Source organism: Lissotriton helveticus, chromosome 4_1 (genome assembly GCF_964261635.1).
Source record: "Lissotriton helveticus chromosome 4_1, aLisHel1.1, whole genome shotgun sequence".
NCBI classification, from domain to species: Eukaryota; Metazoa; Chordata; class Amphibia; order Caudata; family Salamandridae; genus Lissotriton; species Lissotriton helveticus.
In genome coordinates, this window is record NC_136063.1 from 1,553,546,591 (window position 1) to 1,553,618,679 (window position 72,089).

At 43.4% G+C, this 72,089-nt stretch overlaps 1 long non-coding RNA gene across 1 annotated transcript; it reads right to left on the bottom strand.

Annotated features, from left to right (window-relative positions):
* Nucleotides 1–29,939: 29,939 nt before the first annotated feature.
* Nucleotides 29,940–32,323, bottom strand: LOC144827595 (uncharacterized). The gene is made up of 3 exons (XR_013610257.1): nt 32,231–32,323; nt 30,871–31,002; nt 29,940–30,144 (listed from the first exon to the last, which is right to left on the bottom strand). It is a non-coding gene; the product is annotated as an uncharacterized LOC144827595 (long non-coding RNA).
* Nucleotides 32,324–72,089: the final 39,766 nt, after the last annotated feature.

Here is a 72,089-nt window from a genome sequence, read left to right on the forward strand (position 1 = left end):
TTAGCTCGAACGGCTGAATGGATTTCCACGAAACTTGGCAAAATTGTAGGGACTGGTAGCCCGATGTGCCTTTGCTATGTCTCAAGATATATGCTCCAGTGGTTTTTACGAAAATTAACTTTGAAAAATATATATTGGGCTACATTGGCCTATATATATGTTGGAGCCCAAATGTAGCCCAATGTAGCCCAATGAAGCCCAATGAAGCCCAATGTAGCCCAATGTAGCCCAAAGATGGCCGCCAGAGACAAAAAAAACAAATGTAGCCCAAATATCAGCCAGATGTAGCCCAACTATAGCCCAGTGACAGAATGACCAATCAGCTTCGCAAACCTCCGTTACGCGAAGCGGAGCGCTGTTACAGATATATATCTTTTTTTGAACGTTAATTTCTCAAAATCCACTGAAGCACATATATTGAGACCTAGCAAAGGCACATCGGGCTACCAGTCCCTAATATTTTACCAAGTTTCGTGCAAATCCATTCAGCCGTTCGATTATTATTATTATTATTTTTTTTGCCCCGCGGGGCCCTTTTAAAACCTCCACATCAAACCTAGGGGGTCAGCGAGGATCTACTATGCCCCCTTATGGTCATTTGCCCCTTCGCTTTGACCTCCTCTTGTCTCTCGATCCTACCGAGAGACAAGATGGCGGCCGCTACGGACTGTTTGGAATGTTGACAGACGCCGGAGAACCAATCAGCTTCGCTTCACAAAGCTCCGTTGCGCGAAAAGTCCGCGAACCGGAGCGCTGCCCGGTCCGCTGTTACAGATATATATCTTTTGTTAAACGTTAATTTCTCAAAATCCACTGTAGCACATATATTGAGACCTACAAAAGGCACATCGGGCTACCAGTCCCTACAATTTTGCCAAGTTTCGTGCAAATCCATTCAGCCGTTCGGGCTAAAAGTGAGGCCAACCGCCCTATGGAAAACTCAATGTTAAAAACACGTTTTGGGACCCCCCTTTTTTCTCGACCCCCCTGGACGAACCCCCCCCCCAATTTTCAGGCGCTGCTCAGAAACAAAATGTGCCATTTTCCTGAAAATTTCAGCCAATTCCGTCCACAAACGCCAAAGTTATTTGACATAGAATTTTCAAAAATCCCATAGAGAAAAAATCCTAACTATATATACCTACTGGCGACCGCCAGTAGTTAATATATATATATATATATTTATAAGAAAGATTAAGCTTAAAAACTTTATTCAACTGAATAAGTCACCAAATACCACCAACCAGGAAAGCATTGCACATGACATTCTTCAAGGCAGGGATCTGGGCACACTTAGAGCAATGCAATCACTGGCCAATGAGTACTCCAACACCTCCACATTCGATTCGGACTTGAACACCGTTTAGGGGATTAACACGGGCATGGCTGCTGCTAGCCCATGTCATCTCCCATCTTCATTCTGCCCTACGATGCCTAAAGACGCTGTTGACACCTTTAGTGAAATGGTTGTTGGAGATCTAATGAAACTCAATATTAAAATCAATTCCCAAAAACGTACACAAGGTTATCGAGCTAAAAGTGTTTGGGCATTAATAAACAAACTACGTGACAAAAAATGATATTGTGGTCATGGGTGGTAACAAAGGCGGAAACATTGTGTTATGGCCAAAAGATGATTATCTTGCAGAGGCTGAGCATCATCTATCAGATCCCTAATCTAAAGTAGGTCGAGAATACCTGAACCAGGTAAAATTAACTGTGACCAAAGAGTTACAACAATGGAAAAGACAGGGACTGTTATCCAAAAATGAATTTCTTTTCTTGAAAAATGATTTTCCCACCACAGCAACCCTGTATTTTATTCCTAAAATGCATAAAAGCATCTCCCCGGTACCTGGAAAATCCATCATTACAGCCAGAAACAATTTGTTAGAGGCTATGTCTAAATACATTGACTATTTTCGTCAGCCCCATATGACATTCTTGCCGTCCTTCATAATCGACATGGGTGACTTTTTGAAAACATTACACAATGTAATATGGCAATCTGGGTTCTTAATAATTACCCTTGACATAGCTTCGCTGTATACCAGCATTCACCATACACAGGGTTTAGAAGCAGTGAAATACTTTTTTAATTCTTGTACCATCAACTTACATGACCACAACTGCATGATACTCCAAATGATCAATTTTGACCTGAACAACAATTTATTCTTATTCAACCAAATTTTATATACACAACTAAGAGGTGTTGCTATGGGGGCTTGTTTTTCTCCCACCTATGCCTTCCTTTTGGTGGACTGTTGGGAGGAACACATCCTCAAAGTAACCCATAAACATGCGTGGGACACCCACATCAAGTATTATGGTAGATACATTGATGATATTTTCATCGTTTGGGAAGGCTGTGAATCTGAGGCCTCCCAATTTGTTGATTCTATAAACGAGAACATGAATTTTACATTTACTGCCACCCTGAGTACTGAAAGGGTGGAATATCTAGATGTAGAGGTGTACGTGCGGCAGGACAAAATAGGGATTAAACTACATAGAAAGTCCACCACAGGTAACTCAACGCTACATGACACTAGTACCCACCCGCCCCACCTCATTCACAGTATATACCTTATGGTGAATTTTTGCAGTTACGACGCATATGTAGTTTTGAATCTGACTTAACTAACTGTCAAAATGAGGCGTTGAACCGTTTTTTGTCCTGAGGTTGCAAACTGTCCAACTTACAGATGGCCTTGGAGAAGGACAATTTTCGTACTCGTGAAATGTGCTAAATAACTAGAAAAGAGCATGATCTAAATCTCATGAGTGAGACCTCTATAACTGAAAAACAACCTATTGGACTTAATACTACATTCTGTAAACAAGACAAAATTATTCGCAAAATAATGTACAAACACTGGCCTATCGTCCTTACTGACCTTACTTTACATTTTATGTTACCTGATCTCCTGCTATTACTTTTAGAAGGGCCCCCACCATGAGAGATGCTTTGGTTAAATCTAGTCCTGAACTAACCACTCATACCACTTGGCTATCCAAATCTGGCTTTTTTATATGTGCTTCTTGCCGGGCATGTACGTTTGGAATTAATGTATCTGAATATTATACAGCATTTTGTGATGTTCCGATTTCCATCAAAGTGCACTACACATGCCGGACCGACTTTGCAGTGTTTGTGATTGTATGCACATGCCATTTAAAGTATATAGGAAGCACAAAATTACCTGTTTTCAACCGCATATTGCAACACTTACGTGCAATTATCAACTCGGATCCGAACTACCCTATTGCCTGACATCTTAAAGCTGTTCATGCCAATAGAGTCAGCGATTTGAAATACTTTGTCATTGGGGCAGTCCCTCCATCTATAAGGGGAGGTAACAGGAAAAGGCAGTTGCGTCAGTTACAATCAATCTTTATCTTATCTATGGACACTAGAATGCCTAACGGCCTAAATGTCAGTGAGGACCTTCACAATTTTTTATGAAAATCTTATTATTAAGACTTTTATATGGAACCTGTAATACTGTTCTGATTTTCATTATCTAACATTTGCACAGTTACCAACAACTTATCTTGCTGGGTTAGGTCTCATGATGTTTACAATACATGTTTATGTCGAATTTCATAATGTATCTTTCTGGTCTCTGATTACATAAGTTACTTGCACTGATAAAACAATGTACTGTATCAATTGAGGTTAATCAAAATTAATGCATTTGCACTTTAGCAGCAAATTTTGACGAACTTTGCCATCCACTGCATTTGTCTTACCTCCATTTCTATTTTGTGTGTTTTTATTATGTTTATTATGGGTTTTCCTATGCATTAAGGGCACGGAATCTTTTGCACATGTTTTCAAAGGGAACGTCCACCTTTTTAGTACCTGGAGTTCATCTATTTTTACGATTTCAGATACTAATTGTTTTTACATCTGCGATGCCTATTTATTGGTACCATGTTAATAGTTTTTTGGTCAGTACTGGATCTTACTATTTGGGCATTGACAACTGTTTGACCTCAGGCACTTGCCGTCATTTGTTAGCCCACTAGTGTCATAATTTACACCATTATATTTTATATATGGAAGTGATTGTCTCATCCAGTACCCATCATTCAATTATATATTCATAGAATTAATTAGGCACAGCAACAACTTTTTTGTTTTCAATCGTTTTGACTCACTGATTTTTATCTGAATTTGCCAATCATTAAGTTTACTGTATACACTGTGAATTTCAAACTGAGCCTAATCACATTCTCTGCAGGGCTTCTTGTTCTAAACTACGTTCCCTTTTAAGTATTTTGTCTATGTCTACCCTACACTATCACCAATCAGTTTGCTGAATGGACACACTGTATTCAAAAATGGTGGTCAAGCACCAGCTCATTAAGTGAACAAGATAGCTGAGGCGATCGAATTGCATCTGGGGCGGACACTTGTCTGCGTTAATCATGGAGCAATAAAGTTGGCTATGTATCCGTGAGTCCGCTTACTTGGATTTTGTTGTAAGTGTGCATGTCTGTGGTCCGGACCTGTGATTTATCCTCTCCTATCATTTTGAGGATCAGGATTTTGGTTACATATATATATATTACCTACTGGTGATAGCCAGTAAGTATATATAGTTAGGACCTAGTTTCCATAGGAAATCCACAACATTCTATTGGGAATAACTTTGGCGTCGATTGAGGAAATTTCGTGAAATTTTCAAAATTTTGGCCAGCTCAGTTCTGCTCCTTCCCTGAAAGATTTGGGGGGATTCGTCAAGCGGGAGCCGAGAAAAAAGGGGGTTCCCAAAACGTGTTTTCCCCATGTTAATTTCCATAGGACGTTCAGACACGGCTACAGCCCGAACCGCTGAATGGAATTACACCAAACTTTGCAAACTTTTAGGGACTGGTAAGCAAAAGCGCCTTTTCTATATTTGGTGAAAATTGCTCCAGTGGTTTTTATGAAAATTAACTTCAAAAACACATATATATCTATATAAGCTTACTGTAAGCCTACTGTAAGCTTTCTGTACTCTGTACCTTCCCGAGTACGAGCTGCATTCTGATTGGCTGCCAATGTCTGTCAACACTAACCCTGGGCGAAGAACTACGCTCCGTTCGCGGAGCTTGCGGAGTTTCGGCAGCTCCGCGTTCCGCGGAGAACGCGTAGCTGTCGATTACTCCGCGATCCGGTGCGTAGCGTAGTTCTCGCGCGCTGAATAACATTATCGCGTGCGCGGCAATGGCTTACCTTCGTTCTGCGTTCGTTTTTTCCTGTTCGCTTGTGCCACCATGTTTGGAAACACTCTCGCACAGTACCGTGCGACTGTGCGAACGCGATAACGTCATTTGGATGCGCGATAGCGTCATAAGGATGCGCGAGGATGCTTTTTGGTAAGATCGAGTTGCCGAACACGCAGAAACTGCATTCTTGCACAGAATAACTCGCGAGCATGTTAAAACCATAATAAATTACCATTTTGGTTAGGAAAAAAAAGCAAAAAACCTTAAAGTTGTACCTTTGGCTTTATTTTTAGGGGGGAAGGACCCCTCTTTTTGTTTCTACTCTTGTTTTGAAGAGTAAGGAGGAAGGGCTCTTGAGTTTACAACTTCCTGTTCCTGTCCACCAGGCTCCTCCCAGTGCTTTGTCCATGTGGTGCTCACTTTCCTTTGGATTTTGAGCTGGAAGGATCACTTTCTGTCTGTGTTGGCTGCATTACTGATTTACCTTGGATTTAATGAGGACTTTTTGAATTGGAATTCTCTTTTTCAAGTAAGTTTGTGTAATGTATGAGTGATGTAGACTTGTGCTTGTTTAATTTGATTTTTTTTTTTAACTACAGTATTCAATCCTGGAATTAAATTATTGATGGAGGCCTGTACTTTCATGAGGTCCCAAATTGTATTTTTTTTTAACTTGCATCCAGGCTTCATATAGAGGTACCCATGGGTCCAATCATGTTTCTGTAGTCTGTGTTTAAATGTTTATTCCAGTTTGTAAACAAACATCATGGATGGCATTGGATTATGTTCATTATGCAATAGCAATGTCTGTTGTGGAATTTCTGTTTGTGGAATTTAAAATGTTTCTAATTTTTAAGCCAATATCTGACCCTAGTACCCCATGTAGTTAGTGTGTAGGCATGCTTGAGTTCATTGTATTAACTTTCTGTTGTTGGCCTGGCCATGTGTTGGCGGCCATTTTATGTTTCCAGCCACTTTGCTCTTGCCATAGGCCTCCAACCTTGTGGCCTACTCTGGCAGTAGGCCATAGGTACTACTCATAGGGTCATGAAAGTTAATCAACTGTTTTTGTGGTGTACCCTTAATGTGAAAATCATGGATGGCTTGGATTGATATAGAAAATCTTATTTTTATGTGTGGGGTATTTCTGGTTTTGGGTGTGTTTAAACTTTAAATACTCTGTCAATTTCTGCCATTAGGTAACCCTAGGAATACAGCTTGGGTAGTTTTGGTAACTTCGCACAGTGTGAGAACGTGAACTTACATTTTTTGTCTTGTTCGCGCACTCAATGTACTTGCTCGGGAACGCGAACACGACTTTTTATTCCATTCGCGCTGCCGAACATGCCGATTTAGCATTCTCGCGGACAATATGTCCCGAGTTGCATAAAAGTTTCTCGAAAATGTTGCAGGTGTTTCTTGTGCACCCAAAAAGTCCTCATTTATGTTATGTTGTCATTTGGTTGTAGTTTTCTCTTTTTGGAGCATGGACCACTTCCATTTTCTGTCCTCTTTTTGTAATTTTTTTTTTTTTTTTGGGTGGGGTGACCAATTTGGGCGGTGGTGTGGTGTGTCCATTTTGTGAAGCAAAGCATTGTCCCTTTGCCATAGGCATTATTGTCTGTCTTCTCTTTCTTGTCATGTTGTTGTTGGTGGCCAGGCCATGTGGTGGCGGCCATTTTGTGTATGCTTCCTTTGTGATTTATTTTGCCATGTTGTTGTTGGTGGCCAGGCCATGTGGTGGAGGGCATTTTGTAAAGTTGTCCATGTTGTTGTTGGTGGCCAGGCCCTATGGTGGTGGTCATTTTGTGTATGCTTCCTTTGTGATTTATTTTTCCATGTTGTTGTTGGTGGCCAGGCCATGTGGTGGAGGCCATTTTGTGTATACATCCTTTGTGATTTTGCCATGTTGTTGTTGGTGGCCAGGCCCTATGTTGGCGGCCATTTTGTGTGTCCTTCCTTTGTGCTTTTGCCATAGGCATCCAAGGTTTTTGACTATTGTATTGTGGCAGTAGGGCAGAGTTACTACTACTCATAGCCATAGGTGCATTAAAGTTAATCAACTCTTGACGCGACATTACATTTTTTGTCTTGTTCGCGCGCTCAATGTACTTGCTCGGGAACGCGAAAACGACGTTTTCTTCTTTTCGCGCTGCCGAACCCGCCGATTTTGCATTCTCGCGGACAATATGTCCCGAGTTGCATAAAAGTTTCTCGAAAATGTTGCAGGTCTTTCTTGTGCACCCAAAAAAACAGAATTTGTCATTTGGTTGTAGTTTTTGGAGCCTGGAACAATTACTGTGTCTGTCTTCTTGTTTGTGGGTCGGCTGACCACGTGGGCAGCGTTGCGGCTACTTTGTGAAACAAAACAAAGCATTGTCCCTTTCCCAGAGGCATTTATTGTCTGTCTTCTTTTTTCTTTTACTTTTCATGTTGCTGGTGGTGGCTAGGCCATGTGGTGGCGGCCATTTTGAAGGTACTTCCTTTGTGCATTTATCATTGGACTCCCAGCTTTCTGTCTGATCTCACAGTAGGCCAGAGTCCCAGAGGTAGTAGTTAGCGGGGGTGCTGCCTTTATGTAGCTGTTTTAGTTCGGTGTATGCAATTAACATCATTAGGGCATGTGTGTGTATGGCATTGCATTCAACAATGTGTTGTCTGGGCAGGGGTTTGTTTGTATGTGTTTTTGCGGTGTTAGGTTTACAACCTCTGTCTTAGCCATGGGCTATTTATTCCTTGCACATTAACCTGTCATGTGCAGCAGGCATCCTCCTTTTTCTGTCCATATTGGTATCTATAGGCCTGCTTGACTTTATTGGTTCTTTCTGGACTTCATGTGGCCTTTGAGCTGTGGTGCTGCTGGACTGGTATTATTAGTCTTCTGTTTTGTCTTTTATACATTGGCCTGTGTGTCTTTCAATTGTTCATGTTGCCTTACTGCTTGTTTGACTGATGTTGTTCTGCCTTCTTTACTTGTAGGTGCACAAAAAAGACTGAGGAGGTGCTGGTTGTTTTTTCATCCATCGCTCGTTCTACTGCCAGACGGACGTCCTTCAGTTGTACGCCACGTGTGGTGTGTGACTCATCTGACCAGACATCTCTGCAATTTGTGCTGCTGTGAGCTGACTGACATCAGAAGAAGATGGGCCCTAAGAAAGCTACCAGGTCCTCCACCACAAAGAAAGTTGCTGCGAAGAAGGAACAGCAGAAGGAAGTGTCACTTAAGTCTGGTATGGACCCCAAAACCTTTTTTGGCACCCCAAAAGGTACGCCTGCAGCAGCGGGGTCTGGGGTGCAAGCTGGGACCAGCACATCTGCATTAGTGGGGGCAAGCCAGCATCCCAGGGCCAAGCACATGATGAGGGTCGAAGAGGTAGCCAGCCTTCTGCTTGCGAGCAGTGATACTGAGCCAGAACTAAACTTATCGCTGTCTCAAAGTAGTACACAATCCACGCAAGATGGAAGTGCTCAACAACCACCGCCAGCAGTAGATGTTCAACAACCACAACCACCGCCCGCAATAGGAGTTGTTCACCCACAACCACTTCCCGCAACAGTTGTTGAACAACCACAACCACCGCCCGCAACAGTTGTTGTTGAAAAACCCCAGCCCGCAATAGTACTTCCTCAAGAACAACAACCACCATCTCCGCACCAAATAGTAGTAGTTGTTCCTCCCGAAGTCGGGGCAGTTCAGGAAGTAGAGCCTCCTTCCGAGCAAGAAGAAGAGGAAGCCACTTCTGTAGGTGATCTATTTCCTTTGAATTCACCAAGGGAAAGGAGGGTTAGTGCATCGAGTTCTTCGCAAAGCATCCCTTCCGATGACCTTGATACGGATTGGCAGCCACAACTATCTGCGCATTCAAAGGAGAGACATCCCAAGAAGACCATGCTAGGAAAAAGGAAGTTTCCAGGCAGGCTTGAACTTATGGAGGTCGATGTTGGTGAGCAGGATACTGCTGGTGATAAAGACGGGTCTGACACTGTCATCATCACAAGCGTTATTCCTGGTGCAGAGGATGTAGAGACCAACATTTTCACCCTATCCAGAAATGCTGCAATGACTGATGAGCAGGTACCACGCATAACTCCTACACATTCAACACCCAAAGTAACACCAGCTCCAATTTTTTCATCAGCGAAGGCCCGGCAGCATCCGACATCCAGCAGAAGCGCCACTTCAACAGAAGGAGGTAGTGGCAGTACTAGGACTGAGCTGTCCCATAGTGAAATTCCACAATCCTCCAGTCCATCCGGCATTGGCAGTGGGTCCTCCTCTTCCTATGGCAGGAGACAAAAGTTTACCTCCCCAGTGTGGGACTTCTTTACGGTTCACCCAGTTCAGGAGAACATTGCTGTATGCACCATTTGTCATGTCAATGTCAGTCGTGGTAAGCTTGGTACAAACTATGGGACTGGAGGCCAAACGACCCATTTGAAAAAAACACACTTGATCAGGTGGGAGAACCACCTTGCAAGCTTAAAAAATGTTAGCACTCGTGTTGGTGGGGATACAGTGGTACAAGGTCCACTCATGGTTGACCAGGAGGTAGAAGAAGAGGGAGACGATGACCTTCTATCTAGGAGTGGTACACAATGGACCCCTGTCACCAGCACTGGAGTGGTAAAGTCTAAGCATGGGCGGATTTTGCGGATTGGCAATCCGCGAACTTGCGTATTTACGGATTCGTAATCCGCGAAGATCCGCGAACTCTAGCGGATTTGCGGATTTTTCCGTTTTTTGTGTTGGCGCGTGTTCGCGCCGATTTTGGGACAAGTTTGCAATTGCGAACTTACTTTTCGGCTTGCAACGGCCGCGACTATGTTGTTTCTACGTCTGGTTTATCATCACAGGTTCACAGCACCCTCTGTTTCACCACTGCCACCCTCTGGGACACCCATGCCACCCTCTAGTACATCCTCACTGGCACCTATTAGGTTTATTTATCACTGTAGATTATGGTGGTTGAAAAAAGCAAGCACACCTGCCCTTCTTCAACTGCCATCAATTAATTTGTGTTTCATTAATGTGTCAGTAATTTTGAAAGTTCCAGTCTGGCTGGCACCTGCTTCCTTCCTTATCTGTAATTTGCTTTTTGTTGCAGTGAATTTTTTTTTTCACAGGACCTTTATGGTGCTATTCTATGAGCCTGCTGTTTGGGTCATAGCAGGGTCATAGAATAGTTGCAAACTCTGGAGGGGCCCATCAGGAAGCACTACCTTGAATGTTACTAATGTTAAGTTTGAACTTTTGCACCTGCTCATTGCTTTCAGTTTAGCTAAAATCGTTTTTTCTGCAATTTCGCGCGTTTTTTGGGGCGCGAATCCGTGCGAGATCGATTTCGGAAGCCGCGAATACGTGCGAATACAAAATTGTTTTTGTTGCGACGTGTATGTTCGCGTGATCTTGCGCGTGTTCGCGAGGCGCTTCTAGCTATACGTTTGCCAAGTTACCCTATCGGTCGTACACGGGCGCGGCCATCTTGTTGGCGTGACGTAATTCCGTTTCCGCCCGCTATGTGTAATCTCGCAAAGTGTGCTGCTCGCTAGTACAATTTCGCGCGTACTCGCAAGGAAAATCTCGCGCGAACTTACCCACGCGGTCGTGAACGGGCGCGGCCATCTTGTTTCTCATTCATTGCTATGGTTCTGGGCATGCTTTCTCTATCCTCTCTCAATCTCTGCCATCCTTTGCTTGTTTGAAGTTTTTTTGATCTAATTTTACTTATTATCTAACCCTCTATTTTTCTAGCTCTATATTTTTGTGTTTTCTGCAGCTTTTAGTTACTTTTAAACTACTTTTTTAAACTCTTTTCTTTTCTTCTTCACTATTCTATTTCTTCTTTATCATTTAAGTTTATTTCTGCCCAGACCATGGTAAAGGGAGCCGGGAAGCACCCTGAGAAGGGGAAGGGTCCCGCACCCCGTGCCCGGCTCCCGTGCGGGCGTTTAAGGGGGGAGCAAGTGGTCCCGAGGGAGATCTTCAGCGCGGAGGAAGTGGCGGCACTGATCTTCCACGTCCAGCGCCGCCTCCCCAAGACGATCCTGGGAGGCGGCAAGATCGCGACCGGCTTTGGCATCCGGGAGCGTCGCAAGCGGTGGGAGAAGGTGTGCCGGGCCATGTACAAGATCTCTGGGGTCCGGCGCACATATAACCAGGCCACCCACCGCTGGACCGATGTCATGGACCGGGAGCGGGACTTGCTGGACGCGCTCGGCGTAGAGGTCCCCGGGCTTGGTGAGTAGTAGTAGTAGTACATTTACTACTCTGTTTTATCCTGCTCTGTTATTTGCAAATCTTTGTTCTTTACCAAGAGCAATAATGCTGCCGATTACATTGAGGTAAATTATATTTCAAAATCTTCTATGCATTTCAGGTGCACTGCTCTCCTTCTCAGTAGCCTTGCTTGCTACTATGCTTCTTTGTTTTGTATGTTGTGTTCAGAAGCATTTCATTGGCCTGAGAAATTATGTATGAGTGTACTGTAAAGAAAAGAACTGCGTAATGCTAGACAGTAAGGGTCATATTTTCAATTACCGGCGCATCCCTGCAAAGTAGCAGGGATGCGGCAGTAATTGTGTGCCATGCCACCACCACCCATTGGCCCAAAACGTCACAGAAGCCTTACGCATCTGTGCCGTAAAGGCAGCGCATTGCTGGAGTTGCGTGCCAACGATGGCGCAGCTCCAGCAATGCTCTGGGGTACCCTATCTCCCCAATGCTGCATCAAGCCGTACGTCGGCTTCAAGCGCGCAGGGTTTGAGTCATGCATCATTGTCCTAAAAGTGACTGATTGACATCTTGTAGATTTCCCTCAGCCACTTTTAGGATTCGTTCCTGCGCAGGTACGCCCTCCCTTGCGCCGGAACGCCCCCTGATGGCGCAGGGCTTTACAACGTGATGCATCGCCCATATGCCCATATGTGTTTTTTTTTTTTATATATACGCCGCACCAACACCATGGCGAGTCTTTTGTTCTGCCGCTGCGTCAGAAAAGGCACGCAACAATGGAGGAAAATCAGCCGCAACTTCCGCAAGGGACTTATAAATCAGCCCCAACAGACTGAAGTCCAGTCCTTCCTTTAGACAGTCACATGGCTATCAGAAGAAATAGTGGCGGTGGTGGCGGGTGGATTGATAGTTTGAGTATTCACTGATCTGCAAGCAGGATGGACTTTGTCTGTCACGTGTTGCGCACTGCTGCCTGCAGTGCCAGGCCTAGGCAAACCTCTTTAGTAGTCTGTTTATTGAGTTACATAGGAACTTTCTAAGTCAACGTTCCGCAAATCAGGCAATACGAATAACGTAGTATACCACATGAGATAGATCCCGTGGAATAGTTGTCTATCTATTTGCTATTTTTCCAAAATATGTTGTTATTGTTCTTTTGAAATGTTTGATTTGGTTGAAAAATCTCATCCATGTTTTCTGGTTTTTCTTTCTTTCATGTTGTACATCAGCTCCCCCCAAGGGCAAGAGGACACAGGAGGAGGGTGCTGAGGATGCAGGCCAGGATCGGGCAGGCGAGGGCTCCTTTGCTGGCCCCAGTAAGTTTACATTTTAATAAACAGTACCTATTTTTTCCTAGCGTTCCTCATTCGATTTTTTCTAAATCGTCTTTGATCTTCTTGTAGACTGGATATAAATTCTTATCCTGCCTCGAATATGACTCCCTGTGGTATTACTAGACTATTCTTATTAGTCTGTCTGTGTAGCTAACTAAGATTGGACATTTGGCAATTCCATTGGACTCCCATTATATTCAGCAATACCTCTATGCACTGTCTCCTTACTGACTAGATAGTGTGGCAGAGTCATTCAGCTCCCGAAGTCACCGATTATAGATCCCCAATGATCTCTAGATTATCGTACGCAGGACAAGAGAGTAGTACGGAGTCACAGCACAGTCAAGAAGTGTCAGAGGCACTCATGCTTGCAAAAATTCCAAAACCTTTAGCTCATCCACTCTAGTCTAGAGGAACAAAAACCACAGAGTCTATTTAAGTATAAAAGCTTTATTAAAAGTAAACACATTTATTAAAATCTACTTTGTCATAAAACTATTTAACTGTAAACGGAAAAGTGGTTAGTGCTGACGATTAATTGGACACATTTCTTGTGGTCGAGCCGAACTCTCACCTAGTTTGAACTTGATCCTGGTCGTGTTCTTAGGACTCAGGAGTCAAGCTTCTGTCTGTTAGGAGAAAAAGTGGTGCGTGTTAAAAATCAAAAGCAAGCATTCATCAGTTGTGCATAAAAGTGCAGCAAGACAACAGCCTTCCCTGGAAAATGGGACATTTTTACTATGGAGTAGACAGTCACAAATTATTACATTGTATTCTGTTTTTTTAACATTTCTCCTAGACCAAATATTATATAGTAGTGAGTGGTGTATTAACATTCTTAAATGTACTTTGTAGGTGTAACATCTGGTGACGGGGCCAGCGCGGAGGTGGCTGTGTTGGACTTGGACTCGGAGGCCTCTGGGGAGGAGGCGGCGGTAGAAGAGCTGGTGGCCGTTCCTGTGGGGGATCAAACGGTGGTGGCGGAAACAGGTAAGCTATATATTCCTTACTTATTGAGATTGAAGACTGCATAGTGTGCTTTCTGCACGGGTGTATTACAATTACAAATCAACCAGGTAGTAGCCTCCTCGAAATGTACTTCGACTTAGCTGTGAAGTTTTTGGTGAGAAGAATCCCAATAAGTTCTTAGACGAACGTGATGGATGGGATGAACGAAAAGCAAAAGAAGGGTGTAAGTAAGTGGGACGCGAACTTGTATGATGGCTGGCAAAGAAGAACGATATGTGTTTGCTTGGCCCCCGAGGTGGCTGGGAAGGAAAGAATATGGTATGGTACATGGCTGGGTCAATGATGAAGCAAGGATGGGTGGAAGGACAGCAGCCTGGGTGGGTGAAACAGAAACTGTATGTGTGCGTATACTTTGACTGAATGGATGCCTGGAGCATGGTATTCTCTGACTCTTACATAGCACATGTGTATCTAGAGAGAGTAGATGGTCGCCAGGTGAAGTAAGTGTTACCTTGAAGAGCATGTACCACCGCACCCGCACGTCCATCCCAGTGCAGGGAAGGCAAGGAAAAGAAATTGTAAATGTGTCCAATACTACCATGAATAGTAGCAGTACTTTGTATTGCGTTTGCATTCACAGCATATATCTGGTTATTACGGTGGACACTCCGTACCTCTCTTAATAACTTTAGTTTACTTGTAGTACGTCATTCATGTGTGGGTGTATCACTGTTCACTCAATATTAAGCAAAGCACCTAAAGTCATCTCATCTGTCATTAAATACGTCCCATGTGAAGTGATAGATAATCAAATTAGTTAGCTTCTTCAGTTTCCTTTTCTAGTACTCATTTGCACTGTAGGGTGAAAGGTAAATTAATTAAGCAGTAGCCCTTGTAACAGAGTATTCTCAGTGCCACCCGTAATAGAAAAGTAATAGCTTCACCACCTGCATGTACTGGACCGGTACAGTAACGCAAGTCTGTCTCAATCATCATGGTGTGCAACTTTTTTTCTCGGGTGCAACTTCACTGTGCTGTGTCCATGTCATTCTGCCGGCTTGCATAAGATAACGTACCCATTTCCCTAAACAAGAGAGAAGAAGAAGAATAAGACTGGTGTACTGTCATAGTCGACTGTAATGGAAGTCCATAGTGGTCGTAGAATTAGTTCATTAAACTACCACTACTGTTAGAGCAAGGATGCAGAAGTGGGAGGTTACATAGATACTGTCCTCAATAGTTATGTACTGTGCTTTCAATTTGCTACTTGTACTCTGTGACCCAACTTTCGGCTCAATCACTTTGTGTTATTAATAAGGAGCATTGGTTACAGACTATGTCTTTCTTTCTTCATATAGTTGCTCCTTCCAAATCAACAACAAGGAGGGAGCAGGCTAGATTGGCCCGGCAACGGAGGCTGGAGGCCACAGTCGCCGAGTATCGGCGGCTGGTGGCCCTGGAGGAGGAGGAGGACACGCAGTCGAGCGGGGCAACATCCTCGACTGTGACCACTGCATCCTCCTCCGTGACTAAGCCAGCGGGACCGAGCCGGGCTAAGAAAGCCGACCGCCACCGCCAAGCAACCGAAATACCAGCTGCCCCCCACAGGAGCTGCAAGGAACGCCAACGCCGCCTACGAGTCCGCATGTCCAACCTGGAGCAGGAGGTCCTGAGGTATAAGAACTTGGTTAAGGGCCTCCGCTCCGAGCTTGCCACCCTCCGCAAGGAGTATGATGCCCATGCCGCATCATGCACCAGCACCAGCACCCTCCAGTAGTGGAGTGTCCCTTGCCCTTTTTTTATAGACTTTTGGGGGGTGGGATTTGGGAGTTGGGATCGTTTTGGGACGTTTCAGAGACAATCGTTGGGGTTAGGGTGGGTGAGGGAGATTATTTTGTTAGGGCTAAATAAATATATTTTTCCACTTTATCTGACCATACCTGTTTTTTACTGCTTTTCAGTCTGGTGGGTGGGGGGCGGGGGTGTAACAGTAACTTTGTTTTCCTGAACAGTCGTAGGACTTTAGTAGTACAACCGTCAATCTCTTGTCTACTCCGAAATAATACTCCATTATACTACCTCCCACCAAACGCTTATCTTACCTGTAATTTGTGTTAGAAATTAGGGCTAGGCCCAGGGCTGGCTCCAGGTGAAATGGGGATTAACGTTGTCAATCCTGGGCGGGTGACATTTCCTCATTGCGGTGGTACTAGTGGTGTGACACAGTGGCAGTTGCATGCCTATGGAAAAAAAGAAAACGAAACCTTGTTTGTCCTCCTTACTGTAGCATTACAACGGTTACGGTACGATCGAGAAAATAGCAGGTGACAGTACACTAGAACAGTGCCATAATGTAGCCTAACAAATGGTAAAGTATTTGCTTGCAAGTATAACTAGTACTTGCGTTGAATTTATTTGACATTGGCTACTACTACTAGAAGATATAGTACTGAAGCTGAGTAAGTCTAGAAGATATCCTCGTATTCCTTCACCAGCCTGTTGCTGCTATCACCTTATCCTCCCCAGCAAGTGTGTGGAATTATTGATGTCATTTTAGTCAGACATCAAGCAAAACAACACAGCCCGGGGGAAGAGGGTTAGGGTTTGTAAAATGGATGGGAATGGGGGTTTCTTTTTGGGTAGGTTTTGTTGAGAGAAGAAAAAAAAAGCAGAGCATGGACAAACAATAATTGAAGATACAGAGTTTACAGACAATCTTTGGTTACAAACTAAAGGTAAGCACATGCAGTCACACTCATAGAATAAAAGACAACAATGGATACTGTATCTGTATTGCGTATGTTGTTGGAGTTGTCCTGTTGAAATTGGTAAGTAAGTTGCATGCAGCAAACAATTCCTCTTATTGGCGGCACTCCTCCATTCCAGCTGACGCTTCGTCCATCAATGTGGTGGTGACCACTGACAGAAGAGACACCCTGTCCACTGCCTGCCTGGCGGATGTTGACTGAAACCCGGCCTGTAATTATTGAACGGAAAACAGGAAGTGCTATTACAATACCACTGATAAATAAATAAAAGGTATGTACGCTGTGTGGTTCAAAAAGTGACACTTTGATTTCCCTAATAGACAGTACAATATTTTTGAAATTGCGTGCTCTGTCTGAGTCACCTTTTTAAGGATCAATAAGTATGGCCAAAATATTATAGCGGATCTTTCCCCTCAAGGTGGGTGTACTACTGTGTTTTAGAACAAAATTTGACCTTCCCAGCAATGCTCCCACCAAGACCCTTACTAAAGCCAGTCGCAAAAATGTAGAAGAACCCAATCATATCTCCAAAAACTATGCCTAGCAGAAAAATGGTTACAAAACGTACTTTGAAAGTAACAGTAGGCCCAAATACAGACCGTGGATTGTATTCACACCACTTGCCTGCAAGCAAAAGTATCCATAGCCAGCATCGCTCCAACAGTGCTCTACAACAACAGAACCGCGTTGCAATAGAACCCCCCTAAACACATGCAATCCTGCTGCTAGGGCTAACCCTAACGAACCCTAACTTACAAAAAGTGCCAAAACTGGTGTTTCCTTATGGATTTTGTCCAACAAACTTCTAGCCGGTATTAGACCTTCCCAGGAATGCCCCAGGCAAGACCCGCCAACCCACCCGCAAAAAAACACCCGACACAACACCACCAAACAGCGAAAAAGCTAAATCTCATACTTACAATGTCTCTCGGCCTTCGGTCCAAACGCGGCGCTGTGCAGCTAGGTCGTCATCATCATCAATCATCATAACTCCTGTTTTCCACCACGGATTTCCTGAAAAGCAAATGCAATCAAGATTAGACTGTCGCAGCAGTGCTTCGACAGAGACCCCGGCCGCAACCCACCCACGAACAGCAGGAAGCCCCCCAAAACGCTACATTGAGCAAGATGTCTGAAGAAATGGCAAAAAAAAGGCTGTTCCTTATGGATTTTGTCCAAAACACTTGTATCCGGTATTAGACCTTCCCAGGAATGCCCCAGGCAAGACCCGCCAACCCACCCGCAAAAAAACACCCGACACAACACCCCCAAACAGCGAAAAAGCTAAATCTCATACTTACAATGTCTCTCGGCCTTCGGTCCAAACGCGGCGCTGTGCAGCTAGGTCGTCATCATCATCAATCATCATAACTCCTGTTTTCCACCACGGATTTCCTGAAAAGCAAATGCAATCAAGATTAGACTGTCGCAGCAGTGCTTCGACAGAGACCCCGGCCGCAACCCACCCACGAACAGCAGGAAGCCCCCCAAAACGCTACATTGAGCAAGATGTCTGAAGAAATGGCAAAAAAAAGGCTGTTCCTTATGGATTTTGTCCAAAACACTTGTATCCGGTATTAGACCTTCCCAGGAATGCCCCAGGCAAGACCCGCCAACCCACCCGCAAAAAAACACCCGACACAACACCCCCAAACAGCGAAAAAGCTAAATCTCATACTTACAATGTCTCTCGGCCTTCGGTCCAAACGCGGCGCTGTGCAGCTAGGTCGTCATCATCATCAATCATCATAACTCCTGTTTTCCACCACGGATTTCCTGAAAAGCAAATGCAATCAAGATTAGACTGTCGCAGCAGTGCTTCGACAGAGACCCCGGCCGCAACCCACCCACGAACAGCAGGAAGCCCCCCAAAACGCTACATTGAGCAAGATGTCTGAAGAAATGGCAAAAAAAAGGCTGTTCCTTATGGATTTTGTCCAAAACACTTCTATCCGGTATTAGACCTTCCCAGGAATGCCCCAGGCAAGACCCGCCGGCGCCAACCCACCCGCAAAAAAACACCCGACAACACCCCCAAACAGCGAAAAAGCTAAATCTCATACTTACAATATCTCTCGGCCTTCGTTCCAAATGCGGCGCTGTTCAGCTAGGTCATCATCATCAATCATCATAACTCCTGTTTTCCACAACGGATTTCCTGAAAAGCAAATGCAATCAAGATTAGACTGTCGCAGCAGTGCTTCGACAGACACCAAAAATTACACACAAACCCCCGGAACCCCGCCAAAGAGCACCTCAAAGGCAAGCAAGTCAGCAAAAACGGCAAGAAATTTCCACCTCATATTTGGTCCAAAACACTTTTGTCCATTATTAGAGCTTCACAGCAATGGGCCCAAAAACGTCAACTCACCCGCAAAGAAGTACAACACCCCCACAAGTGCTGAGTCTTTCTTCATTGTGCGTAATCCAGCACTCTGCTTGGAGGGAAATCGCAGTCTGGAGGAGGAGGATAGAGGAGCATGTTCTTCAGAACTTGTGAACCTGAGGAATGTAGACTGCGGCACCTTCAAATCAATAAGCAAACAAGTGAAGACAGTTCTGATGATGGTCTTGTTTTTGGGATTAGGTGATTAAAGTTTGAATTAAATTAACTGTGCAAAACAAAGAAAGAGAGACACAAAGCACACAGGAATAAAAGTGAATAAGGACGAAAAAGAAAGTTCTTGATTGATTGTCTCATTTTCAGGGCTCGGTGTCAGGGAATAAGAACAAGATTTCGTCATCATACTCTGCGAATTCAGGCTGGATGAGGTCAGTGGCACCGAACAGAGAAAAAATCCCCTCATCTACGTTGCTGTCCTCCTCGTCTTCATGCGGCGTGCTTTCTCGTACTTTGTAATCTGGTGGTATGAGGTGCTGATTCATCTTGATCATTGTCAGCCGCTCCACATTTTTGGGCGAGAGGCGGCTCCGTTTGGGAGTTACAATGCCACCAGCAGCACTGAAAACACGTTCAGAAGACACACTTGCGAGTGGGCAAGACAAATAGTTTATAGCCAGGTTGAAGAGCTGTGGCCACAATTGTTTTTTGCCATGCCAATACTGCAATGGCTCATCATTAAGGAAGACCTCTGTTGAGTCATTCAGATAGTCCTGCACCATCGACTCAAGGTCATCAACTGTTCCTCCACTTTGCTTACTTTTTGCTGTGCCTGTGACATTTTTTCGAGAACCATACCCCATCAAACTTAGCCAATCCTCCTCCCCAGCCACTGTTAGTGTTGTCATTGTGTGTGGTGCAGATGATCCAGTTGCCGGTGTCTTTAACGGCTGAGAGGTCACTTGTGCCCCAGCCACAGGTGCAGAAGTGGATTCTTGTGACTGCGGATGGCCTGCTGATGCTGATGCTGATGTACTGGCTTCTCCTTCAATAACCTGCCGTTCTTTTTCAAACCTCTTGGCTGACCAGGCTAACCAATGTTTGTACTTTTGAACATCTGCATCAGCGAAAGGAAAGAATGCGTTGTCTGCCAGCGCCTTTTTGTAGCGTGGATCCAGAATAGTAGCACAAATGTAATGCTGATCTGAGTTGATGTTTTTAAGACGTTCATCACCACGTAGGCGATGTAATAATTTCTCAGACAAAATGAAATGGTTTTTTTTTTTTTCATCTTTTTCAAACTCAGAAGAAACCGCCATCAGTTGGTGCTCCAGTATGCACAACAATGGGATAGCTTTTCCCAAATTACAGTCCTCCTGGCTGACTGCACGCGTGAAGAACTCAAAAGGACGAAGCATGTCTGTCAGGCTTTTAACTATGGCCCATTGCGCCTTACTCATCCGCAGGTCCTCCTTCTGAGATGTAGCCTCTGTCAAGAAATAGTGATCGAGTACCGTATACTGCTCATGCAGACGCTCAAGCATGTAGAAGGTTGAGTTCCAACGTGTTGCCACCTCCTGGATGAGTGCTTTCACTGGCATTCCACGTTGAAGTAGCAGTCTCCGCAGATGCTTCCGGGCCTTAAAAGAATGGCTGAAATGGTTGCACATTTTGCGGCAGGTGGCCATTACCTCGAACGCTGGACTCTCTTTATCACTCAAGAATTTTTGAACTACCAGGTTGATACAGTGCGCCAAACACGGCACTCTAACATGGTCACCAAGGAACATGGCCTTAACTACATTGGCGCCATTATCTGTGGAAACATAACCAATCTTGCGTTTTAGGGGGGATAGCATTGTAAATGTAAATGTAAATGTAAATGTAGTATACTTGTAAAGCGCACAGCTGCCCCAGCAACGGGGCGTCCCGGCGCTGTATAACTCTGGGGAACCCGTCCTGGCTTTCCCTGTGGGATGGTCCCTTGCTGGGAGTCCCCAAGGTGGAGCCAGGCATCCCCGGAATTGGTGGGGCCGTTGTGGAGATTAGGCAAGCTAATGCCCAGAGTTGCCGAGTGGAACCCCTGATTAGAGTAAGCACCGAAGCGAGAATTATCGAGTCCGCTGACCAAGGTCCACGACCCTGCCGCGTCGGGAATTGAACCCTGGTCCCGGGCTGACTTCTGCTCTCAGGCCTGCTGCCTCTAACCAGTGAGCCAGTGACCTTTTTGTCAAACTCTTCCAAAAGGTTTTCTGCTGTGTGACTTTTCTCCAAGCCAAACATGGCTAGTGTTGCATGTTTCCGAGCAGCTTTGAAAACTTGGTCCGGGTCAACACCTGCGTTTAGCTTTGCTTTAACACCTGAAAAAGAGACCCAGTGTGCAGTGATGCACATGTAATCATCGCCTGGGCCACTGGTCCACATGTCTGTTGTCAGATGTATTGTGTGAACAGCACTCTTCTGCAAAGCTGCCCCAATCGCCTGCAGCACATCTTCATGTAGTGCTGGAACCGCAACTCTGGCAAAATAGAACCGGCTCGGAACCTTCCATTTAGGGCAGAGCGTTGCAACTAATTCAAGAAAACCTACCGCTTCTACAAAAGAAAAAGGTAGAAGGTCCACAGCTAGCATTTTAGCCAGCTTAGTGTTATACAGACGCGTCAGTGGGTGGTTGCGTTCATATGGCACGTCTGAAGTAAGCATTGTTCTAATGTTGCCCTGGACCAAGCATTTACGGGCTGATAATGACTTCGTTGACCCAATTTTGCTCGCTGGTGAACTTTTGTGCGTTGGTGTCTCACTCGCTCCAACACTCTTAGTGTGCCTCACATTGGGTGTGCTGCTGACAGGGGTACTGGGTGTAAGGGAAGTGTTTGACACGTCTTCTTCCTGCTCGTCAACATCAGATGAAACATCAACGTTTCCTTGATTTTGGCCTTTCTTGATCGCAGCTAGGTGCGCAAACCATTTGACAGCGTGCTTTCTCTCAAGATGACCACTCTGGCCGCCGGTACCATAGTTGGTACCTGACTTACCACGACTAACTGCAAGCTTACAAAGGGTACAAATGGCAAACTTTGGATTTTTGGGACAAACAGTAAAGAAGTCCCAAACTGGGGACTTGAAGTGTCTGTGGGACCTGGAGGAGGCGGCGATACTGGTGGTGGTGGTCATGAAGCTAATGCCAGATGAAGTGGAGGATCTGGATTGCCCAACTTCTGTACGTTTTCCACTTTCACCGCCACTAATTAAGGTCGAGGTTGACGGAGGTCTCTTCTTGCCAGAAAGAAATATGGAAGCGGGACGAGTTGGTGTACTACTTAACTCCAATGATTGTGGTGTTTCCACTGCCTCCTCATCGACAACATCATCATCATCATCATCACGCGCAGCAGCTCTTCGGGCTAGGGTCAAAATGTCTGTTTGCTGCATGCCCGCTGGGGCTACAGTGACCTTTATGATGATTGGGTCGTCGTTGGCAGAGTCTTCATCAGCAGCAGTATCCGCCACTTCTTGTTGAGCCTCATCACACTCCATAAGTCTGAGACTTTGGACGAGCTTCCTTTTACGCTTAAGTACCTTTGTTGGATCATGGTGTGCCTCACTCTCAGACGGCTGTGGTGCTGGTTCCCAAGTTTGATCCGTATCATCAGAAGGAGGTGTGCTTGAAGAGGATGTAGACACCACCCTTGATCTCTTCCTTGCTAGGGTTGTGGAAGACAATGAAGGATCAGCAGGAGGAGTGGCTTCCTCAAATGATACCTCGCCTTGATTGTCGATTTCCTGATGTGCCCCTACTTCGGGAGGAACAACTATTGTGGGCACTTGTGACCCTCCATGCACCTCTGCTTGCGCATCTCCTTGCGCTGCCTCTCCTTCCACATGTACTTGGGCTTGTACTTGCACATGTGATTGTTGTTGCGGCTGTGGTTGTTCAACACTCGTCAGATGAGCTACAACAACCTGTGTTGATTGAGGGACATTGCTGCTGCTTTCTTGCGATGAGCCAAAATCACTGGTCGATGGTGATTGAACAACTATACTGGCTGCCTCTGCAGCACTCAAGGGCTTCGACTTAAGTTGGCGTGGTGGTGGTGGTGGCACTGAGCCCAATGGAGCGGGGGGGGGGGTGCTGCCAGCTTGGTCCCCAGCAGATCCCGCTGCTGCTGCTGCAGGCATACTTTTTTTTTTACTCCCAAAAAAAGGGGCGGGCGGCACACCAGTCTCCTTGGTAACTTGCTTCTTCTGCTCCTTACTGGCACCTTTCTTGCTAGAGGAGCTACGGGTTACTTTTTTTGGGGCCATCCTCTTCAGAGCAGGTCAGCAGGCAGCAGTTGCACGAGTTGCAGAGGGTTCTGTGTCCAGACGTGACGTCGCGTGACGTTATGCTGCACACACCGCTGCAGGACTTCTTCCTGGCACTGGTGGTTCTCTTGAGTCTTCTTGTGCACCTAAAAGCAATGGAAGACAGAGGAACATCAGTTCAGTTATACACCCCAAAAATTCGACAAAACACAGAAAAATGAGCACAATCCCATGCCATCCTTGATGTTTACATTGAAGACACCCCACAGAAAGACTACGGACATGCAAGTATGCAACACTCACTACCCCTGGGCATAATGGATGAAAAGTAGGCAAAATAAGTGCAGGCCTCAGACACTGCCTCTCCTCAAAATGGCCCCTTACACCCCAGGCACATGTTGCCTGTACCAGCCAGCACTCAAGATGGCCACCACCACCACCCACATGGCCAGTCCACATCAACAGTACACCCCCAAAAAACAGAAAAACAGCCAGAAATCACCACAATCCAACACCATCCATGATGTTTACATTAAAGAGAGTGAGACCACACCACAGGCACACTCAGTCCATGCACCACCCACCACCCCTGGGCAAAAGGCCACACCAGCAGCCCCCCAAAAACGACAAAAAACAATAAAATAAGCCCAATCCCAGCCCATCCATGGCCTCAATTATGTTTAAATTCAAGAAGACACCCCACAGAAAGACTAGGCCCATGCAACACTCACCACCCCTGGGCAAAGGGCCCCACCAGCAGGCCCAAAAAAACAACAAAAAACAATAAAATCAGCACAATCCCAGCCCATCCATGGCCTCAATGGTGTTTAAATTCAAGAAGACACCCCTCAGAAACACTAGGCCCATGCAACACTCACTACCCCTGGGCATAATGGATGAAAAGTAGGCAAAATAAGTGCAGGCCTCAGACACTGCCTCTCCTCAAAATGGCCCCTTACACCCCAGGCACATGTTGCCTGTACCAGCCAGCACTCAAGATGGCCACCACCACCACCCACATGGCCAGTCCACATCAACAGTACACCCCCAAAAAACAGAAAAACAGCCAGAAATCACCACAATCCAACGCCATCCATGATGTTTACATTAAAGAGAGTGAGAGTAGACCACACCACAGGCACACTCAGTCCATGCACCACCCACCACCCCTGGGCAAAAGGCCACACCAGCAGCCCCCCAAAAACGACAAAAAACAATAAAATAAGCACAATCCCAGCCCATCCATGGCCTCAATTATGTTTAAATTCAAGAAGACACCCCACAGAAAGACTAGGCCCATGCAACACTCACCACCCCTGGGCAAAGGGCCCCACCAGCAGGCCCAAAAAAACGACAAAAAACAATAAAATCAGCACAATCCCAGCCCATCCATGGCCTCAATTGTGTTTAAATTCAAGAAGACACCCCTCAGAAACACTAGGCCCATGCAACACTCACTACCCCTGGGCATAATGGATGAAAAGTAGGCAAAATAAGTGCAGGCCTCAGACACTGCCTCTCCTCAAAATGGCCCCTTCTTACACCCCAAGCACATGTTGCCTGTAGCAGCCAGCACTCAAGATGGCCACCACCACCACCCACATGACCAGTCCACATCAACAGTACACCCCCAAAAAACAGAAAAACAGCCAGAAATCACCACAATCCAATGCCATCCATGATGTTTACATTAAAGAGAGTGAGACCACACCACAGGCACACTCAGTCCATGCACCACCCACCACCCCTGGGCAAAAGGCCACACCAGCAGCCCCCCAACAACGACAAAAAACAATAAAATAAGCACAATCCCAGCCCATCCATGGCCTCTATTATGTTTAAATTCAAGAAGACACCCCACAGAAAGACTAGGCCCATGCAACACTCACCACCCCTGGGCAAAGGGCCCCACCAGCAGGCCCAAAAAAACGACAAAAAACAATAAAATCAGCACAATCCCAGCCCATCCATGGCCTCAATGGTGTTTAAATTCAAGAAGACACCCCTCAGAAACACTAGGCCCATGCAACACTCACTACCCCTGGGCATAATGGATGAAAAGTAGGCAAAATAAGTGCAGGCCTCAGACACTGCCTCTCCTCAAAATGGCCCCTTCTTACACCCCAAGCACATGTTGCCTGTAGCAGCCAGCACTCAAGATGGCCACCACCACCACCCACATGACCAGTCCACATCAACAGTACACCCCCAAAAAACTGAAAAACAGCCAGAAATCACCACAATCCAATGCCATCCATGATGTTTACATTAAAGAGAGTGAGACCACACCACAGGCACACTCAGTCCATGCACCACCCACCACCCCTGGGCAAAAGGCCACACCAGCAGCCCCCCAAAAACGACAAAAAACAATAAAATAAGCACAATCCCAGCCCATCCATGGCCTCTATTATGTTTAAATTCAAGAAGACACCCCACAGAAAGACTAGGCCCATGCAACACTCACCACCCCTGGGCAAAGGGCCCCACCAGCAGGCCCAAAAAAACGACAAAAACAATAAAATCAGCACAATCCCAGCCCATCCATGGCCTCAATGGTGTTTAAATTCAAGAAGACACCCCTCAAAAACACACTAGGCCCATGCAACACTCACTACCCCTGGGCATAATGGATGAAAAGTAGGCAAAATAAGTGCAGGCCTCAGACACTGCCTCTCCTCAAAATGGCCCCTTACACCCCAAGCACATGTTGCCTGTAGCAGCCAGCACTCAAGATGGCCACCCACCACCACCACCCACATGGCCAGTCCACATCAACAGTACACCCCCAAAAAACAGAAAAACAGCCAGAAATCACCACAATTCAATGCCATCCATGATGTTTACATTAAAGAGAGTGAGACCACACCACAGGCACACTCAGTCCATGCACCACCCACCACCCCTGGGCAAAAGGCCACACCAGCAGCCCCCCAAAAACGACAAAAAACAATAAAATAAGCACAATCCCAGCCAATCCATGACATGAATTATGTTTAAATTCAAGAAGACACCCCACAGAAAGACTAGGCCCATGCAACACTCACCACCCCTGGGCAAAGGGCCCCACCAGCAGTCCCAAGAAAAGGACAAAAATCAGCACAATCTCAGCCCATCCATGGCCTAAATGGTGTTTAAATTCAACAAAACAGTTGTATCATGCACCCCTAACCAACCCTGGTCCTACTGGATACTGTGGCTACCCACAATATAATTTATTTAATGTTCTGAAAAAGTTCCAAAATTTTACTTGCAGCAACTGTAATGCCCCAAACAAACTTACTTGTGAAAGTTGATTTCTAATCCAAAAGTGATCCAAAGACAGTCAAAAAGGCCTCAAATCCAAATATCCAGCAGCACCCACAAAAAGTAATCCTTCCAGCTCCAGATCCAAATGAAAGTGACCAGGAGATGGACAAAGCACTGGGAGGAGCCTGCTGGACAGGAACAGGAAGTTGGAGACTGTGGGGCACTTCCTTCCTCCCCTCCCCAAAATGGACTCCTTGCAAAAAAAAAAGGCCATGCAAATGTCAACCTGAGGAGTGATTCTGATAAAAATCATAATTTTCTGAAGGTTTATCCTGTTTGCTGGTGATTTTCTTGTGCGAAATTGCAAAATCTCTATTTCGCAAGTGCGAGATTGTTCCTTTCCGCCGCAACTACGTGTTCGCAATTGCGAACTCTCGCGAGGTGTGCTGTGCAAGGTGGCAAGCCGCGAGTACGTATTCGCGGGCGACAAACTCCCGCGGGAACACGCAGCAAGATCTAAAATGGCGCGTCACTCGCAAAGAAAAACAACTCGGCAAACGCTAAAATGACGGAAAGTGAACGCCGTGCACCACGCCGCGCGCCGCAACCAAGCAAAAAATCCGCCGCGAGCGGATTCACGGATTTGACAAATTCGCGAGCGTTCGCGGATTGCGGATTTGCCGAAAATCCGAAAAATCCGCGAGCGGAGCGGATTTTACGCCCATGCTTAGTAAAGTCCACATCCGCCGCATCAGCAACTTCTCAGTGGCACCAGAGTCAGCTGGAGACACCAAGGAGTGCAAAGTCTGCGATGCAAGGTGGTCCGTCTAGCATAACTCAAAGACATGCAAAGCAGCTTACCATTCCTAGCATGTTAAGGCAGGAGGGAAAGTACGAGCGGAACCACCCAGTAGCACGTTTGTACAATGCCAAACTTGCGAAAATGTTAGCACTGGACCTTCTCCCATTTTCATTTGTTGAGGCTGTTGGATTTCTGGAATTAGTGGCAACCCTCTGCCCAAAATGGAACGTTCCCAGTCGCTACTATTTTGCCCGAGTGGCTGTTCCAGCACTACACCACGACGTGCTGGAATTGATTGGGAAAGCCTTACAACAGAGTGTTGTCCATTGTATCCACCTGACAACAGACATGTGGAGCAGTTGCGATGCTACAGATTTAATGTGCATCACCGCACACTGGATCTCTTTTGCAGGTGTTAAAGACAAGTTAACTTCAGGCCTCCGTGACGTTGCTGGAATTTTTAATGATACGCGCAGACATGCAACTATAGCCATGTTTGGTATGGACAAAAGTCATACTGCTGAAAACATTTTGTCTGACTTTAACGACAAGGTCTTTGAATGGCTGAAACCAAGAGGCCTTAAGATTGGTTTTGTTTCCACCGACAATGGCAGTAATGTAGTGAAGGCAATGAGAGAAGGACATTATTTCAGGGTACCCTGTTTGGCACACTGCATAAACTTAGTCGTGCAAGACTTTCTGAAAAATGAAGCCAAAGTCAGCAACATAATGGCCATCTGCAGAAGAATATGCACGCACTTTAACCATTCTTTCAAAGGACGGAAGCTGCTACGGGTCATTCAGCATGAGCATAAGTTGCCAGTCAAAGCACTCATCCAGGAGGTCCCAACACGTTGGAACTCAACTTATTTCATGCTTGAGCGTCTCTTTGAGCAGTACATCCCACTGAATGCTTATGTCATGTCAAGAAGATTAGGGGATCCTACTGTTAATCTTAAAGCCCTGACCATTGAGATGTGGCAGTGGGACCTCATTAAATGCATCACAGAGATGCTACAACCCTTTGAGGTCTTCACACGTGCAGTTAGCAGGGAGGACTGTACTATGGGCCAAGCCATCCCATTGTTGTACATGCTTGAGCAACAGGTGAAGGAGGTCTGTCAAACATACGAAGGTGACGAACAAAAAGTAGATGCATATACCTTAGCCAAGGGCTTAGGCAACTGCTTGTGTGCAAATGTAAGGGTCAACAATATTGTGTCAGGTGAACATTACATAACTGCAACAATCTTGGATCCACGGTACAAATTATTTGTCAGCAGTAACGAAGTAATTCCATTTTCAGATGAGGATGTTGACAAGTACAAAACTTCCATAGCTGCGGAAGCTAATGAGTTAGAAACTGAACGGCTGTTACTTAAAGGCCTGCCACTGCCAGCCCAGGCCAGTCCAAGTACTCCTGACGCAAGTTCTTCACAGCATGAGAGCAGTGCGTCTGCTTTCCAGCAGGCACCAACAGTACCAAAAGCAGCACCTACACGATCTGATTCAGCAGACCCAACCAAAAGCATAACTGCTTTTTTTCTACAGAAAGGGATGGGTAAGTCCGTTGCTGTTGCAAAGGGAAAAGAGGACCAGCAAAGCCGAGCACCAATGAACATTGAGCGGATGGTTCAGGCCTATCTGGATGACACAACAGAGGTGTTCATGGAGCAAAGCCCATTGGTCTATTGGTATGAAAGAAGGAGACAGTGGCCAGTGCTGAGCAGGCTGGCGATAAAGTATCTGGCTTGTCCTGTAGCCAGTGTCTCTTCTGAGCGGGTTTTCAGTGCTGCTGGTGCCATTGTCACATCGAAAAGGACTAGTCCCTCCCCCAAAAGCGTGGAGCGGCTGACAATGATAAAAATGAATCAACGCTTCATACCACCAGACTATCAAGTACGTGAATCACCGCCGGATGAAGAAAGCGAGTGCGAAGACGTCCTCACTACTGGGTTACATGACCTACTTCTGTCTGAACGCACAGAGTTTGAGGATGAGCTCCTCTTCCCTGACAACTAGGACAGGTATATTAAAGGAATGATGCAATGCATTGCATAGGATTGTTTAGCGGACTCTGAGCAAATGTGCATGGAATTAAAGTATACTAGTAACTTCAGACTCACGTGATGGGCAATTTTCCCATGTTATTTAATAATATAAATTATTTATGCACTTGTGACCCTACTACTACAGGTGCAGTCAGTACTTAATTTATCGTTCGTAGTTCATGTTCATGTTGCACAACGTACATTATTTGGTGAAACAGTCCCCCCTCCACCCCCCCAACAAACACAAATGAACTTCAAATGTTTTCTTGTGAAAATATCTTTGTTTTATTTTTATATTTTCATAATGATAATAGAAAAATAAAATATATAACAAATGTAACCCCCTGACCCAGAGCTGTCCCTACCCTCCCCTAACCCCAACCAAATTTCAACCCAAATGTACACCCCAACTCCCACATCCCACCCACCAACAAAAGGATTAAAAAAGGGGCAAAAAACAGGGTCCATTTCAAAGCCGGCGGGCTTTCAGGTGTTTGTCCACCATTATCTTCACACGCTCCTCTAGACCGTCCTCCAGCTTCTTCCGCTCCTCCTCCAACTTACTCGCTACCCGGCGGAGAATCTTCGCTTGGAAATCACGGCACCTACACTTGCATGCATGTTGTTGTTGTTGTGGGGGGGCCGCCGAAGATGTAACAACGCGGCGGCGGGCGGCTGCCTGACTACGGCGACGTAGTCCTGCAGGCTTGGGGCCCGGGGCATTGGAAGAGGCAGCAGCTGCTGCCGCCGCCTCCTCCTCCTCCTCCTCGGCCTGATCCACCAGCCGGCGGTAGGCCTCTACAATTGCCTGCAGTTTCCGCTGCCGGGCCCGGACTGCCAACTCCTTCCTTGTTGGTTTTTGGGAAGGAGTAACTATAAAGAAAGAAACAGAATTGTTGTAATCCAAACTCCCCGCAAATCAAGAACACAACATTGATTCAACACATAGTGGGCGGCACAGTAGCACTAGCAAGCAAGCTGAGTACCAAAAATTGTGTTGCGTCTATCTTGAACATTCTACAGCCTCTATTAATTTTTGGGACTTTTTGTCACGGCATTATGCCTGCCCTATTAGCATGGGTGTACTTCAACGGTCACACACATTAGAACGAACACCTGTCTTTTTCATATCTCCTTTTGTATTATATACTCTGATTCCGGGAAGGCGGGAACACTCTCAAAGTAACATTAATTAACAGGGGGCAGCTAGTAGTACATGTCTAGTAAAGACTATAATACTTTATACCGCGCAACAAACCTTATTTGGTTTGTGTTTCACCAGCAACGACCCATGCACCCAGTCGTCCCCTCCTTCCCTTGCCTTTGGGTTTGCCCAAAACACCACTGCTGCTGAGACTATCCACTAACCACCGGTATTGGGTGTGTCTCCCAACCACGCTGGCAGCTGTGTTTTCCCCTTTACATGCTTTAACAACAACCCATGCATCCGACTGCTATCAGCCACTTGCATTACTGTAGTGGTAATGCTTAGCATGCTAATGACAAGTAAAGTTAACATCATATATTTTCCAGTAGAGTACAGTGAGAAAGTTTTCCCCTCCCACCAAGTAATGCAGATCACTATTGAATGTAACTTACCATCGCCCGCCGCTGTTGGCTCCCCCCCCACTGCTGCTGGTGTAGGTGCCTCTGTTCCTCCTGTCCCCGCCGGGATCGCTGAAGCTGCGCCGCTGTCCCCGTCGGCACTGGTCGATGGTAAGGGTTCTGCACCTATAAAAATAAGTACACCTTTTTAGATGGATGCACAGCCCCCTTTGTACTTGTTCACCAAGAATGGAGTTCTTCAAAACAGTTAAGTACAACGTACGTAATCAGTATGAGTCCACATTGCATAGTACAGCAGAGTCACTACACATATTAGCATTCATTGTTATGGTATGGTACCCAAGCTCATCTCATCTGTCCTGCTACTCTAGTCCTTGGAAATTGGAAGTGAACTATGTAACCTTTGTACATCAATGTATCCAGTTTTGCGCATGTTAACTCGCAGCTTGTTGCGCAGTACGAGAAGACGCTCTGAGGCAACACATCATTGTTCAATGCATACACCTGAAGAGGTGGGAAAGTAAAAGGGCCCGTATTTAAGTTTTCTATGTGGATTGTGGAATAGAGTTTGCTTACAGGTTACAACTTCTTTTTAGCATGGCTGCATAAAACTGGCATAAATGTATTTCATACTGTCTAACGTGCACCACTTTTGTCATTATTTTTCGGCAGATGAGAAGATTGCCTTCTATGAAGCGGACATTTCCATAGCTTACAAAAAAAGAGGAATATCTGACCAGTATACGTTGGTGAGAGGTCTCCGATAGTTGCCACATTTCCCTATTGTGCACTAGTAGCTGTACAAATGTTGATTACTTTATTATGCCTTTTTTAACTCTGGATTTTTTCTGGTGGGCCCTTCAACGTATTTGACGGAACAACTTAAAAACATTGATGTTACTTACTTACTTCTAACAAAATAAAGCTTTTGAATGACCACTTTGACTCTGAAGTTTATTTTCAGTGTCTGTTGTCTTGGAGACTCACACGAGTGAGTGAGCAAAAGGGGGTTTCTTAGGTAACGGTTTGTGTACTAAAAGCATTCGGCATCTTGGTATTAGGGTTCAGGAGTGTGAATTGAATAATTGACCAATGACTCAGGCCATATAGGCTGTCGTTCAGTGAATTGTGCGTTCCTCAGAGTTCTGTGACTGAGGTGTAAGTAAGGTCCAACCTGCCTATCAGTACCAACATCCAATTTTCGTGTGCATAGTTACATAGTTTTGTAATATGTATATAACTCCATAGGAGATAGAATACCCACAAGACTAGTAGTGGTATACTAACGTTTACAAAAATACTAGACAAACATCATTCTGGATGCATACTTGGTTGCTGTCAATTGCCAAAGCAGACACATTACAGAGGAAAAAACAAGCACTGTTGGACTTACTGGGGACAGCAGCAGGATCCTCAGTAGAGGAGCTCTGTGTAAGTGGTGGTTCACCCGCCGACTCGGTCCCTGTATTCTGCTTGCCCCTGGGTTCTGTGGTTCATGTAAAAAATAATAAACAAAGAGAAAAACATTGAGTGCTGTGAAACATAGACATCATTGCAAAAAACACTGCTACAGTGGAACAGAGCCGGAGGCAACAAATCCATGCCAGGGGCCGCAACGCAAATATGTATCCATCCTTAGAGTATTATTAAATTAAGGATATCTATTGGTGCGGTGGCCCCTGAAGTTTGGTGCCCCTGTGCAGTTGCACAGCTTGCACATGCCCCCTAGAGCCGGCCCTGGCTGAGGTAAGAAGAACAAAGTAACGTTAGCATTCTTTGCAAGAAAAGGATTCGATTCATGCAGAAGAGAAGGCCGTGAAAAAAATGCTACAATATGCAAACTACGTACAATTATCCATCCACCGCTATTTCACTGACGGACAAAGGAAGGACAAGACTCTATTAATAGCATTAACTAACTTCAGTTCTCAACAATAAAGAAAATCTCACATCAATAAACAGCAACAGCTAGCGCCAAGTTGAAACAACACGCAAGAGCCAGTGAAGAAGAAGAACACTGTCATACAATGACAGTAGATATACCGGAATACATCGGAAATGTAACTAGGAGCAACAGTCATCGCGTTACTTATTCAGCCAATATTTACAAAGATACAATAACAATATTTATACAACTATATATATATATATATATATATAATATATATATATATATATATATATATATATATAATATATATATATATATATATATATATATATATATATATATACACACTTTATTTTTGGGGTAGCCACTCACCAAGACCCACAACCTCCACACCAAGCAGGTCCAACAGGTCCTGCTCCCGGTCCAAAATGTCGGCCCAGCGGTGGGACAGCTGATGGTGGGTACGCCGGATACCGGAGCAGCGGAAGACTGCACGGCGCACCTTCGCCCACCGCCGGAGACGCTCTTCAATGCGCTGGTAGCCGGAGCCGGGCCTGCCGCCTGCTGCCAAAGTCAAGGGGAGGTGACGCTGGATAAAAAAGACCAGGGCGGCCACCTCCTCCTCCCCAAAAAGTTGGCGGGGCGTCACTCCTGCCGGGCGCATTCTGCCGCAAGGCAGCCGGTTTTTTTTCGGCACAGCCGCCTTGCCCTTTGAGCCGCCGATGCTGCTGGCACCCTTCACCATGGTTCTGGGTGGAGGGGAGAAGGAAAGTTGAAGACAAAAAGGTTAGGGGAAGAAAGAAGAAAGATAAAAGAAGGAAGTAATATAAAACAAGAGAAAAGTTGCAAAAAAAGTTGTAAAAGTAAAAATAAAATGAGAAATATAAACCTAGGCACAGACAGAAATAGGTAATAAGTAAAGAAAGTTAGAAAAACTGAGGGAAAAGACCAGGATGGAAGAGATAGGAGTGAGATGCTAAAGTAGGCCCAAAACCATAGCCAGAGTGTGAAATCGAAGATGGCTCTGCCCGTCGCGACCGCCGCGGTAAGTTCGCGCGATATTTGACGCGATCACGCACTTTGGCAGTGCGAACGAGAAGATGAGTTCCCGAACATGTCTAACACAACGCGAACACGTTACTTGTGACCCGGAACCGGAAATAAGGGAACGCAAGCGGGCGGGACAAACCTCATTGAGTAACTTAGCGCGCTAGCTATCTCGAGCATGCAGGCAGCGCCCCGAACACGCGCACCGCGCTCCCGAAGACGAAAAACGGCGCGCAAACAGGTCTAGCAAGCTACTACGCATGTCCGCGGAGCTACGTGTAGCTCGCGGAGTGCAAGTGCGTCTTCGCGTAGCGTCGCGGAGTGCGGCTACGCGAACTACGCCCAGGGTTAGTCAACACTCCAAAACAGAAATTGTTGGCAGCCATCTTGGTAGACTGAGGCACAGGAAAGCAGAAAAACAAACATATAGAACTCAAAAAGGGGGCAGGGTAGAAGCACCCTGACCCCCTAGGCCTGCTCAGGGGGTCCCACAAGGACCCCCCTAGGCCCCTCAAATAAATGTTTTATTTTGAAAAATCGCAGGGTACGCGTGAGATCTGATTGGCTGAAGTGTTGGCAGCCATCTTGGGACCAATATACATGATAGCACCTCATTAAAAAGCATTGTAGTTAATAGAGGGTTTTAGGACTTTAGTTACATTATAAATAATTTTTTGATGGTACCATACTCATTTTAGGAATTGTGGTGTGTTCTAAGGTGATTTTGCCATGTGAAAAAGCCTTCTGCTGGGATATCATCAATCATGTTTGAAAGAAAACTATTATCTCATGATTTTCCCACAGTGGTTTGGAAGGGGATCTATAAGCTAAACTGAAAGCATATTTTCTGTAAATTCACATTATCTTTCTCAGTCATGTGAGAATGAAGTCTGACATTCTCAGTAAAACATGTACATCCAACAAGGACAGAGACTGTCAGTTGATTCCTTTGTGCTCTACTGCAGCCTCCTAGAGTGTTCTAAAGAACAACTAGAGCGCTAACAGTCTTACTTATTACAAAGGTATGGCACACCTGAAGCCATCTTGATTGGAATAAAGTTGTAACTCTTAAAACATTTAATTTAAAAAGGAACAAAATGAGGGGGTATATTTTTCCATAGAATGTATGATTAGTGCTGCAAAAAGAAAAAGTGGGGCACATTTTGAGTGACTTCTCAAATCCTCTTCTATTTCATTAAAAAATTCTGACATGGAGTCTCCCAAGATGGCCACCAGAGACAAAAGAGCCCAAATGTAGCCCAAATATCACCCAGATATTGCCCAAGTATAGCCCAATGACAGAATGTCCCAGAGTGTTCTAAAGAACAACTAGAGCGCTAACAGTCTTACTTATGATAAAAGTATGGCACACCAAAAGCCATCTTCATTGGAATGAAGTGGTAAGTCTGAAAACATATAATTTAAAAAGGAACAAAATGAGGGGGTTCATTTTGCCATAGAAGGTATGATTAGTGCTTCAGAACGAAAAATTAGGGCACATTTTGAGTGACTTCTCAAATCCTCTTCTATTTCATTAAAAAAATTCTGACATGCAGACTGAAACATGCACTTTGAATACCAGCGATTCAGAAAAGGGGGTGGTGATGAACAGAGTGTCTGAATTAAGCAGACCACTCTTACCCAGTCCAAAGATCAGGGCATGATCCATCACCGTTATTTAGCTCACTGCCCCATCCCAGCTCAGAACCTGGCTATATGCAAATTAGTCTTTCCCTGGCCCAGTGCATCATGGGAACAGGGCAGACCAAACTACCAAGCCAATTCTTCACCAGAAAGGAGACAAGCTACCGGGGACCGGTTTCTGGCATTTCAGCCTCGTCGGCCCGGCATGCTTGAATCCTGATGGAGCAGTGAGCAAGGGACTCATGTCTGAGTATACCCTGCCACACCTATAGTGGCCAAAAACGATTCAGAAAAGGGGGTGGTGATGAACAGAGTGTCTGAATTAAGCAGACCACTCTTACCCAGTCCAAAGATCAGGGCTTGATCCATCACCGTTATTTAGCTCACTGCCCCATCCCAGCTCAGAACCTGGCTATATGCAAATTAGTCTGTCCCTGGCCCAGTGCATCATGGGAACAGGGCAGACCAAACTACCAAGCCAATTCTTCACCAGAAAGGAGACAAGCTACCGGGGACCTTTGACTACCAGCAGCAGACTTCCCTGGTGAGCAGTAGCTTTACTACAGTGATCTAATGAGCAACTAGAGTGCTAACATTCAGAATTTATGGCAAATGTGTAACACATCTGAATGCCTTCTTGATGGAACTAAAGTAAACAAGCATTGAAATGCAATAGATCTCGCTCTCGTTTAAGTTAAAGCCATTCTGCTTGTAATGAGGTGGCTTTTTAGTTACAAATGGGGGTGGGGTCGCACACTACTCAAACACCGGCGGTGTCGCCCCTAAGGACTCTGGTCAATGTAGTAAAGTGTTCGCGATGCATCTTCTTTCGATTCTCTGCTATCTTCGCTGTCTTCGCCATCCCTGGACACGTGTTTCGGGGTATTACCACTCATCAGCAGGGATAGGCCGTGTACTGGGGTTGCCGATGGCTGCCAATATCTGCCAGGTATAGTACCACTCAGGCGCGTAGGTGCGGGATCCCAGGCTCGTCAGCCCGCTGCTCAAGGGAGCTTTAAAGTTACAAATGGGGGTGGGGTCGCACACTACTCACACACCGGCGGTGTCGCCCCTAAGGATACTGGTCAATGTAGTAAAGTGTTCGCGATGCATCTTCTTTCGATTCTCTACTATCTTCGCTGTCTTCGCCATCCCTGGACACGTGTTTCGGGGTATTACCCCTCATCAGCAGGGATAGGCCGTGTACTGGGGTTGCCGATGGCTGCCAATATCTGCCAGGTATAGTACTACTCAGGCGCGTAGGTGCGGGATCCCAGGCTCGTCAGCCCGCTGCTCAAGGGAGCTTTAAAGTTACAAATGGGGGTGGGGTCGCACACTACTCACACACCGGCGGTGTCGCCCCTAAGGACTCTGGTCAATGTAGTAAAGTGTTCGCGATGCATCTTCTTTCGATTCTCTGCTATCTTCGCTGTCTTCGCCATCCCTGGACACGTGTTTCGGGGTATTACCCCTCATCAGCAGGGATAGGCCGTGTACTGGGGTTGCCGATGGCTGCCAATATCTGCCAGGTATAGTACCACTCAGGCGCGTAGGTGCGGGATCCCAGGCTCGTCAGCCCGCTGCTCAAGGAAGCTTTAAAGTTACAAATGGGGGTGGGGTCGCACACTACTCACACACCGGCGGTGTCGCCCCTAAGGACTCTGGTCAATGTAGTAAAGTGTTCGCGATGCATCTTCTTTCGATTCTCTGCTATCTTCGCTGTCTTCGCCTTCCCTGGACACGTGTTTCGGAGTATTACCCCTCATCAGCAGGGATAGGCCGTGTACTGGGGTTGCCGATGGCTGCCAATATCTGCCAGGTATAGTACCACTCAGGCGCGTAGGTGCGGGATCCCAGGCTCGTCAGCCCGCTGCTCAAGGGAGCTTTAAAGTTACAAATGGGGGTGGGGTCGCACACTACTCACACACCGGCGGTGTCGCCCCTAAGGACTCTGGTCAATGTAGTAAAGTGTTCGCGATGCATCTTCTTTCGATTCTCTGCTATCTTCGCTGTCTTCGCCATCCCTGGACACGTGTTTCGGGGTATTACCCCTCATCAGCAGGGATAGGCCGTGTACTGGGGTTGCCGATTGCTGCCAATATCTGCCAGGTATAGTACCACTCAGGCGCGTAGGTGCGGGATCCCAGGCTCGTCAGCCCGCTGCTCAAGGGAGCTTTAAAGTTACAAATGGGGGTGGGGTCGCACACTACTCACACACCGGCGGTGTCGCCCCTAAGGACTCTGGTCAATGTAGTAAAGTGTTCGCGATGCATCTTCTTTCGATTCTCTGCTATCTTCGCTGTCTTCGCCTTCCCTGGACACGTGTTTCGGAGTATTACCCCTCATCAGCAGGGATAGGCCGTGTACTGGGGTTGCCGATGGCTGCCAATATCTGCCAGGTATAGTACCACTCAGGCGCGTAGGTGCGGGATCCCAGGCTCGTCAGCCCGCTGCTCAAGGGAGCTTTAAAGTTACAAATGGGGGTGGGGTCGCACACTACTCGCACACCGGCGGTGTCGCTCCTAAGGACTCTGGTCAATGTAGTAAAGTGTTCGCGATGCATCTTCTTTCGATTCTCTGCTATCTTCGCTGTCTTCGCCATCCCTGGACACGTGTTTCGGGGTATTACCCCTCATCAGCAGAGATAGGCCGTGTACTGGGGTTGCCGATGGCTGCCAATATCTGCCAGGTATAGTACCACTCAGGCGCGTAGGTGCGGGATCCCAGGTTCGTCAGCCCGCTGCTCAAGGGAGCTTTAAAGTTACAAATGGGGGTGGGGTCGCACACTACTCACACACCGGCGGTGTCGCCCCTAAGGACTCTGGTCAATGTAGTAGGAGGTGGCTTTTTAGCTTTGCTTTTATTAGTGTTTTTCAAACTTTCATGTAAATAACATGCATATGTATGCATGTATGTATATGTATGCATGCATTTATAATTGTATTTATATAGATATGCAGATTATATATGTTTATATATGTATGTATATATATATATATACACATACATATATATAAATGCATATGCATATATATATGTGTGTGCGTGTAGAGAGAGGTAGAGAGGTAGATAGGTAGAGGTAGAGAGGTAGAGGTAGAGAGGTAGAGACTAGTAGAGAGAGAAGTAGAGAGAAGTAGAGAGGTAGAGAGTAGAGAGTGAGTAATAGAGAGTAGAGAGTGAGTAGTAGAGATTAGTAGAGAGCAGTAGAGAGAGTAGCAGAGAGTGAGTAGTAGAGAGTAGTAAAGTGAATAGTAGAGTGAGTAGTAGAGAGTGAGTAGTAGAGAGCAGTAGAGAGTAAGTAGTAGAGTGAGTAGTAGAGAGCAGTAGAGAGTGATTAGTAGAGAGTAGTAAAGAGTGAGTAGTAGAGAGTAGTAGAGAGTGAGTAGTAGGGAGTGAGTAGTAGAGAGTGAGTAGTAGAGTAGTAGAGAGTGAGTAGCAGAGAGTAGTAGAGAGTGAGAAGTAGAGAGTGAGTAGTAGAGAGTAGTAGAGAGTGAGTAGTAAAGAGTGAGTAGTAGAGAGAGAGTAGTAGAGAGTGAGTAGTAGAGAGTAGAGAGTAGTAGAGGGTGAGTAGTAGAGAGTAGTAGATAGTGAGTAGTAGGGAGTGAGTAGTAGAGAGAGAGTAGTAGAGTAGTAGAGAATGAGTAGTAGAGAGTGAGTATTAGAGAGTAGTGGAGTAGTAGAGAGTAAGTAGTAGAGAGTAGTGGAGAATATTCCAAAGTTTGGCACAGCACCACTTGCACAATAAGTCCAATCAAATCATATCACTTAGAGTCCTTATTGAAGCGCTGAATCTTGGTGTATATTCAAATGCTTTTATTTTCCTTAAGTTTATGTACCACAGCCAGCCGACGCGTTTCGTTCTGTACAACGGAACTTCTTCAGGGCGTTCTTATTTCCTTCAAGTTATGTCGGTATCCTGTTGTCATATAACTAGATATTTCTTCCAAATGTTAGATGAGACGTAAGTACATTCTTATTCAAAGTGACTCGGTATCAATTTTACCCACACAATTCGGGCAGACTTGAGTAATTTATAGCATCCTCAAAGTCAGTCTTTCAAAAATTCCAAAGTATAGGACATGATAATCCAAATCCAAATGTTTCTCAAGAAAAGTCATTTTCAATCGTTCGGAATATCGGCGTTTGGGCAGATATGACCATGGGACCCCCAGTATGCAAGGGGAATTAGTCCCCCCTCTGCAAACACGCCAGGGGGCTGCGTTGCAGAGAGGTGTAACAAGGGGCATAGCCTCATTACACCTCTGCAATTCAGCCCCCTGGCGCATACTGGAGGTTCCAGGTGGGCTAGTTGGCCCCCAGGGGCCCCCAGTATGCAAGGGGAATTAGTTCCCCCTCTTCAAACATGCACGGGGCTGCGTTGCAGAGAGGTGTAAAAAGGGGCGTGGCTTCATTACACCTCTATGCAATGCAGTCCCCTGGCGCATACTGGAGATTCCTGGTGGGCTTTCAGGTCTCATATAGTTAGGAATTAGCATTAAAAAAAACCTTTGAAATTCACTGAAAAAAACATAGGTTTAAGGCCTTATATAGTTAGGAATTAGACTTTAAAAAACCTTGCAAATTCACTGAAAAAACCATAGGTTTCAGGCCTTATATAGTTAGGAATTAGCATTTAAAAAAACCTTTAAAATTCACTCCAAAAACTATATGTTTTAGGGTTGTTATAGTTAGATGGACATTTCACTCATACAAAACCACTGAAATTGCTCCTATATAGTTAGTTGTACTAACTACATTTTGCGCACCCGCAATCCACTGCTGATGATGTCACATATTACATAATTCATGACATGGTCAGTGACATCACTGATGACATCTCAAATTACATCACCGATGACATCACTGATGACATCATCCACGTGACAATCACATACACCTTTTCATACACTAGTAAAATCTTTCATCACTCTTTGTAAAATACAGAGTATCATATTTGAATCCATTGTTACAGCAATACAAGTATCTAAAAACCCACTCAGTGATTCATAGATGTATATACACATCTAATCACTTACCTGTAGATTCACTCATACATGCTGTCAATGAACAATAGAACACTATCAAAAATACTTATACACCTAAATCGACAATACACACCAGCACACATCCTATTCACATATGAAGTCATCCTACTCGTTTATGCAAACAATGGATCATACTTACATATTTACTTAGCTACACACTTATACAAACACATCTTTATCTATTCATTTCGATAGTAAGTCATACCTAGTGAATTATATAATCATTATTACAAGTATAAAGTTATCCATACAGTCACTCACACAATCATTGAGTCTTATGTATACTTATTTATATACAACAACTGACACATACACTGCCTTTTATTTTTCTAATTTGTTGGACATGTACCATTGAGAAATATATTTGCTCATCACCACACCCATAAAGATATTCACTCACCCAAACAACTGTTAGAAGATGTAGTTTTAACTTCATATATCTAGTGAATCAACTATTCACACATCTTTGGGCAGTCACACACCCCCCACCGAACCCCACACACATTCACTCTCCCATACAAATACTCAGTTAACTAATCAATAACTAATATAGACTTTCACATAGCTAGTAACCAACTGGAGAACCAGTTTACACAACAACTGACAAAGTGATACAGATATTCAAACAATTTAGTCACTATCCACTATATTTAGTGAGACACTATAAATTGGTCAAGTAAACAGTCAATTACACTGCTACTAAATCCTCCATCCAAATATTTATTTTTATATATCCACTCATTCTTCAATGCAAATTGCTATATATATATAATGCATACTTAAATAACGAAGCAAACAACATTCACTGGATGATGTCATCAGTGATGTCATTTGAGATGTCATCTGTGATGTCATCAGTGATGTCACTGACCATGTCATGAATGATGTAATATGTGACATCATCAGCAATGTATTGCGGCTGCGCGAGTTATACTTAGTACAACTAACTATAATGGAGGAATTTCAATGGTTTTGTATGTGTGAAATGTCCAGCTAACTATAACACCCCTGAAATCTATGTTTTTTTCAGTGAATTTCTAAGGTTTTTAAATGCTAATTCCTAACAATAACATGTCTGAAACCTATGTTTTTTTCAGTGAATTTCAAGGTTTTTTTTAATGATAATTTCTAATTATAATATGTCTGAAACCTATGTTTTTTTCAGTGAATTTCATAGGTTTTTTAAATGCTAAATATTCAATCATGGCTGAATGAGTGACCGTTGAAACTCATGCAAACACTCTTAGATGATAACTATACACAACCTCCATATTAAAATGTGCAAGTTTTCTTATACGAGCAGATATATTGCTCTTTAAGGCTCTTTACTAAAAGTTTTTTATTGTTTTTACCCTTTTACTTTTAGAACAACAGACCTATTGGTCTAGTACTCACCATTGACAGCATTTACAATCGCTCAAAAAATACCCAAATTTCCGTATTTATCCACACTTTAAAACAATTACAAAGAGGAAAATAAATACTTTTCTGTCTGTATTTATCTGTAAAAATCAGTAAAAATATAAAACAAGGAGCCCTACTTTTAATTTAAGAATATTTTCAACATAGTTAGCGATAATTAACATATAAGTGTGGTAAAAGTATGACACAGCACCAATAATACCTGACTTTGAACCACAGCATTCACAGTTCGATTCCAAAGTCCATCAGCATCTTAGCCCACCACCATCTCACTGTAAGTAACACCTTGCTTAATCTTCCCTACGCCCGAAGTGCCAGCAAAGCTTTTCGGGGGTAGCTTTACGCTTTACAAATGCTGGCATTTTTTTATTTGAACTTCATAGTGGTAACAAATATTTACACGTTTTGTTTTCTTCTATTGTAAACAATATTTTTTTATGTCTTCCATTCAGATGTTTTTAATCATGAGAATGCAATGGACACAGTTTACCGGGTAACAATTTTTAAACTCTACAACATTTGTAGATAATAAGAACCTTATACATGTTACTATGGAAATCGAAACCTTTACAGCTTCACAGTTTGTAACTTTTCCCAGCACGTGCACAAGCAAAACAGTTAAAACCTTAGCATGTGTAAACTGTAAAACGTGACATCTACATAGGCGGAGTCGAAACTTCCTTCCAACGACTACTAAACAACCAAAAACTATATAAACCACACCTATTGTGCAATTAATTTCATTTTCGCAAGCTATTTCTGCGTCGCCAATCTGTGATGAAGGTTTCCTTTTCTAGCATCGGATTCTTGTTTTGCGTCAACAAACATATCCCGCAGTTGTAAGTTGTTTCATTATGGCATAGTAGATAGTTATAATTTGTGCTATTTGTCAATATTTAAACATTTATATCTAGAAAAAAGTGATATTGCATGTTTTTCCCTTTTTCCCTGTAACGTCAGCAGCTTGTTTTCAGAAACAGATAAATAGCAACAAACATTGCTCCTTTTCTGGCTCCTTTCAGCTTATATATCAGCTTATATATTGTGACTTTCAATATTATAATATTGACATTGTAATTCGCTTCAGAGGTGTTGGTGACCTGTCGGCGCAAACCCTAAACATTTACAATCAATGTCTGCACCTTCCAGTTGTAACTGTGTTTTTTCCCCTAAGGATATTATACTGTTAATATGTGTATTATAATATTAACAGTTTTGCTGATCACAGTGGATTTCATGACCCGTCGGCACAAAGAGTAAAGACACATAAGCAACGTCACCAGCTTCTGTTTTTTTTATTCTGTTCCCCCTTTTGATCATATACTGTGAATATATACATTATATTTTTCACAGTCACAATGATCTCAGAGGAGTTTATGACCCATTGCCACGAAGATCAAACTTTTCGACCTGCCTGAAAAAAGAAGCTCGGAAAAAAATTACCACTCGAAAGTATTTCATTATGGTTCTTCTGTTAAATAGATAACTTTCTTTTCCTTTTCTTTTTACTGTAACAATGGTATCAATCGTTATATTGTAATAATTTGTCCTATTGTTACAGAAGAGGAATAGGAGATTTTTCGAAGCCATCTGTAATACAGTTTACAAAACATTAGAACGTACTTGATCAGATATTTTTTTCTGGGAGCATATTTTACGAAATTGCAGAATAAAAAGTATAGCTTTCATACATACTTTGTTACTTTAAATATTTGATGAACCCTACATTTCTGAATGTTATTTTCTAATTTCTATTCGTCTCATTTGCGGTTCCTATTCACCTTCTCCCTAAAGAATACATAGGACCAGTTCTGTATATTATAATAGTACTATCCTATATATTCTTAAGTGAACATGTGATTTATTAGCGGAACAGTGTGCAACCTCTAAGCAATACGACAGGATATTCCTGAATTCTACAAAATACAAATTTGAAAAATAATGCAAACATTTCTATTTAATATGAAGTCACTTGTATTTAACTGTTTTTTACTTGTTCTCCTGACCTCAGATAATGTAGTGCAGGAGTGTTTGTTGTAGCACTTCTATTCTACTTTATCTTAAAGTAACTGATGCCCTCTTACATTATCAAGAATAAGGGGCAACAATTTTACAAACTATAGCAGAAAAAAAGAGGGTATGGTCACGCTTAACTGATATTTTATGAAATTCCATTTCTATTTGTCACCCCTTTCATATATACAGCGTCAGTTTTTGAAGAAAGTTTATTTGTATTTGCTAAATAAAAACTGTTTCAAACCTAGACTAAACTTTTTGCTGCGTAACCACACCTCCCCATCAGAAAAGTAAACACCACATTATAAGTAAATAGTGCTTCTGGGAAGTATCCTACCCGCAAACTTCATAAAAAAACACAGCAAGACACTGTCATTTTTCCACCGTGATTTGTACACCACACAGCAATTATATAAACGGCCCTTAAAACATATAAAAACTAGTTTTACCTTTATAATCCCTGTCCACCAACTTATGACCACTGTACAGAGCTCATAGTGTTCCTAACCTCCCCTCTACTACTTTCTTTTCCCATACTTCTTTGGAAGTGCGTCACAATATCACTGACAACAGTGAACCGTTCCCACCCAATAAGGAGCAAACTTGTGCCCGGAACACTTTAGCTTATAAAATGTCCATGTTGTTCCGCAGACGAGGAAGGAATGACTGCCAAGACTTCTACTTTTAATGTTTCACAGCCAATGAACATTAAGCTTCATAAGGTCCTGCTTGGAACATGTTACCCAATGAAATGTCCCTAATACTCCGCGAAGAGGGATGGAATCGCTGACAAAACTTCTACTTTCAACAGTTTACAGCCAATCAACATTAAGCTTGGGAAAGTCCTCTTTGGAGCACGTCAGCATATCAGATGTCCCTCCTACTCCGCAGAGCGGAAGTGAATGGCTGGCAACACTTCTACTTTCAATAGTTCGCAACAAACCAACATAAAGCTCAGGAAAGTCCTCCTTACAATATGTAAGCCAATTAGATGTCCTTGCTACTCTCCGGAGTAGAAGTGAATTGCAGAAAACACTTCTACTTTCAATAGTTCGCACCCAATTAACATTAATCTTGTTGTTGGAACACCTTAGCCAATTAAATGTTAAATTTGTTCCACACACACATACAGAACACACCGTCCTACACATTAATACATTTCCTGTAACAAAGTGACTGTATCCGTAACAAAAGTGAACACTGACTAATAAATAAACATTATTCCACATTATATTAAAGAAAATCCTCAATATGCAGCATTGTTGTTTCCCCAATATAATTTCCACAGCCTATTGCACCCCCCTCACAACATGAGTGAAGCCCCAGGACTGTGGGGGCTCCAGCCAATCCCCGCTATTATTTTCATTGTATTTTCCACTGACTTCTTCTACAACTAACGGTTCCTATGGAAAAGAATTTAAACTCCAGCACAGTAACTCTTTCAATTACCAACTTTGTGTGGTGAACTTCTAACCTTTGTGCTCACTTAACTGTTCCATGAACTGTTACTATGGTAACAGGCCGTAAACAGAAAGGAAAGCAAAGTAAGACAGAACTCTGTGTAGCAGATTTACAAGCTTTTTTACACTTTTGCGTGACATTTCCCATCTTAAAAATGATGCAACAGTAACGCAATGAACTTGTAAATCGAGCCCTATTCACATTACGAGCAAAAGAAGTACACACCTCTTTCAATTCTTTATCGATCACAATTAGACGGTGTTGCTTCACGATTCACAATGCACTTCAATACATACTTCGTGCCTATTTAAATGGGAGACAGGATTGTCGACACTACAAAACTTAGAGGCATATTTACAAACTAACCCTGGGCGAAGCACTATGCTACGATCGCGGAGTTTGCGAAGTTTTCGCAACTTCGCACTACGCGAGCTGCACGTAGCACAGTGCGAACATGCGTAGTGCAGCGTAGCGTAGTGCAGCGGTCATTTTTTGCTTGTTCGCGGTCCTGAACGTCATGTTCGCGACCGCGAGCTAGCAAAATGACATCCCGGCGAGATTCTCAACGCGAGGAGGTCAGGTTTCTCATTGTGAGTGGTTGGGCATGCTCGCAACCGCTCTCAATGAGAAACTACCTGTTCGCGTTGTGAGAAAGCTGCCGCTCGAGTAATAATCTACTCGAGCAGCAGAAAACTACAGCTCGCACTGTGCAAGATGCCGTTTTCAATGCTTGCACAGTGCCGGATGCTTGTCCGCACTGTGCAATCATTGAAAACGCATCTTGCACAGTGCGAACATGCTACTAGGCAGCTCGCGTAGTGCTACGTGAAGTTTGCGTAGTGCGAAGTGCACTTCGCGTAGCTTCGCGTAGCGCTACTTCGCGAACTACGCCCACCCTAATTACAAACACGGCGTTAAAATTGTCGTCGCTTTAACGGCAGCAAACTACAACAAAAACAACATTGCTGTTTGGGATGCAAGAGTGAGAGCCACCTCCCGGGGCTATAAAATAAATGGTGCCTTCCCCCGGCACACTGCTGTTTGCTATGAGAAGGCGGGAGTCTCGCGGCCCCGCCCTCCCATCGAAACTTGGTTTGGATTTTAAAAGAAAGAGCAGGGAAATCTGTTATCTCTTTCAAAATCCAAACTAGATTGCTTTTCCACATGCTTGTTAGCAACTCATCATGTGGAAAATCAATGCCGGCTCCCAAAGGACGTGGGGAGCCAGCGGGACCGTGGGGGCATTTTGGTTCCCCCCACGGTCCCCAACATTTTTTTTTATAACCCGGGGATGGGGTCCCCGGGGATATTAGAAATTACTTATAGGGGCTATTTTTTACGGTAAAATTAGAAGTCACACACCCAGCACAGCGCTCAGTGTGGCCCCCTGGTATGCACGCGCTGGATGCACGACTCATAATCTGTAGGGTGTACGACTCCAGCATATTTTGTGCACTACTTCTACACATTTGGGAGCCGGCATTGCTTTTCAGCATGGGGAGCTACTAACATGCAGCTCCCCATGTGGAAAATCAATCTGGTTTAGAATTTGAAAGAGAGAACATATTTCCTTGCTATGGGAGGGCAGGATGGGCACCCCGGGACACTGGAGGAGCCGGCCCTCCCACAATACATAAAGCCCCAGGGAGGGGTGGTTCCTGGGGCTTTGAGGACCTTAGAGCCCCCCAACCATTTTTTTTTTGTAGCCCAGGGGGGTGATGATCACCAGGGCTGGGGGGCCCCTCTGGGCCACCCATAACATTTAATAATTTTGCCCCTGGGATTTGGCCCCCCGGGGGCTAATTATGAAAAAATCTCCATTTATTTATTTATTATGGCAGAGTCCGCGCACCCTACCTCACTTGCCGTTTAAAAAATAAAATAAAAATTGTTGGCCCTGGGGGTCCTTATGGGACCCCCTAAGCAGGTCTAGAGGGTCAAAGTATTTCTACCGTGCCCACTTTCTACATTTTGCACACTTGTTTCACTGACTTCGTCAGCCTCGCTTCTACCGAGATACAAAATGGCTGACACCAGTTCCTGGTTTTGAATGATGACAACCACTTAACAACCAATTAGCATTCTGTGTGTGATCGGAAGGGTGTGCTTATGATACACTCACGGTGCGCTCATAGTCCGCAGATCCACCGCGCCCATAGATGTATATATGCTTTAAACTGTCATTTTCTCAGGAACTACTGAACAGATTGACACCATTTAAGCAAAAGGCACTAGTCTGACCTGAGAACTACATCTCTGCCAAATTTGGCATAATTCCGCTCAGCAGTTCGGGCTGTAGCTGTGGCTAAAGGTCCTATGGGAAATTGCATGGGGAAAACATGTTTTGGGACCCCCCTTTTTTCTCAGCCCCCGCTTCACGAATCAACCCAAGACTTCAAGGATAGAAGCGGACTGGAGTGGCCCACCAGTTTTGCAAATGTCACGAAGATTCGTCACCCAGCACCGAAGCTCTTCTAAATAGAATGTTGCAGATTTCCTATGGAACATAGGTCCTAACTATAACTACCTACTGGCGATGGCAGTAAGTATTAATATATCCATATATCTATATATCTATCAATATATATCTATCTATCTATATATATATATTTATATATATATATATAATTATATATATATATTACCTACTGGCGGTCGCCAGTAGGTAGTTGTAGTTAGGACCTAGTTTCCATAGGAAATCCGCAACATTCTATTGGGAATAACTTTGGTGCCGGTTGTTGAATCTTCGCAAATTTCTCAAAGAAGATGGCCCGCTACACTCCGCTCCTTCCCTGAAAGTCTTGGGAAGATTCGTCAAGTGGGGGCCAAGAAAAAAGGGGGGTCCCAAAACGTGTTTTCCCCATGTTAATTTCCATAGGACGATTAGACACGGCTACAGCCCGAATGGCTTAACGGAATTACAAGAAATTTGGCAAAATGGTAGAGTCTGATTCGCAGAGCGCCCTTTTGCTTAAATGGTGTAAATCCCTCCAGTAGTTGTTGAGAAAATCAAATGTGAAAAAATGTATATATCTGGGCAGATACTAACCACACATCTCATCGTGAGATCTGATTGGCTGTCAGCACTTCATCCAAGAAGTGTTGGCAGCCATCTTGGGACCAATATACATGATAGCACCTCATTAAAAAGCATTGCAGTTAATAGAAGGTTTTAGGACTTTAGTTACATCATTTGTTTATGGTACCATACTCATTTTAGGAATTGTAGTGTGTTCTAAGGTGATATTACCATGTGAAAAAGCCTTCTGCTGGGATATCATGAATCATGTTTGAAAGAAAACTATTATCTCATGCTTTTCCCACAGTGGTTTGGAAGGGGATCTATAAGCTAAACTGAAAGCATATTTTCTGTAAATTCACATTATCTTTCTCAGTCATTTTAGAATGAAGTCTGACATTCTCAGTAAAACATGTACATCCAACAAGGACAGAGACTGTCATTTGATTCCTTTGTGTTCTACTGCAGCTTCCCAGAGTGTTCTAAAGAACAACTAGAGCGCTAACAGTCTTACTGATGACAAAAGTATGGCACACCTGAAGTCATCTTGATTGGAATGAAGTGGTAACACTTAAAACATTTAATTTGCAAAGGAACAAAATGAGGGGGTTCATTTTGCCATAGAAATTATAATTAGTGCTGAATAAAGAAAAATTAGGGCACATTTTTGACTTCTCAAATCCTCTTCTATTTCATTAAAAAAATTCTGACATGCAGACTGAAACATGCACTTTGAATACCAGCAGCAGACTTCCCTGGTGAGCAGTAGCTTTACTACAGTGATCTAATGAGCAACTAGAGTGCTAACATTCAGAATTTATGGCAAATGTGTGACACATCTGAATGCCTTCTTGATGGAACCAAAGTAAACAAGCATTGAAAATGCAATAGATCTCGCCCACATTTAAGGTAAAGCCATTCTGTTTGTAATGAGGTGGCTTTTTAGCTTTGCTTTTATTAGTGTTTTTCAAACGTTCATGTAAATAACATGCATATGTATGCATATATGTATATGTATGCATGCATTTATATTTGTATGTATATAGATATGCAGATTATATATGTTTATATATGTATGTATATATATATATATATACACATACATATATATAAATGCATATGCATATATATGCATATATGTATGTGTATATGTGTGCGTGTAGAGAGAGGTAGAGAGGTAGAGGTGTAGAGGTAGAGAGGTAGAGGTAGAGAGGTAGAGGAAGAGACTAGTAGAGAGAGAAGTAGAGAGAAGTAGAGAGAGGTAGAGAGTAGAGAGTGAGTAATAGAAAGTAGAGAGTGCGTAGTAGAGAGTAGTAGAGAGCAGTAGAGAGAGTAGCAGAGAGTGAGTAGTAGAGAGTAGTAGAGTGGATAGTAGAGTGAGTAGTAGAGAGTAGTAGAGAGTGAGTAGTAGAGAGTGAGTAGTATCGAGTAAGTAGTAGATTGAGTAGTAGAGAGCAGTAGAGCCTGAGTAGTAGAGAGTAGTAAATAGTGAGTAGTAGGGAGTAGTAGAGAGTGAGTAGTAGAGAGTGAGTAGTAGAGAGTGAGTAGTAAAGAGGGAGTAGTAGAGAGTGAGTAGCAGAGAGAGAGAGAATAGTAGAGAGTAGTAGAGCGTGAGTAGTAGAGTGAGTAGTAGAGAGTAGTATAGAGTGAGTATTAGAGAGTAGTAGAGAGTGAGTAGTAGAGAGTAGTATAGGGAGAGTACTAGAGAGTGAGTAGTAGAGAGTGAGAAGTATAGAGTGAGTAGTAGAGAGTAGTAGAGAGTGAGTAGTAAAGAGTGAGTAGTAGAGAGAGTAGTAGAGAGTTAGTAGTAGAGAGTAGTAGAGAGTGAGTAGTAGAGAGTAGTAGATAGTGAGTAGTAGGGAGTGAATAGTAGAGAAAGAGTAGTAGAGAGTAGTAGAGTAGTAGAGAATGAGCAGTAGAGAATGAGTATTAGAGAGTAGTGGAGTAGTAGAGAGTGAGTAGTAGAGAGTAGTGGAGAATATTCCAAAGTTTGGCACAGCACCACTTAGACAACAAGTCCAATCAAATAATATCACTTAGAGTCCTTATTGAAGCGCTGAATCTTGGTGTATATTCAAATGCTTTTATTTTCCTTAAGTTTATGTTCCACAGCCAGCCGGCGCGTTTCGTTCTGTACAACAGAACTTCTTCAGGGCGTTCTTATTTCCTTCAAGTTATGTCGGTATCCTGTTGTCATATAACTAGATATTTCTTCCAAATGTTAGACGAGTCGTAAGTACATTCTTATTCAAAGTGACTAGGTATCAATTTTACCCACACAATTCGGGCAGACTTGAGTAATTTATAGCATCCTCAAAGTCAGTCTTTCAAAAATTCCAAAGTATAGGACATGATAATCCAAATCCAAATGTTTCTCAAGAAAAGTGATTTTCAATCGTTCAGAATATCGGCGTTTGGGCAGATATGACCCACGGACACGGTTTATGATTTTTCTTGAGAAACATTTGGATTTGGATTATCATGTCCTATACTTTGGAATTTTTGAAAGACTGACTTTGAGGATGCTATAAATTACTCAAGTCCATGGATGCTGCTGGGAACGCCCCCAGCAACACCCATTGCACGCCGCTTTAATGCAGGACACTTTCATCAGTGATGTCAATTGAGATGTCATCAGTGATGTCATCAGTGATGTCACTGACCATGTCATGAATGATGTAATATGTGACATCATCAGCAATGGATTGAGGGCGCGCGAGTTATAGTGAGTACAACTAACTATAATGGGGGAATTTCAATGGTTTTGTATGAGTAAAATGTCCAGCAAATGCATTTCCGCGTCTAGCCTTCTTCAGTGCAAGTCAACTTGGCAACAGACATTGCGCAGGTTTAAATACATTTTAAGACGTTTTCATTGGAGAGGCATACTCATAGCCAGTGATGAGGGACAAACACAGTTCAAGGTCAAATACCTCTCTTCCTGGCTGCCATATGTGCGTGTGTTACGTTCTTCACAGCCTGATGGAAAGCATTTCGTTTTTGTAATTCAAAGTTCTTAATGCTTGCTTTGATGAAAAATGCAATGCATTTCCACACTGCATGGCTTATCTGGCCCCTCAAAAATAATCCGCCCATAGTACCTCCAATTGTCAGTGCCATGATGTTATATTTCAGTCCCCCGCCTGCCAGGATCTCAAATGTTGCACCATCCTACAGGATTCCGTATGTATTACTTCTGTCTTCCAATTAAATAATTGTCAGCTGCGCTGGTTGAATGCTTATTCATTTTTTTACATTTCAGAATGCCTGCCTCCATGACGCATTTCAGCCTACCAGAGGCCTTGATCACATGACGCCTTGGGAGTAACAAAGTGCAAAGTAACCTGTTACACGATTGTTTGCATGACAAAGAGTTTTGTAGACATAGACAAAATACATGTTAGTTGAAGAATCTCTTTAAAACCGACATGGCAATAAAATTCGAAACACAACCGGCAACATCATAAATAGCTTTAAATACTTTAAGAATATAAAAACACATTGTACTTGTAGTTATTCCTTATTAAAAAAATGAGCTAAATAAAAAGGAGAATTAATTAATTCATCCCCTGCATGTGCAAGATATACGTAGTTGTGCAAGCTGAGCAAAATGAGAAAATATATATATAGGTGATTCCACCAGGTGCTCAGAGATGAGGCCACACTCCGCTTGCAGGTGAGTTACAAACACTTTATTCCAAAACATGTAGCTTCCCATCCCGATCGTTCAATCCCTTTGGCCTTATGCATTTCAAAGCATTTGCGCTTCCCATCAGAGGCCTGTGGCAGGAAACATTTCAGTGCAGCCCACATCTCCCCCGCCTGTTCTACACGTTTGATTGGCTTCCGATATGCCTTCATTTTAGAGTTAGTTTTTAGATGCATGCTGGGATATGTGGTGAATTTTTTGCATTGTTTTTAACCCTCCAGTGGGTTTGTTTGCTGCTTACAAAGTTCAAAGTTTGGGACAATTTTCTACAGACCTCCAGTGGGCTCCGGATGAAACTATGTAACTTTAAATTTCTTTACCTGCTGCATCCAAAGAGGATCTTGGCCTCACTTGCTGTCCTTGGAATAATCTTCAGGAGGTGACGTGATAATGTGTTTCCACCAGGTGCTCAGAGATGAGGCCGCACTATATATATATATATATATATATATATATATATATATATATATATATATATATATATATATATATATATATATATATATATATATATTCACTGAAAAAACCATAGGTTATAGACCATATATAGTTAGGAATTAGCATTTACAAAACCATGAAAATTCACTGAAAAAAACCATAGGTTATACACCATATATAGTTAGGAATTAGCATTTAAAAAACCTTATTTTACTCACACAAAACCAATGAAATTCCATATATAGTTAGTTGTACTAACTATATATCGCGCACCCGCAATCCACTGCTGATCATGTCACATATTACATCATTCATGACATGGTCAGTGACATCACTGATGACATCACTGATGACATCTCAAATGACATCACTGATGACATCACTGATGACATCTCAAATGACATCACTGATGACATCTCAAATGACATCACTGATGACATCTCATTTGACATCAATGGTCACATCACTGATGATATCATTCATGTGACAATACAATGCATCTCCTCACACTTTAATATAACCTCTGTTACACCCAGTGTTAAATACAGAATATATTTTTTAAAACAATTGACACACCAATACTAGTTACTACATACGCACTCACTGATTCCTACGTCTACACACACATTCACTCATTCACCCATACAATCATTCATACATACAATCACTCATCTTTACAACACTATCATATGCACTCATACACCCTATACAGACACTCACACTCTGCCACTCATCCTTGGAGTTACTCACACACCTAGTCAGTCCTGTAAAGAATCAATCACACTTCCATTTTCTAATCTATACAGTTAAACATAGAGTACCTTACATTTTCAAACATATTCTAACACATACTTACTCTCTTATAAATCATTGATACAAGAACACATTGATCTGCACAGAGTCACACATCTCCCAGCTAGCCACACACACACTCAGTCTCCCATACAAATAGTCAGTCCTGTAAAGAATCAATCACACTTCCATTTTCTAATCTATACAGTTAAACATAGAGTACCTTACATTTTCAAACATATTCTAACACATACTTACTCTCTTATAAATCATTGATACAAGAACACATTGATCTGCACAGAGTCACACATCTCCCAGCTAGCCACACACACACTCAGTCTCCCATACAAATACTTGGACAATCAATCAATAACTCATATAGTTACTCATATAGCTACTGATCAACACATGCAGCAGTTTACAGAATACCAGACATAATGATGCACAAATTAAGACAGTTTAGTCACTAACCTATGCATTCAGTGAGACACATTTAATCATTCACTCATACAGTCAGTCACGCACCTACTAAAACCTTCATTCAGACACTTATACATCCACTCATTCAGTTGTGATGTGATGTCATCAGTGATGTCATTTGAGATGTCATCAGTGATGTCATCAGTGATGTCATTTGAGATGTCATCAGTGATGTCATCAGTGATGTCACTGACCATGTCATGAATGATGTAATATGTGACATGATCAGCAGTGGATTGCGGGTGCGCGATATATAGTTAGTACAACTAACTATATATGGAATTTCATTGGTTTTGTGTGAGTAAAATAAGGTTTTTTAAATGCTAATTCCTAACTATATATGGTGTATAACCTATGGTTTTTTTCAGTGAATTTTCATGGTTTTGTAAATGCTAATTCCTAACTATATATGGTCTATAACCTATGGTTTTTTCAGTGAATTTCATTGGTTTTTTAAAAGCTAATATCTATAGCTGTAAAATGTATTCTTCTTTAAATCCAAAAATATATTTTATATGTTTATTAATAATTTTTTTTAAATATTTTTTTTTGTTTCGCTCCCGGTCCGCGAACCGGAAAGCTTCCCGTTAGCTCAAATTAATGCCGCGACCCGGTCCGCGAACCGGTAAGAAATCAACATCGTGACGGTATCGCGTTGCCGCGTAATGCGTCTTATGACGTACCGCGTTAGCGCACCCGGAAGTGCCCCGGGGCGCGGACCGAGGCGCGAAACGCAGCTCCCCGGAAGCGATCCGCGTCGCGTCGCGAAAGCGCGACGTATCGCGTTGCCGCGTAATGCGTCTTGTGACGTACCGCGTTAGCGCACCCGGAAGTGCCCCGGGGCGCGGACCGAGGCGCGAAGCGCAGCGACCCGGAAGCTAACCGGGGCGCGTTCCGGGGCGCGTTCCGCAGCGCGTAACATGAGCGTGAGAGGTCATGTGACTTGTTAATAAAACTTTTCATTGGTTCATTTCACTTTTGGTTTCATAATGATGTAAGGCTAGGTCAGGTGACCTAAAAATAACACTTTTCATTGGTTTAGAACTATTTTTTTTCCCAAATGATGAAAGCCCCCACCTTTTTTCTCACTCTGACTTTCAACTTTGAGAAAGGAAGACCTGATCATTTGCTCTGATTAAAAAATGGCTTCAATAGTAGCTTCAGCTTCTGCACCCCCACCACCACCACCACCATCTCCTCATAGGAAGAGAGGACCATCTGCACAGTTTATTGGAGACACAGAGGAGGAAGAGGAAGAACAAGACGGAGAGGAAGAAGAGGGACCACGATTTGTCAAAGAGTTACCCCGGGTATCTCATCGCAAAGTTAGCTTTATCTGGCAATTTTTTTCCATTCCACCAGGAGAGAAAAAAGTCAATGCACGCTATGCTACGTGCCTTATCTGCCAAGAAAAGTTATCCCGGGGCACTAATAAAAAATACAGTTATGGAAATTACACGATGCACCGACATATGCAGAGGTGGCATCCAATCAACTATAGTCGTGCAGAGGTGCGTGAACTACAACAGAACCCCCCAACTTCGGTGACAAGAACATCACCTGATATGTCTCTCACATTTGGAGAGGCCAACGAAACAACGCCAAATATCTCAAAAAATTTTGTCCATATGAAGGTGACATGCTTATATTGTGGCACTTTAATTTCATGCGCAAACATGAGTCTGAAATTAATTAATTTGGCTTTCGAGAAACACCGATGCTCCAAACGCAGCAAGTTTTAAATTTTTTTTTTGCTCCTGTTGAGCCTTTTTCAATGCCTCTTTCTGTTCCTTCCCTTTGAAAAAAACCAAAAAAAACAAATAAGTGTTCAAAAAATACAAAAAAAACAAATAATGTTCAAAAAAGACAAAAAAAATATAAAACAACAAAAATATTAAAAAAAAAAGTTCTTTTTAGAACTACCTCCCCGTTATTAAAAATTAGCTAGAATGTTTAGCACTCTGGCAAGCTCTATTTCTTTTGGTTCGCTTCCCGGTTAGCTTCCCGGTACGCGAACCGGGAGCTAACCCGAAATTGTTTTTTTTTAAAAAAATAGAGTAAGTAAGGCCCTTTTAAAACCTCCACATTAAACCTAGGGGGTCATGGAGGATCTAGTATGCCCCCTTATGGTTATTTCCCCCTTTGTTTTGTCCTCCTCTTGTCTCTCAATCCTACCGAGAGACAAGATGGCGGCCGCTCCGGACTGTTTAGAATGTTGACAGACACCGGAGGGCCAATCAGCTTCGCTTCGTGAAGTTCCGTTACGCGTAAGGTCCGCGAAACGGGGCGCTGCCCGGTCCGCTGTTACAGATATATATCTTTTTTTAAACGTTAATTTCTCAAAATCCACTGGAGCACATATATTGAGACCTACAAAAGGCACATCGGGCTACCAGTCCCTACAATTTTGCCAAGTTTCGTGCAAATCCATTCAGCCGTTCGGGCTAAAAGTGAGGCTAACCGCCCTATGGAAAACTCAATGTTAAAAACACGTTTTGGGACCCCCCTTTTTTCTCGGCCCCCCCTGGACCAACTCCCCCCAAATTTCCAGGGGCTGCTCAGAAACAAAATGTTCCATTTTGCTGAAAATTTCAGCCAATTCCGTCCACAAACGCCAAAGTTATTAGACATAGAATTTTCAAAAAACCCATAGAGAAAAAATCCTAACTATATATACCTACTGGCGACCGCCAGTAGGTAATATATATATATATATATATATATACGATCTCTCGAAGTACTTTCTACTAGGCATTAAAGGAGCTATTCTGATTTGTAGTGTTTATAAGGGTTTCAGAATCACAGGTCAAGAACAGCCTAAGCCAGGATGTTGAATACTACCGCACGTGGTTCGTGGCATGAACAGTCAGTTCTTCGGGGCTAAAACATGATTTATCATGTTCTATGATCAATAAATACTATGAAAAATAATCAGCAACCTTTAACTTCTATCCACTCAAAATTACATATTAGTATCACATCTAACTTACATTAAATATATTGCACCAATTAAATCTAATTTATATACATTATCAGTAAATGCACACTCATAATACTTTACAATACCATTATAGTGCTTTACAGGATGTCCTTAAGTACAATATATATTTAGTATTTTTTAATATTTGAAACATCATTTCATAGTTTTATGTTAATTAGTGAGTTTCAATCCCTTCATATTCACAACAAAGTCCTGTGTGCCCATCTGTTTCAGTCCAATCCTAGAAGTTCAAAATATTCAAATATCTATAAACATATGCATTGGAAAAAAAGTTATGCTTATACATTTATTACCACACTATGGGAGAAAAACTCAAAATATGTGCTTACATCCTAGGCTCAATAGATAGATAATTCCCCAACATCTGCCTTAGATTGAACTACACTAGATAAACTCGTTGATCATTACTCATTCCACATTCCAATCACTTCCAATCAAATATTACACTTTCTCTCACCTTGTTCTTTGACGTTAATCTTTCCACATTAGCATGTTAACTGTATCGATGACTACATTGGATTCCATTCTATATCTTTCTAAAATGCCAGAATAACTCATTGATTCGTACAGAACAAGAATTACACACATCTGATCAAAATCACAATCTGCAGAATTGATGCAAAGCCACATACTGTCTAAATCTGTCTGACAATGCCTCCTTTTCACATCACTATGACTGTTAATCAATAACATCTTACCTGATAAAATGTACCACATGAAATAGCTTGCAGCACCATGCTCTCAGCATGGCTAATCCTGTTCTGCTTGCTCTGCGTAGTGGCGCTAGCTGTGCTGTACCCCCAGGGCTCCATGGAAGCGAGTGCCAGCAGTTACACTGAAACTCCTGAATATAGTTCTACACTACAGCTGTGGCACGAACTCAGCAACAGCAGCTGTGCACACTCTTACTGTGATATGGGGATAGCGATGAGACAAAGAGTGCAGATGGATCAGGTAGCCTCATGCAGAACCTTGGTTTGGGGGTGGTACGCATCTTTCACAGGCACCAACAGCACCATCCACATCATCAGCACCAACACCACCACCACCACCGTAGAAAGAGCAGAACCTGAATCTACACCATCACCCTCACTATCACACATCTCTGCTGAGTCAGGGGGGGGGGGCAGATGTCTGAGCACCATGCACCCCATGATATGCTACCTTCCTTGTCCTGCAGTCGCAGGCACAGCAGCAACACACACCCGGAGGAGGAAGAAGGCTCCCCCTACCACATGGTGAGCCATTTAAACTCATATGTATTATGCCATCAGTGGCAAACTCTGTTTGCTCCACTAACAAAGCTGCGCTCTACTTCCTCAAGCCTTGCTCTGATTGTGGACTTTATGTGTAGCTGGGCCTCTCCATCTAGGTCTACTAATGAAAGATCTAAGAGATTCTCACAATGCAAGAGCTGTTTCTCTTGAAGCTAGGAAGAGTTACCCTCAAGGGTGTATGGCGGGCCCGTATTCCACTGCTTACGGTATAAAGTGGAGTAGAACTCTGCGAGTTCCACCCACCCCTACTCAAAACCTGATATGGATTCCTCACACCGTCCAAATCGAAGTGGCACTTAAGATAGGCTATAAATGTTCATAGGATAGAAAGCATGCTATTTAAAAAGTAAGATTTGAATTGTATGCTTTACAGGTCCTGGCAGTGGAAAACCTCCAAAGTAATTTGTCATTGTGGAAAGGCTGGTTCTCCCATAGTGAAGCTCTGTTTTTCATTAAAACACCTAACAATGTTTAACTGCAGTTTGACATTAGCTAGCAAAACAATTAAAGGACTCATATTAACTGCAATTTTCAATCCATCTTAATGGTCCAGTCGGATTTTATATAACTATTTTGAAAATTACACTTTTTAAGAAAGTTGCCTTATTCCTGACTGACCCACTACTTGATTAGGTGTTAAATGGTTCCCAAAGCTGAGACAAAGGGAAAGGGATTGTCCTTCCCCTGACAGGAGGTCCATCTGTGCTGTGCCCAAAAACGTAATTAACTTCAAAGGATGTCTACCCTACCAGCGGAAGATGTGGTGAGGCAAACTCTAAGGGCTGGACCTGCTCTCTCTTGTACGTATGACTGGGAAATGGACTTCATGGGTCAGTTGTCTGACCTCCTGTTAAACTACAGGGACACAAAAACTTCAAGAAGCCCACTTTCCTGAAGAACCAAGTTGATTAGCTCTAATTGGACCTGCCCTGGGCTCCGCTGGTTTCATCTACTAGAGAAAGCCTGACCTCTAAGCAGTGTCCCTAAGGTATTTGGGCCCTCAGATAAGTGTCAGTGTGTGGTCCTCCTTCCTAACTCTAAAACCTGTGACTTAGGAACTTTTTCAAGGATTTTTCCCTTAGCACGGACAGAAGACTGGTACCAACCTGCAAAGCCAATCCATTGAGTGTGTATTGCTGATGGGTCTGACTTCACCACAGCTCCCACTTTGTTCTTCTCTGCAGCAGGAAATCTGCTTCAGCAGGCCGAAGTAGAGAAGCACCCGATGACGTCTATCCCTCCCCAGCTACAGCCTGCAACCTTGCCCCTTTGAAGGGATCTGTCTTTGAGAAAATAGATTAAGTCCAAAGGTAGACACTTCACAGTGTCAGATGCCGAGCAGCATCCAACTGAAATTGCCTAATTCCTAAGTGCAAAGTATGGTCTTTTCTCACTCTTTTTTCTTGCCTTCGTTGACATCTTGAACAGGACCTTGTCCTTTGGAAATGTATTGCTTGAAACCTCAACTTTTGATCCAACCTCCAAACTTGCTCTACTAATGACGCTGCTCTCATAACATTTCTGAGTCTGAAGGTAGGTCTTGACTGGCACCTGCCTGGGCCGTGCATCTGACCAGCACTTCATTGTGGTCTGCCTTAAAATTTCATTTTGTCCCAGTCTAACATCCCCAGTTTGTCACAGTTGCCGCTTAGTACTTTTTGCGGCTAAAATTTTATTCAAACTTTAAAAATTGATATCTCTGGTTACCCTTATTTTACTTTTATCATTTTGGTGCCATCTTGTTCATTAAAGTATTACCCATTTTTAAAAATCATTGAGGGATTTGTATTGTGGTTTTGTCTTTGAACTGTTTAACTGTTTTGATACTTCTGAATGCTTTAGACATTTTCTTCAGTTAAGTGTGCCTGCTCTATGGTTAAGCTAACAGCGTTTTGCTTAGGTTTAATTTACCAAAACATTTACTGGACCGAACACAAATAATGGCATTATTACTTGTGGTGGATTACCATCCACCCCAAATTATAATCCACTTTCTCAAACCTTTAATTTCAAATTTACTATTTCACAGAATAGTGTAATGAAGAAACAAATAGTCTCCTCAGTAAACAGTGGCCATAAACATAACAAAGCAGATGTGCAGCTGCCTTGGACAAACAAAAAAAAGCAAAGCAATAATGTATAATGACATCATATGGGCAGAATCCAGTTTTTTACCACTTCACTATTTTACTGCCACTTGTCCTGGTTTCCAGTCACATCAAGACCAGTTTAGACTTACATTTCAAATGAACTATGAAATGGGTTAGGTTAATGTTATTTTTGTTATGTTATCTTCTACTCACCCAGGTTGGCATCTTGACATTAAAGCTGGGGCTGTGGTCCAAGCCATGGCTGAGGATTGGTGAAGAGTCACTTGTTCAATTTTTTGTGGATTTCAAGAACTAAATAGGTGGCTCTGGAAAACAGGGGAAGGTTATTTCAGGCTTTAAGAGAAAGGTAGGAGAGTGCAGGACCACCAGAACTGGTTCTGTGCATGCAGGTGGTGCAAGTATGAGTTCAGCTGAGTGAGGGTGTCTGGTAGGTTGATCGAAGTTTTTTTTTATTATAACTTTATTTATTTTGCAGTTAGTAAAAACAGACATCAATAAACGAACACTTCATCCGAATAGTAGTATAATTGATATACATAATAAATACTCATTGATTAACATAAATTCATAATCTATATTTAGATATTTTATAGATAAGAGCAAGTATAACCCTAATTCCCAACCCATATTTTATAACATTTTCTTAAAGTTCCTACTCTTTGGGAATATAGCTTCTCCTTCGCCTCATTTCGGGACATCTTAAGTAACCACAGCGAAAATGTTGGGGAATCGGCCTCTTTCCATCCTTGCAAGATCAGTGATCTAGCAACAAGTGATGCAATGAAAATATTCTGTTGCCGTCGCCTTGGTAAACCCGATATATTGGTCATTCCGAGAGTAACAGGCACCAAATTGATATCAAGCTTGTTGCTAAGCCACTGATATATTTGGTTCCAAGATTTATTTAAAGCTGGACCTGCAAAGCAAATATGGGACCAGTCCCCAATAAGATGGTTACATCTGAAACATGCTCCCGAAATAGATGGGCACATTTTGGAGAGTCGCAATGAGTAAAATAGAGATGTCATTTAGAAAAAAAAGCCATGCGTTTACAATTGGTGCCCTGTATGGCTTTATGCGTCCAGGTGTTATATGATCACCATGTTTGGATATCTAGCCTGGACCCAGTAGAATTTTGGATCTTATGTAAAGCTTGCGGCACAGTTTTAGCCTGGACCTGCCCAAGTAAGGCTTTATACCAATTACCGATCCCTCGGCTCTCTTTCACATAATACTTGAAACTAATCACATTTGCTTGGGGATCTTGGGAAACTTGTAAACTGCTTAGAAAATTCCGAAACTGAAAAAAGAAAAATATTAGTGAAGATGGAAGTCCGGGATTCAACTGCTTTATTTGATTCCAGGATTTCATTTGCTTTCCTAGAAGAAAATCTCTGAAGCGAAGAACTCCAAATATTTCCCAAGTGGTTATACTTTTTTGACTTATTTGAAGACTTATCTCCCTACTATGGGAAAATAACATTTCTGGATGGAAAGCAATAAACTGATATCCCTGCTTCAATTGAGGAAACCTGTCAGCAATATAAATAGAAGGAACAAGGTGGAAGCCGGATTCCAAAAACATTTGCTTCAAATAATAATTGCTGCCCAGATTGTGTCTAGTAAGAGCTGTTGATAGAAGTTAATACAGTTGTTGAGGTATGGTAGGATTAGTTTTGTAAGGCTTTGTACATGAGGAGTTTGAAGAGTATCCATTTGTAGTTTCAGGGCCATTGGAGCTCTTTGAGGTGATGTAAGTGCGTAGTGGGCGGTTGAGGGTTTTCTGATCAGTTGAGCATTCATTCCAGCATAAAGTGTGTTGCTGTAGTCCAGCTTGCTGGTGATGAGGGCTTTGATGGGGAATCATTTGAAGATCTTCTTGAGCATCTTGAGTATGTGGAAGCAGGAAACGTAGACTGAGTCATCATCATCATCATCATAGAAAGCTTTATTTCAGTCATAAGACCATAAAAAGTGCAAGTGAGATACAGCTTATATGAATAAGATCAAATCTAAAAATAGATATTGGTAGCATAAAGACTGAGTTAACATGACATGTCATGGTGATGTGGCTGTCGATTACTATTACAAGTTTCTTTGCGTGGGTTTCTAGGTGGGGTGGGTCCGTGTTTGGCCGGCCACCATTTAGAGTCCCAAAGCGTGGTGTCTTTGCCAAAAATTACTACTTCCAATGTGTCTTTGATGAGCTTGCTGAGCTTGAGGCAGCTGGCTTTCATCCATCTGGTGACTTGGGTCATACAAGCAGAGGAATTTGTTTGGATGATTGTTCTTGTGGGGGAGAGACAGTATGAGTAGAGTGTCATCAGTGTGGGACATGATGTTGACTTTTTGGGCACGGATGATGCTGGCGAGTGGGGTCACATGTGTGTTGAGCAGGGTTGACCTGACGGAGGATTCTTGTGAAAATCTGCAGATGAGGTTGTAGACATATGAGACGAAAGGGGGCAACCACGACTGACTCTGTATGGCCTGCAAGAAAGAAGGAAATCCAGCAGGGTGGAAATTGGAAGACGGTGTTGAAGATTACTGAAAGCTCCGGTACGATCAGGGCTGCTGTGTCACCCCGTCCTTGATCATCTGGATTTTGGTGGTGGTGATAATGAGGGTGGTCTCTGTTCCATGGTTGGGCATGAATCCAGATTGAGTGATGTTGAGGAGGCGAATTGTCGTAGAAGTGGGTGGCTGGATGTATCTGTTTGTACTCCAGAATTGAAAGAAGCTGTGACCTGTTTGGCCTGCCATAGTGAATAATACGTTTTGGGAATGGCCCTTTCTGCAGGGCAACCCCAAATGATTTATCTACCCCCCCCCCCCCCAGTTTTCTGCTCAATTTATTTTTGTTGGCTTTAGCACTCATGTTAAAGTGCATGTGCTCTCTTATTAAAACATGGTAATATTGGCTTATCTACAATTGACATATTTAATTTACGTATAAGTCCCTATTAAAATGCACTGCTTGTAACCAGGGTATGTAAATTAAATGCTAATAGAGGGCCTGCAGCACTGATTGTGCCACCTAACTAAAGTATGAATAGTTAAGGAGGTAGGTCCGAGGACGTAGGGTCAGCAGGACCATATACTATATTTAGAAAGAACAAGATGCCAACCCCACCACTTTTCAGATGCTCATCAATCAGAGCAAACAAATCAAACTAAATTCGAAAAATGTCGTTTACGCTATCATTTGTGGGTGCCAGAAACTGTACATTGGCAAGACTAACCAGCAAGTGAACACGAGGATCACACAACATCGTTCGCGGATTAAAAATAAAGTACTCAGTGCCCCCATGGTCCAACACTTTGTAGATCAGGAACATGCGGAAACTGATTTCACATGGACAGTACTTTTCACAATGCCCATAAGAAAAGGTCTTGTTGATATATTGAAGAAACCTTATTACGGAAAGAGGCCTATTTAATTATGAGGTGTAACAGTGCCCAGACCGGACTGAACAGTATTTCTGAGGTCTCAAGGCTGTAAATGCTCGATTGCCTGGTGGTTTGAAGTGCTCCATCTGACTCTCGAGGTGGATCCGTTTCTAGCAGAAACTCAACTGTAACTACAGGTACCACAAGCCCAAGCGCTGGGTCCTTGTCTATATCCCCACCTCAAAAAAATGGCGGTTGCTGTCTTTGATTCATTTTTTGGACAACTATGAGCGTTGGACGTATGATTATATCGGTAAGTCTTCGCGTGAACAAGCGCGTTTAGAAAATCTGCTTTTTCAGCCAGAGCGGAATAGTAACTGTTTTCTATTCCCGATCGCTAGGTGACCTTTTGAACACAAGAGCGGCAAGGCGTTGATACGCCGGCTGTTCGAGAGGAAATATATCGGCTAGGCGAGCGAAGCAGAAGCACACGCGTGCAGGTAAATGGGCGGGGGAGCCTGTCTACTTTATACTTTTTAGTATTTGTCCTACACGCAAAAATCATTTGAGCAACGGTTACTAATAGATTTATGTCCCGCTCTTTGTCCTTTTTAGAACGTTGTTTTTCACACATTAAGAGGTTCCGCTGTGAACCAAGATTGCAGCGGCAGCATTACCATACGTCTTGCCCCCAGGCTGAAAGAGGACCAATAATAAATTGAATAACTGGAAAGGGAGGATTGCATAGACCTGTCCAAGGTATGAACGTCTTTGTGCTTTTTCGTGGCACACATCACACGAATTGTATTATGACATCATATACTTAGTTCATTGTTATCTTGCAGATAACACTGTCTCGCTAAAGTGGTGGCACCATAGGATCACCGTGACAACTGCTCCTGATTGATCAACAGGTACAGGAGGGCAATAGAGGGGGAGGCGGGTCGGTCACCCAGTACTGAATGAAGGTTGGTGACACAGTGCTCTCTTTTCTTTTTTTTTTTAATACACCTCACAGAACCCCATTGATTGAGCCCTGATGAGATTCCGTGTACTTTGTCCACGGATTGGAAACACGTCGGCAGAATATAAAGAATACATGAATCACACAGGATTAATTTCTGATCTTGATTAATGCTCCTAATTGATTTGTGTTCTTTGATTTCTTCTTTGAACGTGTCTCTATCATTGAGTTGAAATATTGTGAAATATTTTTTCTTGAATATATGCAAAGATTTACTGTTTGCTTTTTGTTCAACAAGAAAAGGTGTACAACATTGTTTTTGTTTGTTTAAATAATTTGGTTATGTATTTGTCCTTTTTGTAGTGCGTTATGTGTTGAGTGTCTTTCTCAGACATAGGATCATTCTTAAGTATTCAAAATTTCTAAAGTAAAAGGTATAAATAAAATATACCAAACAAATCTCGAATTTAGTTTGATTTGTTTGCTCTGATTGATGAGCATCTGAAAAGTGGTGGGGTTGGCATCTTGTTCTTTCTAAACCTAACTAAAGTAGGCTTTTAACCATGTCTTAGGCCTGCCATTGCAGATCCTGTGTGTGCCGTTTTAAAGTGAAATGCTGACCAGGCAAGTTAACCCTCTTGCAGGGCACAAACCTTACTTTTTAAAACAAATAAGACAACCCTAAGTTAGGCCCTGGACAGCCCTAGGGCAGGGTGCAGTGTATTTAAAAAGTATGACATGTACTTGCAAAGATTCCATGCCTTAGTAGTGAAAAAAGTTAAAATTAGTTTTTCACTATAGCACGGCCTATATCTCCCATAGGTTACTATTGGGATTACCATGTTACATTGTATGTGTCCTTTCCAATTGTGAAGAGATGGGAATCTGGAATAGCAATGTAAAATTCTAACTTATGGTGAAGTTTGATTTTAACTTCTAATTCTGAAAATGCCTCTTTCTGAAAGTTTGTAGAAAAGAAGGAGTTTGGGCCGAGGGGACGAGAAACAGGCAGGGCCATATAAATGAATAAAAAGAAGTTTGCCTCAAAAAGAGCACAGAAGAATAAGGGATTTTTCCTATATTGATGAATTATATGTTTAATGATTCCGTGCTCTTATGGATACATAGATATATATATTTTTTTAAATCTATGACATTGATTTATTCACTTTATCATTTTCACTTAAAGTCACAATTGGTTTATTGTGGTTTTTGTAAATATTTTTGTGTACTGTGATGTAGTATGTATAGCGTGTCTAACGTAAAGGAATGTAAATTATTTTTTGAAAGTATTTTTGTAATATATGTAATTGTGGAACAGTTTTCCTTTTCACAAAAAACGTAATGAAAAAACAGAGACAAGACCTAAAAAAAGGTATAAATAAAATACAGGTACGAACATAAAGACATGTGTTTGGCTTATAAGCAAAAATTATTAAAGCTTGTCAGAAGTAGAGATTCAGGCAAACTTCTTTTTATTCACTTTCCGAAAGTTGCCATTTTCTTACTTCAACCATTTGCTGGCTTCTGCTTGTTTCTGAATTCACATCTGGGGTGGGTGACAACTGGCCTTTGTGTATTCCCTCTAGACAGCCACACACATTTTAGATGTGACTGATGTCCTATCCACATCCTGATGGGCCATGCTGGGCACGATGGGAGGAATGAGCTGACACTCACACCTGAATAGATTGTGTCCTGTCCCCACACAAAGGGATGCATACACCCCTTTAGTGAGGCTGGAGCCAGGGCAGGAACGGCAGATACTCAGTGTACTTCAAATGCACTTGAAAGGCACAACTGGGTATAAGTGCTGGACCTCAGACACCATCAACTCAGTAAATTTCTGTATCCTATGGATACTCTGCCAGGAAGAAGGACTGCTGTGCTGCTACAAAGACTGCCACTCTGGTGGATTGTTACTCTGCTAGACTCTTGCTCTGCTTTGATGTCCTGCTGCCTGGGAATAGGAAGGACTGGACCTGCATCTCTCCAACCCAGGACCAGAGTGACGCCCGGACCTGCAGGTTTGCCTCCTGTTAGTAGCCTCAAGGACATCAAAGACTTCCAACCCATCTATCCACAGCACCTGGACGCTGCCATTTGAGAGTTTTGGGCTCTTGGAAGTGGGTATAAAGTGCTGCAACTATTAAAAGCCATGAGTTACCATCGCTGCGTGATCAGAACCAGCACATCTCCTTCGATGCCGCTGCAACGCCACTGCCGCAAGTACCGAAAACATCACATCGCCCACTGCATGGCACATCACCTCCAGCTCCTGAAGTATCCTCTACTTGTGTGATTTGATGATAACACATCGACTACAGCTTGTGGTTCGATGACTACACATCTCCGATCTTGCACAGCTCTGAACTGAAGCATCGCCTCCTTTGTTCGATGCATCGTCCCATCTCTGACGATTCAACAAGGTAGTACTTTGCAGAGGGACAATTTTTTGCCCCTGTATCCGAACCGCACTCCATTGTGGTCAAACTGAAGTTTTAGATGCGACCCAGTCTATCATGACTAGATAGCCCTGGTTGGCACTTTATGGTTTTAAGCATTACATTTCATTTCATTTTAAACTTTAAATTTAATAACTCCGGTTATACTTACTGGATGTTTGTCATTTTGGTGTTGTTTTGTTCATTTACTTAAGCTTCATTTTTTTAACCAAGTGTGGTATCTTTTTGTATGGTGTTTGCACAAATAGTTTACACATTGCCTCTTAAGTTAAGCCTGACTGTTTTGTTCCCAGCTCATACAGGGTGAGAACAAGTTATTTTAAGATGTGTTTCTGACTTACCCAGACTAGGATTGTGGTTCCTGCTTGGATAAGGAGTATATCTCTGCCTACCAGAAAGGCAATTTCTAACAATAAGTTATTAGAACCTTGTCCATCACCTCTCTTCCAATACCCCATTTTTACCAACTCATTTCCATCAACTCATCATAGCCATTCACTCATTGTTACAATCCACCCACTTCCATGACCACAACCTGGTAAATTTAGGGGCATATTATCAAGAACTGCGATAAAATTATTGCCGCTTTAGCAGCAGGAAACTGCCACTAAAATGGCGATAATGGGCATGATAATATGTCCTTGTGAAATTCCCATAGCAGCCCAGGTTCTCGTGTTAACCTGGGCTGCAATGGGAATTCACAAGGGCATATTGTCAAGCCCATTATCGCCGTTTAAGCGGGAGTAGCTCCCATTGGTGCAGCACGTGCAGTGGCAGCTGTGCCCAAAACCCCTAAGAGGCCATTTGAAACTTAAATATTGCTGTATTTTACTACACCAACAGAAGGGAAAGAAGCCACTTTCCTGCCTGCTTCAGGGTCTATTGCACCCTTGCTTTGCTACTGTGTCAGCCATGTTAATGTAATGGCAAATTAGGGTTTTAGTGATGGCATGAGGTGATAGCTGTAAGGCTGTGAGGTGTTCACCTTTATAGCATGACTTGATGTCAGGCCCGCAGCAATCTTCCAAACGTTAAATATTATGATCCGTCCTTTGGCTTAACAATAGCTAAAGGCTTGCTCACGCTTTGCTCCACACTGAGGAAGGTATGTCTGCCTGATTCAACAACACACACATCAGGCTCATTAGATGCAGCCCTCTATCTTTGAGGCAAGGCCACTGCCAAGCATAATTAAAGTGTTCACTCCCATCTAACATTAATTCTGACAAGACAACCAGCCCTGGAAAATATATGCATTTGAAATTTGGGTGGAGATAAGTTGTAAGCTTTAGGCAATCAAGTATTCATTAAAATTGCTCAAGCCCTTGTAATCCTTTGCAGTATTTTGTTTACCAGGCTACTCAGGTTGCAGTCCCTCTCAGGCATCCATATTCTCTACACTACTGTAGCGGTCTTGATGTTTGACTCCTGTCTGGCATCATTGTGTAAAGAAACCAGTAAATAAAATCAACATATCCACAGTCATTCTATGCACTACAGTGTTTGTTGTTTGCATGGTGATCTTAAAGATTAAGTAGCCAGAGTACAGGAACAATAGTTCACCCAATTCTGGTGAAATTTAAAATTTTAGTGGCGTAGCAGATGTCACACCCAGGGTTATATGATTTCAAGCACGAATGACGTATATAAAATACTGTAAAACAGTGGCGTGGGGTATTAGGCTTAGCGTCCTAAACCTGCCTCTTATAATGCTATTATAATGCCTTCACTTCTAAAGACACGAAATAATTCTATGTCGCAAACCTGGCAGATGTTAGGTGTGCAACGGCTATTAAGATGTTTTACTGCTGTATAAGTTCATTTTGCACCATTTTATTGCTTCGTGCATAACTATTGCATAAGATGTCTACAATAAGACTCATGTCTATCAGTACTATTATTATTTCCGCAGTGAACCACGCAGTTGTTTAGTTAACTGCTATTTTAGTATAAATATTCTTTCGTCCGAATTTCATTATGCACGGCTATTTATAAATAAAATATACCTTCACAGTTTCGTAAATATATTATCTACATTTAGACGGCCGGCCTAGCTACCCTTGAATTTGGAGAGACAACCTTCAAATGTGTCTTTTTAAAATTCCGTGGCCTAGATTATGTTGCTAAACTGCACACACATGAAAAATTCTAAGTAGAAATGAATACACTCTTTTGCAGGAGGCTTTGTCATCTCCCAATAACACATTTGCATGCTGTCTGTTTGTGAAATAGATTGGAATTGATGTTTTTTTGTAAATGTTTGTGTGCATGTAGGTTATTCTCCATTTGTATTATAAATGAAAAATAAAGCAGTTAATACAAACACCCAATAACAAAATATTGATGGCAACAACTACAAATACGATTAATAAAGCCTACGTCATAGGCTAGGTGCAATTGTTGATTAATGCCGGCACTAGTTTAATCGTACTAGTACTCTTTCAGATTCTCCTGCATGTGGCGTCTGGCATAACAAGCATTGGTAAATGCATTATATTTTGCCTATCTGATTATTAATAAGTTGTTTTTTGTTATAAGCAGCCGCAGCGGCTTCATGTGATGGCGGTGGGGCCAGGTGAGAGGGGATTTCGAGAGAAGACTACAAGGGGAAATTAAATGAATAAAGAATTTTACCTCGTGGTCGTCTCCCAAAATCCCCTCTCACATGGCCCCACTGCCCCACCACTTATGCCTGCAGCGGCCGTGGCTGGTTATAAGTTGTAGCTTGGTCAGCAGTTGTGCAATAGAGGTTACCAAAATTCTGTTAAAGTTTTATGATGTGTATATTGCAAAAGGCAACATACTGTGCAGGACACTATGGAGCATATTTTCAACTAAATGGTGCAGTGCAATGTTGCTGCAAGCAATTTAAGCAGAGCTGCACCATTTAAAAAACACAGGAAGGGGCGTAGCTACAGCTTCTGGTGCCCGGGGCTAGCGCTCAGATTGCCGCCCATGGCCAGCAGCGGGGGGTGGTGGTGGGGGGGGGGGGGGGGGGAGCTGGGGCAAAAGGACAGCAAGTAGCGGGGGTGGTGGATTGGCAGCGTTTAAGTTTAAGTTACGACACCACTGAAAATTACTCTAACCGCTTCAGTGGAGGACTCAGAACAACACTGCTGCTCATATGTAAATGATCAATTCGGCAAGTGGGTTGCTGTATAAGACAGAGGTATAAAAATTCAAATGAAATTAATTTTCGCTTTACCTTAATTAGGCTGTCAGTGTCTCTCTCGACTCTCGAGTCGACTCGAGGCGGGGCCACAGCAGCACAGGTGATAGGCCAAGCCCAGTGCATGCAAGCACCAACAGGCCGGGTTTCTTCTGCTAGAGAGACTGACAGAGAAAGTCCAGACAGTGAGGGACTGACTCGAAGTAAATCAGAAGTCCGGTCAGACTGTCTGCAACAAATCTGCATAGCCCAGCACACAACTCCTCCACTCAAGAGAATCCTAGTCCATAAATATCTAGCTGCTCCAGTCCTTTGATTTGGTTTGCATTCTGGGACTTGTAGTCTTGTTTATCCCATAATAAATCCAGGACTATGAACTCCACAACGAAAAGGAAAACTCTAGACCAGAACAGCTAAGCACAGATGAATGTGGGAAACTTTGCAGTTATGCCCCCAACTCCCCATTGTAGGACAGTCAATTCCCAGAAATAATTTCAATGTGGATTGGGTGGTCCTACATACCTTACTGACCCTGCCCCACCTACTCTCGAGTGCACCTCACCTTACACTCCCCCCAAATGGACCTTCGGGGGGGCTCTCAAGTTTTATGCGGGGACAGTTTCACCAGTAAGGCTAGGAGAAAGCAGACCTGGGGTCCGATAGTCAACAGCTCGATGGCTCCTCTGGATGTGACCACCGGTGGGGCCCGAGGTGGAAGCGAAGGCGTGGGGAGGCCGAAGGGCAACGGTCGGCCGTACAGAGGTTAGGCAAAGAAAGCGTGCAATGTTTACAGAATGGAGGCCTCTGCGCTCTCTGTCATGCGCAGTTTAAAGTTCAACGATGGGGCGGATGGATGGGAGGTCTTCGGATGTTCGAGCAAAACCGTCCTACCTCATTCACGACTTCCACCAAACCCCACAGATGGCACGGTATCATTCTGGGGCAGGTTTATAGCAAAAAGGTGACAGGAATAGGAGTGGCGGTGTTGGAATTCCCGTAATTTTATGATACAGAAGAGAAACAATAGGCACAATGCAAAATGGGATACACAATATCACTGCAACATGTTTTTTTCACACAAACGATGCCAGAGTTTTGCATGTAAACAAAAGAAATATGTTTGCTGACATCACTAAAAACACAACATTGTGCTTTCACAAAGTCCCCCAATGTACGCTGTAACCTCTCACTGTCCTCTAATGCGTTCTGTGACCTCATTATGTCAGTATTTCGTGACACTCCAACAATGCAACATTTTTTTTTTTTTCCACAGGAGACACCACAGTATATTGTAACTCAACAAAGTACACACGGCCCGCTAAGCCACTCCACATGACGACAAGAAGCCAACATGAATATACGACAAGTCATTTTGCGCCTGCCCGAGGCCACGCAGTGGCCATCAAGAGGGCGGGTACCTAGTCAAGGAGGGCGGTCCCGCCCCCACTTGCCTGTCCGGCACATCCGCCTCACCGGTTGGAGGAGGCGGCTTGCCGAGAATCTCGTCCGGGCGGCGGGGAGGGGCTTCAGGGGTACTTATGCTGTGGTGCCCCCATCCTAAGCCTCTTTGCCGCCCGGACGCCGTACGATCTTGCGGGACACTCTTTTGTGACTACCTCGTCGTGTTGAGGTGAGCGAGGCCTTGGGCCTACCCTCTCCCCCCCCCCCCCTTACTGTAGCCGCCTGCTCCCTCCGTGTGAGGTGGGAGCCTGGCGAGGCGGCCCGCTAGAGCGGGCTGCTGTGGGGGGGACGTCCGGTTTTCCTTCCGGTCTTTGTCCTCCGGTCAGCGCGGGCCCGGCCTGTTCTTGTCGGGCCCCGCTGTATTTGCTATACCGAGTCCCGTTTTCCCTAAAGGTTTGGGCGTCTTTTGTGTGATCTCTCCGGCGCTGGAGTGGCCATGTTTGTGTGGTA